The sequence below is a fragment of the Dipodomys spectabilis genome, unplaced genomic scaffold, assembly GCF_019054845.1.
Source record: "Dipodomys spectabilis isolate Male_0828 unplaced genomic scaffold, ASM1905484v1 ptg000046l, whole genome shotgun sequence".
NCBI classification, from domain to species: Eukaryota; Metazoa; Chordata; class Mammalia; order Rodentia; family Heteromyidae; genus Dipodomys; species Dipodomys spectabilis.
In genome coordinates this window covers 7,567,982-7,640,070 of record NW_024870723.1, presented here as the reverse complement: position 1 = coordinate 7,640,070, position 72,089 = coordinate 7,567,982, and the positions used below count along the sequence as shown (strand labels likewise).

Below are 72,089 nucleotides of genomic sequence, written 5' to 3'. Positions count from 1 at the left end.
CCTCTCTCATTCTCTCTGTACTTCACCCCATCTCTTTGTCTCTCTGCACACCTCTGTCTCTTTTTGGGAATGTCTCTGAACCACTGTCTGCCTCTTTGTCTGTCTGTCATCCTCCTAAGGTGTTGGCTACTCTCCACTATATGTGAAGGAGAACAAACTGGCAGAGAAGAGATAGAATTTTCTCATGGGAACTGAGATCGCTTTAGCTCTTTGTAGGCCTCCACCTGGACTTGATTCTGTCTGGCTAATCATTCTACAACCCTGACTTTGCCCCTGAAAATATCCTTTTGCAGTCACTGGCACAGATTGATCATATGACCTTTGGTGGTGTGGGATGGAATCTTGAGCCCTGAGGGAGCATGTTTCTTCAGTGGTCTGGGGAGAATTCAAGGGTTTACTGGATGCTAGGCAAGTCCTTTTCCATTGAGCCAGTTTGAGATTCTTTCTGAAGTCATGCATCCCATGGGAGTAAGGCAAAGTGTCTTCTAGTGAGGGTTGTGGCCACCAGCCCATAGCAGCAGCATCTTCTGCTCTCCAAAGTGATGGTGTCTCTGTACTGCCTCTTGTCTCCTCAGAGAGTTCTTGTAGGGCAGGGCTGGGCAGTGAAAGAGCAAGTATATCCAGAAGCTGATTGGTCAGGGATGGGTCCTGGATCATCCAGTGTGGACTTAGGTCTCAGTACCCAATCTGCCCACTTCTACTGCTGCCCTCCCACCTTGTGTGGTGAGCATGCGCACCCACCCTCTTCTGCCATTTCCCTGGCTGTCTGCTTCTGAATCACTTTGCTCCTCTGAGATGATCTGCATGTGTTTTCAGATTTCTGGCTTGTGCCCTTGTAACAAGTGTTTCATCATGGTCTTGATGTTTGGTGTCTTGTCCTGGTTAGGCACTTGGGTCAGAATGGTAGAAACTCCACTGGGCCTTGTTTACCAGTGTGCCCCCTTCCCACTGGTCAGTGGCCAAGGAACCTTTAGAGACTCTCACTGTTTAAAAGTGGAATCATCCATGATGTGATTGGGATGTTTCAACTCTTTCCTTTTGAACATGGTCTTAGGAGATAAAGATGGGTGTTGGATTCATTTTGCCTACCATCAACTTAGCTGACCGGTAACGATTCAAGTATTTTTTATTTCTTGCGATTTTTTCTAACGTATTTATAAGATGATTTCTTTGTTGCTTTGTATGTCCCTCCCCCATGGTATAACCCCTGTTTTCACTTTATTTGATGTTGGTATAATTTGTGGAGGGGAAGGGGAAAAACAAATTGTTTAAATAGGGATACAGGTGGACCCATTGCAACAATGAGATATACAAGACATTATGTCAAAAAATGAACTTTAAAACTTTGGCTAGAGCGCAGGGGTGTGAAAGTGGGGAGGGAGTGGGGTAGTGGGGTAGGGTGATAGAAAGGGATGGGAAGGGATGGGAAGGGGAAACAAAGGAGGAGGCAACAACGCTTGATAAGAAATGTACTCAATATCTTGCCCACGTAATTGTAACCTTTCTGTACGGTATTTTCACAATTTAAAAAAAAAGAGAGAAAAGGAAAAAATTAGTATTCAAGTCAAAGAAAAAAAAAGATGGGTCTTGGATGCACCAATTCCTACCCCACCCTTTTTAGCAGTGTGCCACCTCCTCCCAGGCAGGATCCTGTTCAGCTCCTTTGGCTATAGGTTAACAGATACAAATAGGCCATGGTCTCTCAGGAGATGATGACCAAGTCCAAGAGAGGGAGCAGCCCAAGAGCCAGGGCCCCATTGCCTCCTACCATTCAGGCCTCTACTGGGATGGAGGCTGCACTGGTGGCGGACACAACCTTGTCCCACTCCCCTGAGGCTCTGAGCAAAGCACAGGAAGACACATTCTCCCAATGACAGCCCCTCTCACTTGTGGCCAGGAGAGCACTGAGCGTGATGGAGAGGCTACAAATGACTCTTGCTCCCTTGAGGACTTGGAAGAGCAAAGAGGCTTCTCCTGAACTGGGCCAGTTCACCTGTGGGAAGATTCTGCTCTTTTCTGGTTGCATACCACCCAGAATCCTACCATCCTGACTAACTCCAAGTAGATAGGATATGTGAAGCACTAAGGGAGTCCCTGGAGGGCAGGTCAGTGTCTGCAGTGGCAGGCATCATTGTGATACTAGTAGGAAACTGAGGATACATGATCCTCAGTGTTTTCCTGGGTACATTGCAATTGTCGTTCTCCTAGTAGCGGAAGGTTTGATAGGAAGGATTATGAATATGATCAGGATGTGGATTCATGGCAAGGTGACTTGTGGCCTAGGCAACATTGCCACTGCCATGTGGACCTGAGAGGGGATTTGTAGATACATATCTGACAAAAGCTTATTGCCTGGACCACAGAGTCACTTTCATCCTGACATCAGGAGGGGATTGTGCAGAAGAGATCCTGAGTAGTTTCAGGATTAGAAGTTACTGGAGGGTAGATTGTGACCTGGGCCACTCTAGTCTGGATGTTCTTTAGCCCCTCACCACCCAGACCAAGGGGAGGCATATTAAGTGTTTTGTCTCTTTCTCTTCCTGGAAAGAAGGGTGAAGCCAGCTCCACACTTGATCTAGACGTCTTGGGGGTAGTTCCCCTTCTGGTGTTCAAACTTGTATTTTCCCACAGAGATCATACTAGAAAACACATTAATGTTATCAGGGATCCTCCGCTCTGGTGGAAGAGGGACAGAGAACTGAGTCAGCAGTACCGATGGGGACTAGGAGGAACCAAACTTGAGAAGCTGCTACAATTTGAGCCAGCATGCTGCTATGCTAACACGACCAGCAAGGGCCTGGGACTCCCTGCTTGGGAACTGAATCTGTGCAAATCTATTTTGTCTTGCTTAGAAAAGAACTTGGGACCACAACTCAGACCTGCCCTGCCTAGTTGTAACCCAAGAGATTCCCATCCTGTCCTCACTGCTGCCTTGATGATCAGGACCTCTGGGCACAACTTGCTTTCCAGCATGCACAGAAACTCCAGGAGCACTGTCCTACTGAGAACACAGAGGACTCACTCCATGCTGCACAACAGCGCAGGCCTGGACCCAGGCCCCCTGCACAGCATGTATTTCAGGGGCCTCAAACTTACAGAGCCCAACACTCAGGAAGATTTCCTTCCTGCCGGCTCTTCTTTCTCCCCAGGCTCCTCTGGCCATGAGTCTACTGTCAACGAAGTCTAGACTGCACTCAACTCCTGCTCATATTTGGGTTGCTCATTCCTATTCAGAAGCCTCCATAGCCTCTGACTTCCTTTCCTGGGAGAAGGGAACCCAGGCCACTTACAAATAAGAAGAGTGCAGGAAGCTAGCAAGGCTTGATGACAGGCAAGGGGCAATCAATGCTGATCCTTCAGGCAAAGCACCTGATTAGGTCTTCAGCTCAGCATATAGACAACAGAGCAGTGATACCATGCATACCTTGTGGTCCCAAATCACACGATTTCTCTCTCTGTATATGTCCCTCTGTCTCTGTCTCTCTATCCTTCTGTCCATATCTGTGAGTTTCTCTCTCTTTCTCTCTCTCTGTCTGTTTCTCTCTGTCTCTCTTTCTCTCTGTCTCTCTGTCTCTCTCTGTCTCTGTCTCTCTGTCTCTGTCTCTCTGTCTCTGTCTCTCTGTCTCTGTCTCTGTCTCTGTCTCTCTCTCTCTGTCTCTCTCTCTCTCTCTCTCTCTCTCTCTCTCTCTCTCTGTATGTCTCAGAATCCCTGTATGTCTCTGTCTAAGTCTGTCATCCCCCTAAGATGTTAGGTACTCTCCACTAATTGTGAGGAGGAGCACACTGGCAGCAAAGAGGTGGTCTCTGTGATCTTTCTAGCTCTATCTGACCCTGCACCTAGACTTGTTTATGTTCTGAATCTTCTTTCCACAACATTGTCTCTGCTCCCAGAAGTGCGTTTTTGCTGACAATGGCATGGATGAATCCTAAGACCACTGGTGGACTTGGAATGCATTCTTGAGCACTGAAGGGGCGTCTTCTTTCACTTGTCTGGAGAAAAATCAAGAGTTTCCAGTTAGTTATGCAATTCTTTTTCCATTGATCTATACCCCAGTGTGAGATTCTCACAGAACTCTTGCTTCTCATTGGAGTAAGACAAAGTGTCTTCTAGTGAGGGCTATTGCCACCCAGCAGCTGCATCCTCTGCTCTCCAAAGTGATGGTGTCTCTGCACTGCCTCTTGCCTCTTCAGACAGGCCATGTGGGTCAGGGCTAGGCAGTGCAAGGTCAGGCATGTCCAGCGGCTGATTGGGCAGTGATGGGACTGGAGTATGCAGTGCCCACTTGGGTCTCAGTACCCAGTGTCCACCCTTCTGCTGCTTTCTTCACACATGGGGTGGTGAGAATGCCCACCTACCCTCTTCTGCCATTTCCCTGGCTGTCTGCTTCTGACTCACTTTGATCCTTTGATATGATCTGCATGAGCTCCCAGTCCTCTAGCTTGTACCCGTGCAACCAGTGTTTGCTCATGGTCTTGAGGTTTCATGTCTTGTCCTTATTGGGCACCTGGGTCAGAAGAGGAGAGAAACCACTGGGCCTAGTGTCTAGTGTGTCCCCTTCCCACCAGCTAGTGACAAAGGATCCTCTGGAGCCTCTCAGTGCTCAGCAGAGAAATCATCCATGGTGCAAAGTGCGTATTTCAACTCTTTCTTCCTGAGCATGGTCTCAGTAGATAAAACTGGGCCTTGGAGTCCACAGTGTCTACTTCATCCTTGCTAGCAGTGTGCCACCTCCTCCCAGGCTGGATCCTGATCAGCTCCTGTACCTATAGATTAACAGAAGCAAGTAGGCATGAAACTAGTTCTCTCAGGAGATGCTCGCCCAAGCCCAAGAGAGGGACAGGCCCAGAGCCAGGGCCCTATTGCCTCCTACTAGTCAGGCCTCCACAGGGCTGGCGCTGCAATGGTGGAGGACACACCTGCATCCATTTCCCGCTCCCCTGAGGCTCTGAGCAGAGCACCCAAGAAGACATTCTCCCAGCGGGCTGCTAATGACAGCCACTCCCTCTTGTGGCCAGGAGAGGACTGAACATGATGGAATGTCATGGACTGTCCATTAGGAAGCATGAGGAGGCAGAGGCTACAAATGACTCCTGCTCCCTTGAGGACTTGGAAGGAGACACAGGCTTCTCCTAACTGGGCCAGTTCACTTGTTAGATTTTACTCTTTCTGGGTTGTACATCACTCAGAATCCCACCATCGGACTGACTACAAGCCCACTAGTTGGCTTTTGCCTGAGTTGGCCAACCACAATTTCTTTAGGATTGCAGCCTCCTAAGCAGCCCCTCCCTGTGTCTGAGACAGCCAATGCTCTCATTCTTGGGAAATCCTCTTGATTCTGAAGCCCCCTCGGCCAAACAACAGGCTCTGCACCTTCCTTCCTCTAAGAAAAGTCAGGAAGGTCAGTGTTGGACTCTTTACTATATAGTCAAGGACTTCATCTCCTTTATCCCTGTTTCCTCTTTCTTGACTCCTCAGGGGCCTTGGGGTTTTATGATTCACACCAGTGGCTGGTATCTCCATTGCCTCCCTCCTTCTGTCAGATCTGGCCATGAGCCCTGCCACTGCATTTCATCACTCCATACAAGAGCATCAATTTCAGGATGGAAGTGAATGGACATGGAGGGAACCACAAGCCTAGGTCCAGGCTTGTTGAAGAGAGCAGGGGAATGCCAGACTGCCCCACTCACTGTGATGCTTTTGTAGACATTTGCTGTGTGCTCAGGCAGGCTCACCCTGATGACACCGGAATCTCCCACCTGCTTCTTATACAGAGGCACAAGGGAGCTGTTCCTGCATACAACGTTATCCCAGCTCAGGCTGTGGCTTATGTTGGCCTCAGTGTGCTGGACTCTGAAGGGAAGGCTGTTCTGCTGGAATTCAGGGTCAACCTGGATGCCCCTGGAGTTGAGGAGGAGTCGCAGGACCTGACCTGGAGGGACAGCAACATGAGAGAGGCCTGGTCACAGATGGATGCCCCAGCCTGGGAGGATGGTCTAGGGCCTTCCAAAGACTATGTGTGCGTGCAGGAGCTGGGCTTCCTGAGCCCCTCTGCTGTACCTCCAGTGGAGGAGGTAGGGATGACATAGGGTGTCACTTTTTCCTTGTTTTGAGGGGATTCTCCCTTGAGGCTCCTGTGGAGATCCAGGTGGGAGCTGGCCTCCCCAGCTCACTGCAGGACACTGTATGAGGGCCCTTCCACGGTGTCCTGCTGCTGCTGTCAGGGCCACGCTGGAGCTGCTCCTGTGATGTGGGCTGGGAACTGCCACTGCCACTGAGGTCAGTGTTGTGAGTATGGCGGCTTCAATCAGGGGATGGCTTGCTGGAGGGAGCTTCCCAAGCACACCCCCAGTTCCTGCTCCCCAATACCTTGCTAGCATGCTGCTCTAGTCTAGAATCTTGGACAATCTCTGATCCTCCAAACTGGATCTCTATCTGATGGATGAATCCCAGATATAAGCAAAGGGAGGAAGGTGAAGCCCAGAGAGCTGAGGCCTCTAAACCCAGAATCAGGGATGCTGTCGGTATAGAGAAATCAGCATTAGCCTCAGACGTCCCTGGTCCCAGCTCAGCATCTTCCATGGCCCCTGCCAGCCAGTGCCCATCCACTTCCTTCTTTCCTGTCTTTACAATGCCTGAGAGGTTCTTGCTAGAAGGCTTGTGCTGTCAGTCTGCCTCTGGGACTCCACTGCACAGGACAGCTCACAGCTAGGACAAGAGGTGGCAGTGAGGTTACCAAGTGCCATGCCTGTTGATTGCCAAAGTACGCTGGGACTTCAGAGCCTGGGGCCATCCCTCATTAGTCCGTCCAGAGTCTCTGTTCCCATTCACCCAGGAACAAACCTCAGGCCCTGTGGACTGCATTCTAGAGGTTTCCCCGCTCATTCAGCTAGTGTCTGCCAACCAACCTGACATCTTCACTGAGCTGCTCCAGGCCTCCTAATTGGGCCAGAAAAATTTCTTCTGGTTTGATGTTGTAACAGCTGCAAGTGTGTTGTAGATGTTTCAAGTGTTCACTGATCTCATTTTCCTGGCCACAGAGAGCACAAGGGCAGTGACAGGGCAGGGCTGGCCCGGGCTGGGCTCTGCTGCCTGGGAAGGAACCCATCTCCTCTACCAGCTCTGCCCACCAACACTTCACTGAGTCCCCCAGACCTCTGTGGAGCCTCACAGCTGTGTCCTCACTCTCAATCCTGGGGGCTCTTCTAGATGTCCCCTCACACCTCACCCTGGCTGAGGGTGAGATCTCTTTTTCCTCCATTGTACCCATGTATACATCACAGGTGGTCAGGCCTGACTGGACCACCTGTTTGGACCTTGCGGGTCCCAACCCATCCTGTCTCGTCTGGACAGCTGACACTCACCTTAATCCATTTCATCATTTGTGTTTTTCCCTTGAAGACAGAGGGCAATGGAGTTCGATTGGGGCCCCTCTTCTCTCAGGATCTCCAACCAGGCCCTCCTCTAGCCTAGGCAATGCACAGGAATAGGGCCAGAGTTCAGAGGAGGTGTGGGCACCTGGCATCAGGTCAGGATCAGGGATGGTGTCGCGTAACACCTGTGATGCTAGGAGAGAGACTGCAACATCAGGTGACAAGGTCTTGCTGGGCCAGAAGTTGCTTGTTTTAGGAAAGCCTGGCTTCAGTTGGGCCACACTGCCCTCCCTTGAGGAACCTGAAATCCCAGCTGGCCTATGTGCACACAGCTCAGTGTTCAGGCAGCTGTGGCCAGCAGCTGGTCAGAGGGCCATAGGACTGAGCTGATAAGATGTCCTTGAGGCTGTCAGGAGTGCCAGAGCTCAGTACTCCCAGAGGACTTTGTTCTCCAGTTTCTAAGCCCTCAGCTAGGCCCTGGCTACTTATAATCTGGACATTCTGATAGGCAGATCTATCTTCATTTTGTCTGTTCCATGTCACCTGTGGAGTGTCTTCTAACAATCTCTGGAAGTGGCAGCTCAAACCAGGGTGCACCTGCATGACACATGTGTTCCAATCTCCTTCTCAGCCCTTCACTGAGGTCTGAGCCTCAACTCATTTGCAAACAACAGCCAAACAATTTTGCCATACATACCATCTACCATGTATACCAAATGCAGCTTGTGTGGACTGTGGTACCTAGAAGGACCAGGGGGCTAACACCTCTGAGCCATTGTGATGTCCTCTCTCTACAGTTCTTCACTTGAGCCCTTCTGACCACCCCCTCTCCAGAGTCCCCTGTTCATGCCTTGTACTGACATAGCTCTTGAGCACCATTGGCCAGGATGACTCCAATCCCCCAACACACAGTCCCCTAGGTAGACCTGGGGGCAGTGGCGACCACCTTCAAGGAGATCTATACATGTGGGTTCATATGCACACTTCTTCCCCACATCCAGATGTGACCCTGCAGCTGACATTGTGTCTCTGTCAAGCTCCCAATCCCCTCAACCCCATACCTTTAGACAACCCCATTATTAGACAGTTATAAGCAAAGACTTAAGGGAATAGACCTTCTCAAATCCATTTCAAGGGTACATATTTTAATTAAGACTTATCTTTAGCTTCCAAAATATGTGCCTAGAATCATATGTAATTCATCATAATTTTAGCTGCATTTCAACTTCATCATCTAACCACTCATATCTTGCCTGAGAACCCTCATCTGGACAAATGAATTAAATTAGCTCATACTTGTATCATTTTCCCCCATGTCCTTGATGACCGCCCTCTCTTTCTCTTCTTTTCACCCAGTGCTCATGAGTCTGATGTTTTATTGGCATTTTAGTGGAAACACTGGATTTTGAACCTATTCTCCATGACCAGCAAAGACCAACAGCATGCTGAGACAATAGAGTTCAATGTATCCCCTGAATGGTTCGTCTAAGGACGTATGGGTTAGAGAGTTTGGGTATCCTTTACTTCTGGGCACCCATAGTTTCTCATCCTATAGGGAAGATATTGCTAGGATGTCTCTTTTCCACCTGTTTTATAGGAAATTCCAGAAAATGGAAGCACTAATGTTGCTCCCCCAGTTTCCCTGGCAGATAGAATATGTACCTCCCATTGCGAATGTCCAGAGATAAAGAACACATGGACAGTTATTCCTGGAGGTGGTGGTGCCCATCTTTCAGGTCTGTGAGGGCTGTGTCCAGGGATTGAATGTTCTTGGCGCTCACTGTTGTGAGAGCTCAGTTTTCAGTTCATAGATTTTGGACAGTGCAAGTGTCTTCCTCATTCAGTGTCTGGGATGTGATGTTGACAGCGGCCCTGACTCAATGATTTTGTCCACTATTTTTTGGTCTGTTCTCAATACTATGTAATTGATGAACTCCCTATGGCCATTTGCAAAATTCATTTCCTCTATGACTCAGCCAACCTTGATTTCTGCTGCTGATCTCTATAAACGCTGTGAACCAAAACTGTTGTTGTTGAAGTGCAGGCCCACAGACCATGGTGCTCGATTATAGTTCAGTGTATGCTGGCCTTTCATTCTTAGTTCATGTGGGTCCTATTTTGTTTTATAGCTTTGGTGTAAGAGGTATCCTAGGAGAGTGTCTGATGAGGAAATCCATGAGATGTACTTAATTTGGATATTTCTGGGATGTTCTAAAGGTGGAAGATATATGAGATGAAAAAAAAAAACACAAATGAAGAATCACGATTTCTGTAGACCAAGTGAATACCCAGAATCATAATTTTGAAGTCTTATCCAAAGAAGGAAATATATATTCTTCTCATCCATTTTCTGAAGGCCCCCTTTATATCGCTATTCCTCAGGCTGTAGATGAAGGGATTCAGCATGGGTGTGACCACTGTGTACATGACTGTTACAATGCGACCCTTGGCCACTGAATAGCTGGAAAGGGGCCGGAAGTAGACCCAGGTAAGGGTTCCATAGAATATGGCCACTACGGTGAGGTGGGAGCCACAGGTAGAGAAGACTCTCCACTTGCCCCTGACTGAGGGGATAGAGAGGACTGCTGAAATGATACAAGCATAGGAGGCAATAATGAAGACCAGGGCTCCGTTGATGATGATCACACCTTCTGTATGAATCATCAAGGTGTTGAGGTGGGTGCTGGAGCAGGAGATCTTCATCAGAGGGTAGAGGTCACAGAAGAAGTGAGGGATCCTGTTGTCTGCACAGAAGGTCAGTCGGCCCATTAGAAGGGTGTGCAGCAAGGCATGAAGATGGGAGAGAACGTGGCACATGACAACCATCTGTGCACACAGCACTTTTGTCAGGATCATGGGGTAGCGCAGAGGATGGCAGATGGCCACATACCTGTCATAGGCCATCACTGCCAAGAGGAAGTTTTCCATGGCTGCTAAGCAAATGAAGAAATACGTCTGGGCTAGACAGCCCATGTAAGAAATGGTCTTTGTAGAAGAGAAAATATTCTGTAGCATCTTGGGGACGGTGGTAGAGGTGAAGCAGATGTCTGCCAGAGCCAGGTTACTAAGGAAGATGTACATGGGGGTGTGAAGGCGAGGAGAAGAGAGAATTAGCATGATGATGGCAAAATTTCCAGAAATGTTGATGGCATACATGAGTAGGAAGAGAAGAAAGAGTGGGATTTGTTCTTCTGGGTGGGTAGAAATGCCCAAGAGAACAAACTGGGAAATTGTGGTCCGGTTGGTATTGTCCATCTGTTAACCATGAGAACCAAGAGGATTATTTTCATAGAGTCGGAAATATACTGTTGCATTCTGTTATAAACTACACATAGTGCTGATAATTAAAGTGCTTCACCATTTACCTTACATGTTACAGATTTATTTTTCATTTTCACTGACATCATTACCTTCACCATAGCTAATTTACCTTGAACGGGAAACCGTAGGTGCATTGTCATATGTAAATCTATAATTATACCCCAGGAAGCAATTGTTGTTTTGTTACCTATTACAAATTAGAAAACTGAAGCATGGACAGTTTTAGCTGATAAAGGTCAAATTTCAATTTCAAGCAAGTTATTAAGATCTGAAAGTTATGCTGTTAATCACTTCATAACATTACCCTTTCAACTAAACCAAAACATCTTATGTATGGTAGTAGACCTGTTGGTGAATGACACAGCCAAGGAATCTACCTGCTGAAGGGAATGTTAGAGTTCCTTTGGTTCTGCAGTTTTCAGAGGCTGCATACTTTACTGGCACCCAAAAGTTCCTCAAACCATCTACATTGTTTTAGGAGAATAAATGTCCAGATTCTTCATTTCCATAGATCTCTTATCAAAGTTCCTCTTGTCTTTACCAGGTCTCCTTGTGCATTATCCTTCTTTACCTGTAACAAATGAAAGAGAACTAGTAATAGAATGGATCCTGTTTTCAGGCTTATTGTAGTAATTAATAGGATCAAGGAAAATGAATTGCCTTCTTTTTCATTTAGTCATCAGAATTTTTTCTATAAGAGAAGCTAAAGTATGATTAGCCTTTCATTTCTGTCCACAAGGATGAACTTGGTCCTCTATCCATTGCTGGGCACTTGAACTACTTAGGAAAACATTCCATTAGATGCCTTTAAATATGCTTTCTATTATATTTCTTGTATATCTGTGACTTCATTTGTGGATCTAACCAATTGAGGAATAAAAACACTTGAGAGCCAAGTATGAGCCACCACACCTAGTTACTCTGGAGGTAGAGACTAGGTGGATCATGGTTCAAGACCAGTCTGAGCTAAAAGTTTATGAGACTTTATTTCAACAGAGCAATATTGTAAATGATAATAGTGGCTATCATCTCAGCTATGGTGGGAAACACGAAAAGAAGGATCATGGCCCAGGCTAGCCCAGGCAAAAAGGGAGATATCGCCTTAAAAAAATCAGAGTAAGAAGGGCTGGAGCTATAGCTTAAGCAGTAGAGCACCTGCCTAGAACATGCAAAGCTTTGAGTTCAAAACTCCAATACAAAAAAAAAAACATGAAAAAAATCAGAAAGCTCAAAAGAAAAAATCTACCGCTTACTGTGTGCTGAGTGCTATACTGAATTCCACACAGATAAAATGAGGTGTGAGCAATATATAAATAATCTAGAAGTGATTTTAAAATATGCAGGAGGTGGTTTGTAAGTTACATGGAAATACTATGTCATTTTATATAAAGGATTTTAGGCTCTGAAGCTACTTATTTCTACAAGGGATCCTAGAATTAATTTCCTGTGGATACTGCGGAACAATTGTATCCAAGTTTAATTATTATGTCAAATGTTTACATTACTATATGAAATCATTTATGTAGCTAACAATAAATGATAATGTCTAATTTCATATAATAGAAGCAAATAATTATCTAATTTGGTCACTTGTTAATTTTACTATAATTATCTAATTTGGTCACTTGTTAATTTTACTAATAACTAATAACTACAATAGTAATTTAATTGAGAGACTTTTTTTAATTGGTTGTGGGGCTTAAACTCAAGGCCTGAGCACTCTGTCTGAGTTCTTTTTGCTCAAGGCTAGCACTCTACCACTTTGAGCTACAACTCCACTTCCAGCATTCTGGTGTTTTATTTGATATGAGTCTTACAGACTTGCCTGCCTGGGCTGGCTTTGAACTGCGATCATCAGACCTCAGCCTCCTGAATACAGTTCATGCCTGATTACAGGCATGAACTGCCAACACCCAGTGCAATTGAGGTGACTTTTACCTGATTATTTTTAATACAAATTTTATGGCCATGAGAAATTTAAAATATCTTCAATTATATATTACTATGAAGGAGTTTCAGCATATATTACAAGATAAAACATGTATAGGGCAGAATGAAAGTACATATTTATGAAAGGAGTGTTGTAAAACTTGTAGCTTTTGAGGATGACCTTTTGCTTGCATTTTAAAAATACAAAGAACTCTAACAGTTAGCTGCCACTAGATATATTTTAAGAAATAGTATAAAGTTTGTGTTTTAAAAGTCTTACATGCCATATATACATTACACTTCTGAAGAACAATTTTATTTGCCAGTTTGGAAAAGGGCATAGATTTTCATTGAGACGTATAATGAACAAGAACAATAAAGACCCCAGATTTGCACAAATCTCTCAATTAGTGCTTTGTTTCCTTGTGTAGGATCATGGAAAGTGAATTGCCTTCTTTTTCCTTTAGTCTTCAGAATTTTTCTTCTACAGGAGAAGCTAAAGTTGGCCTTTCATTTCTGTCCATGAGGATAAATTTAGTCCTCTAGGATTTCACAGAACAAGCCCATTTTTTCTCTAATATGTTGACATGGAAGCAGCACTTAAGATAGGACTGTGAAAATTCTGTCATCTTATATATATTGTGGGGTTGATGAGTGGATTTCTTGGAAGCAATCCTCTACAAAGACCAAAGGAAGACTATGTATGTACGTGTAAAAAATATATATATCCAACCGTTTGTGCATATTCATGTGTGCTTGTATATGATTTGCATAACATATACTCTATTGGCTATATTTACATAATTAAAATATGTCCTATGTTATTGGCTAAAAAGTGATATAAAAAAGATGGGACTGTGTACAGTAGTAAAAAGCCCAGCCTCAGTTTTCACAGTTGTGCTGTGGGGTTATGGATGATACATTGTGTTATGATGATTAAATGAGAGTGCCTGTTGCCTGGGAAATCTTCAGTAAATCCTGGTACTTTCTCTTGCCAAACTTCTAGTCTTTATTAAACAGAATCATCAGGTTTTTCTGCCATCCAGCTCTCTCTTCTATGAACCTTTGTCATTGTCTTTAAAATGAAGTTTCCTAACTGAGCAAGACTCTGAAGCCTGGCATCACAGGACAATCTGGTTTTGTCTAGCACTAAAGAGCAAAGTCACCTTATGGAGGACGGAATCAGAGACAGTCCACAGAGAAGCTGTGTCCATGACAGCTCAGTGAATTCTTAGACTGTGCAGTTTGGCAGATGGGAAAGCCAGTGCAAACAATTAAAAACTGATGTGGTGTTAGGCATTTTTACCTCCACAATGTCACATGGTCCTTGTAGTAAGCCCAGATTTCTAGCTATGTGTTTTGGAAGCAATCACCTGCCTAGACTGTATAGATGAGAAACAAAGGCTAAAAGACATGAAACATTTTGCTCATCCTAGCTTCTTGTTGTGTGGCATCTGAAGTTCACACTGATCTATGTATCTTAAGGGTTCACACTTGCCTGACTCCATATTTCATGCTCTTAGTTTCCTTTAGGTGGATTTACTTATCACTCCTGATCTGTTTCCAGGCCTCAAGATATAGAATACCATCTTATTGCAACTCAAGAAGGGGCGGGGAACCTTAGGTTTGTCAGTGACAAGAATGTGACAACTCATAATTTGATATTGAAATACCTTGAGCATCAGTTATGGTATGAACAGCAAAAGTAGCAGCGACATTTATTGCAATGCTGTGATGTAAACACTGTCATCTCATGTATCAATAAAGGCACTGAAGTTCAGAGGGGTTCTCTGATGTGCCCAAAGACAGAGTTAGGAAGAGGAAGAAGTGAAATGTGAATTCAGTTCATGGATCGTGCATTTTTAGCTACCATCTATGCCACCCCTGAATCTTTTCCCCACTATTTTGGTTTTTACTTTCCTATTTCTTCTCCATTGTGCTACCCTGTGCATTGGCCAATGATAAGTGCTCATCATATGTATCCAGGCAGTTTAATCCTAAGCATAAAATGAAAGAGTAGATATTATTGCTCTCATAGATGATGAAACTGGAGGCCAGAAGGATGTGTTGTTTCCTCAAAGTCACGGAAGGTAAGGTTGGAGTTAGGTTGGTGATTCCTCTAACTTAGAAGCAATCCTTTTTTATAACCTACTCACCCATTTGAGACCCTTTCTCTTCTTGTTTCTCCCCCTTGTAATCCTGTTATTGTATTAGACACATCCAATGAGAATTCACAACTCTGTTCTCCTAATGGGCATCAGCTGATTGTGGGTTCATAGTTTAGAAAATGCTAGCTATCTCACCTTGGGTGTTAGGGAAGGTATATGAAAAGAGGACACGTAGCTCAGAAGTTAGTCATATCTGTCACTAAGGGTATTTCTGTGGCAAAGCTTCCCATGAGGCAGGAGACAGCCTCAGAAGTGGTCAGAGGGTGAGCTTCCTGGAAACTTAGAGTCTTCCTTGTGGTTGGCATAGACAATCCTACCTGACTCACAGTTTAGCACCCCAACAAATCAGCCACTTATAGGTGGAAGCAAACAATGTAGTGTGGGTGAATAGGGAAGTAGAAAGTTTAAAATCTTGTTTTATAAAAGGCAGGACTTGGCCCAGGAAATCGAACATCTGAGCTTTGTCTCAGATTTTCCATAACATTTTTCTGGGAAATGAAAAGCAAATGTACCTGTTTCTTCATAAGGAACCTTTATTTCAAAAACAACAACAGATGTGGCTATCGACATAAAGATCCCTAAAATGTCCTCGGAAATAGTGAATCTGTTTTAAATTCCTCTAGGACTTGTGCTCTCAGTCACTGAATAGGGCCTGGTCATTACCAACAATATGATCCTCAAATGGCCTTTTGTAAAATATAGGAGCCATTTGTACAACACAACTAAGACTGTTCTCCAAGAATCCCTATTTCATCATTGGTCCTCTGAAGTAGAAAGAAAAGTGTCAACTGATTCTTTAAAATGTAGGCAAACACATTTGGGCATGATCTCTGGGTCACCTAACCCTTATTATTCATTAAATACTCATTGTTCTTTGTCTCACCATTTTGTGATTCTACTTCCCTTCCCCAAATTAGATCAATGTATATCCAAGACACTGGGTACCAAAAAAAAAAGTGACAACAGGGATAAACTAAAGGAAAAAAAAGGAAAAAGAAACAACTTCACATGGCATATTACACAGCAATAACAACAACAAAATACTTTCTCAACTGACTGAGGCATTCCAGAATTCCATTAGCTATTTCTCTAAGGGAGATTTTCTCTGAAAGGCATTAATTTTGACTACATAGGTCACTCATACTTCTTTTATGGATAGATATTATTTTATTTTTATTACTTTTTGTCTTTTCTTTATTGATAATGGGGACTGAAGCCAGAAGATGACAATGATGGAAGGAAGGGACACTATGAAGGGAAAGGAGATGACAGAGGTGTTGTAAGAAGTCAATAACAAACTTCCAGACAAAGCATTAGTTTTTGGAAAGAGAGTCCTCCCTATAGAACTCACAGAGAGCCTATGGAGGAGTTGCCCAATAAGTCCAGAACCTTTCTTGTGGCAGGGAGGGGAGGCAGCTCTCTAAGAGTAGATACACACCTTAGGGAAGAGTCTTACCTGGACTAGTATGGGCTGGGACGGGTGCCATCTCCCCTTGGGCACTGTGTGTTCTCAGGTCTTATCTTGACAGCAGAAGAGAATCACCCACTCAGGAAAGACAGAGGGAGTTGTCCAGCATAGAAGAAAGACATGAAATAAGAGCTGAAGGGTGAACATGCCAGACTTCTGTGGAGCTTTTGCTTGACAGGGGCTGGGCCATGACTGGGGAAAGCACTGTGCACGGAGGTTTTATCACATCACCTCTGCGGGGATTCCATGCTTCTCACTAGCCTGGAGTCTCCTGTGTGTCACTGTCCAAGCTTATTGTCTTCTCTGGGGGGAAGGACCCACGAGGCTTTGTGTCCAATGCCAGTGTTAGTGGGTGTGATGGGAAATATCAGGAAGCCCAGCGGCATGGCAATGCCAGGAACAGGTGTCTCCCTGCCCTGAACTCGTTGAGACACACTTCTTGCTTTGCTTTCTTTGAAAGTAATTTTTAGAAGAAATTAGCAGCAAAAAGGCCCCCCAAAATGAGTCTGTGTAACTGTAACCCCTCCGTACATCACATTTACAATAAATTTTTTTAATTTATTTATTTTATTGTGAGAATACCATACAAAGGAGTTACAATTACATGGGCAAGATAACGAGTACATTTCTTATCAAGCATTGTTGCCTCCTGGTTGTTTCCCCTTCCCATCGCTTCCCATACTCCTCCCCTCCCCTACCCGATCCTCCCCCCACCCCCCACCAAAGTTGTTAAGTTCGTTTTTTGACATAACGACTTGTACATCTCATTGTTGCAATGAGTCCACCTGTATCCCTAGTTAAACGATTTGTTTTTTTTCCCTTCCCCTCCACAAATTATACCAACATCATGAAAGTTTGGGTTATACTGTGGGGGAGGGACATACAAAGCAACAAAGAAATCATCTTATAAAGATGATAGAAACAATTTACAATAAATTTTTAAGTGTAAGTTTGTCTCTCATCCTTCCTATCCTCTCCAGTTATAATCACTGCTCATTTTTTTACATGAATCCATTCATACTGTTCTCTGGGCACTAATGCACACACACATATGCATATATATGTATATATGTATATCTATATATAATCTTCTTACAAGAAATTTGATCTTCTATTTTGGAGCTCTCATAAATATATCATGAATTTCCTACTTCAAAAATCAGTGCAATTTTTAATAGAATATCAACTGCACCACAACTTACAAACATTCCTCTTCTATACCACTTATTTTCATCTAGAATAAAAGACAATGTTATAATTAAAATTTGTTCATAGGGTTTTTTTGCCTGGATATATTTCTGCACAGAGAAAAATATCTGGTGAAAGTATACATACATTTTAAATTTTAATGACTAACACTAGATTGTCTTCTAAAACGTTTGTACCAAATACACAATGTCCAGGAGCCTAGCAAATAGCATACTTTCTTCCTAGTCTAACAGGACTTTTTACAAACTCTACTATTTTCCAGTATAAGAAAGGGAAATGAGGAATGATATTCATGATGGTCTTACTTTGTATTTTCCTGATTGGTGATTACTCTCTCTCTCTCTCTGTGTCTCTCTCCATATATATATATATATATATATATATATACACACATATATTATGGCAACAATAATAGTTCAATATTAATAATGTACTAATAGAATAATAGATACCAAAAACATTTTCTGAGTGTTTGCTAGGTGGCAGACATTCTGTTTAAAGTTCCAAATGTTTTTATGCTATTGAATTCTCACAATAGTCATAAGAATTAGACTCTAGCATTATCTCAGTTTTTCAGACAAGCAAATGGAAGCTCAGAAAAAACATCTTTCTCTATGTCAGCTAGTGGGAGAATATTCCTGTTTAAATCTGGGAATTAAACTTGTAACTACACTATTCTATGATGCCCAAAAAATGTTTGATAATTCAAACTTGGCTTCAAATACCATTCATTGGGTGCCTATTATGTATGGGTCATATAACTTAATCCTTGTGTTTTCATGAAACCCTAAATCACATCCAGAGAAACTGAGAGTCAGATTAAAAAATTTGCTAAGATTTGCTAAAATTGGTCATAATGGTTTGGGTAAATTAAAGTCAGATCTTCTTCCCATAAAGTTGGGGGAATTTTCTAGTGTATCATGTTGCCTTTCTGCAAATTCTGTGATGATGGTGAGCTCAGGTCTTTGGTGTGAGATCAGTATCTATAAAAAACAGCAATAATAATTTGAAACAAAAAATCCAACATTATCAGTGAACTCATTCACTTATTCTATAGTTATTTCTTCACTAGGTTATCTAAACCTGTAGATACAAGGGAGGCTATAATAAATACAACAAAATCCCCATTTTAATGGAACTTATATATCATTGAATGCACTGGATTAGAAGCTTCATGAAGACTGGGATAAGGTATCTTTTTGCTCTCCAAAGATGGCCCCAGCCCTAGCAGGGTGCTAGGTACTTAATGGCATCTGAGTGAATATTTGTAGAAGAAATGCAAGAGTAAATTGAATGGCTGCTAGGCAATGATTTATTGAAGGACACTGAGATGATTGCAAGAACTGCCTGGAGGAATGAGAAGAGGGAAGCAAGACAGCAGATGAGAGCTTCCAGGGCTAACTCCATGAATGAGAAAAGGCAGGAGAACAAAGGAAAGCCTAAACCCTGAAAAGCAAAAGAGAAGACGTATAGATAGTCATCAAAGTGGAGAGCAAAGAGCCAAAAAGCACGGATCAAGGTGAGTGAGAAGAGAGAGTCTGAGGTTCTAACCTCGGTTCCCTAGAAGGGAGAGGAAACTGAAGCCACAACAGAGAAGATGGCCCGGTGGCCCTGGTAATAGACTGGGAGATGAAGCTGCAGAATAAGCTCCCTACTTCCCACAACTCTTGAACCTACAGCAGGGTTTTGGTACGACTGTGACAGCTCCTGTGTCACAGGACCTGGCTAGTGCTTTAAGAAAGACAAGTTGATGTTAGTCCTTATCCCAAGATAAGGACTCAAATGGTTTTTCTTTCTTGCTATTGTTTCTAACATATTTATAAGATGATTTCTTTGTTGATTTGTATGTCCCTCTCCCACTGTATAACCTCTGTTTTCACTGTATTTGATGTTGGTATACTTTGTGGAGGGGAAGGGAAAAAACAAATTGTTTAAATAAGGATACAGGCGGACCCATTGCAACAATGAGATGCACAAGATGCTATGTCGAAAAACGAACTTTACAACTTTGGCGCTGGGCAGAGGGAGGGGAGGGAGATAGGAAGGAATGGGAAGGGGAAACAAAGGAGGAGGCAACAATGCTTGATAAGAAATGTGCTCATTACCTTGCTCAGTAATTGTAACCCCTCTGTATGGTATTTTCACAATAAAAAAGGGGGGAGAGAAAGACAAGTTATTTCTCATATCTCACAATAGTGAGTTTCCATCTTGAGGAGCCTACGGTTTGATGTGGAGCAGTGCCTCATAGCTTTCCTCTTATGTTTTCTTCTAAAATTTCCAGTTTGGGGCTTTAAACTTAGGTCTCTAATGCAGGTTGAGGGGTTTTTTTGTTGGTGTTGTTTATGGTATGAGATAAATTTAGTTCCATTCTTCTGCATGTACATTCATTAATGGGGAAAAAAAACTACCCTTTCTCATTGTGTATTTCAGTAACTACGCTTAAAAATATAACAAAATAATATACCATAATAAATAAAAGTCTTGATTAAAAATTGGGCCAGAAACCTAAGTATGGTCTTTCACTAAAAAGATATACAGACGTCAAGTAAGCATTCAGAGAGAAGATGGCCATCATATCTCACCAGGGAGATGCAAATTAAAACAACATTGAGATGCCACTCCTCAATTATCATGATGACTGAAATCTAGAACACTGACATGTCGTGGTGGGGAGGAGGTGGGGCAGCGGGAATTCTCGTTCTGTGCTAGTGGAAATGCAACCTGGTACTATCCACTTTGGAAGACAGCTTGGAAGGTCTTAGAACTGCAATCGTACCATACCGTACAACCCAACCATCAATCATAATCCTCAATATCTTTCTAAAGAAGTTAAAACTTTACAAAAAAAAAAAAAACTTGCACCAGATGTTGAGAACAGCATTTTTTCATAATTGCAAAATCTTGAAAGCAATTCAGATATCCTTTAGTATGTGAATGGATAACCTATGTCGCATCCAGCAATGGATTATTACATTGAACTCAACGAAGATGTAAGCTGACCAAAATGACTATATACATATATATAAGTGAAAGAAGATAATGGGAAAGGGTAACACATATATAATCCAACTATATGACCTTCTGAGAAGAACAATTTTTTTTGGGGGGGGGGGTCCAGTCATGGGGCCTAACTCTGGGCCTGGGCGCTGTCCCTCAGCTCTTCAGCTCAAGGCTAGCGCTCTACCACTTGAGCCACAGCGCCACTTCCAGCTTTTTTTTTCTGCTTATGTGGTGCTGAGGAATCGAACCCAGGGCCTCATGCTTGCAAGGCAAGTGCTTTACCACTGAGCCACCTTCCCATCCCTGAAAAGAACAATTATTATGTAGACAATAAAATGGTTAGTGGCTTTTTAAAGGCTAGTGGGAGGCAGCCATGAAGAGGCAGAACATGAGGTTTTTAGGAGAGTGAAAATACTTTGTGCTGTCCAGACCTGTAGAACACAGGTAGAATACAGAACACCAAGCATGAATCTTCATTTAAAATATGGAGTTTTGAATAACAATGGTGTATAAAGATAAGGTTTTTAAAACCAGTTTTAACCAATAGACCACTCTAGAAGAGAATACTAAAGGGTGCGGCTGTCTATGAGTAATGGTAATAGGATATTCTCTCCCCCCCTCCTCAATATCTCTCAATATCTCTCTCTCTCCCCCCAGACCTAAAACTGTTTTAAAAATAAAGACTTAAAATCTTTTATAATTACATTCTTATTATAGGCAAGACAACTCAAGAGGAGTTAAAAACTTACTTTAAAAATCACAAAGGGGAAACCAAGGAGGAGGCTACAATGCTTGATAAGAAATGTACTTATTATCTTGCCCATGTAATTGTAATCCCTCTGTTCAGTATTTTCACAATAAAAAAAATCACTAAATACAAGCCAGGCACCTTTGGCTTACACTTGTAATCCTAGCTACTCAGGAGGCTGAGATTTGAGGAGTTCAAAGCCAGCTAGGGCAAAAAAAAAAAAAAAAAAAAAAAAAGCCAGCTAGGGCAAGAAAGTCCATGAGACTCTTATCTCCAATAAACAGAAAACCTGAAGCAGCACTGTGGCTCAAGTGGTAGAGTGCTAGTCTTTAGCTGAAGAGCTGAGGGACAACACCCAAGCCCTGAGTTCAATCCCCATGACTGACCAAAAAAAGAAATCACCGAACATCTAACTGGTGATGCTCTGACTTGGGATTAATAGGAATGTTTGAAGGAGCTCAGTCAATACCCACTTTTCCACACATCACTTTACTATTGGGTTTCAGGATCCAACACACCGAGTATCTAAGTGCTTTTCTCAGACATAGGCAGTGATGGACTAAAAAGGGTTTCCTAGGAGGTACGTGTGTGTGTGTGTGTGTGTGTGTGTGTGTGTGTGTGTGTGTGTGCATGCATGTATGTGTGCATGCATGTGTGTGTCCGTGTGTGTGTGTGTGTGTGTGTGTGTGTGTGTGTGTGTGTGTGTGTTCCTGGCTCTTGGACTTACACACCAGAATATGTGCTCTTTTAAGACTGGTTATAAAGAAGAAGCAGAGAGGAATTGGCTGAACTTGCCTAAAGGAGTTGATTAGACAAGGCAGACTGAGTCCTGACAGGTGTCACTTCAACGAGCTTTCTCCTCTTGAAAGCACAAAGCAAACCTGGGAAAGAAGCATTCTTCCTAAAGCTAGCAAGCTCTTCCAACTACATTTCATTGACTTTTGGTAACTCTTGTGAAGCAACTATGAAGAATTAAATTAATCAATCATAATTCTCCTTGAAGGATTTTCCAAGACTGTATCCAGAAACTTCCAAGAAGCAAAACAGAGAAAGTAATCACTCACATGACTTTTGTTAATGAATCAAGAACCCCACTTGAATTGGGTTGAGAATACTATGAACCAAACTTCCATAGTGTGAGTTATTCGGAGTTGTCCTAATAGAAATCAGCTCTAAGATTTATTAGGTAGGCAGTATCTCTCAAAACATTTAGTGTTTATTGAATCCTCACTTTGATCTAGTGAGTTCACATTTTGCTTATCACTCTGAATAATTCTATAATGTTCATTTCGTTTTATGGGTAAAATAGCTGGAATTGTATCAAGTTAGATAATGTGAAAGTGGTAGATTAATTTCTAATTTATGAATTCAGTTTTGTGTTCTTGTCACAATAATATACTGTCAGAACTAGAATAAATAGTCCAATTACTTAAAGAAAACTAAACAAATGCAGAAGACAAAGCTTAGCATTGTTAAATGATTACACAGTGATTAATCATTTCATTCCTGGAAAAACCCTGGAACCTTGGATTTAAACCCCCTTTTTATTCATCTTTTGGTTACTTTGTGAATATGTGTAACATATAAGACTATTCCCCTTGTACTTCATTCTACCAGACATAAGGAATCCTATGTTCTTGGATAAGAATGTCCTCCCTAATTTCTTTAAAACTTGAGCTAGACAAAATTTAGAATTTAATTTTTTATTTAATAGGTATATAAAGTCCCTTACATATTGACTTTTTTTGGATGTCCAGAAAAAGAAATGGACAGAAACCTTTTTGAGCATGGACAGCTACTCAGATCACATGCACTTCACAAAAATGATCAGATGTTATTGTTATCCTGGGCTTGGACTCCATCCTCAGACATCAGAAAGTAAACAGGATGACAAAGAAGTTTCAGGTTCATGGAACACAAATGGTAGGGCTCTCCGAGACCGGTTTTTAACTCTCAGCTCTTAATTGGAGCCAGGACCCTGAATTGCTGAGAAAGAGTGTTAGACAGTGTTTTTTTTTCTTCTAGCTATATATTTTTTACCATCCTCCCTATCTTTGTCTCTCAGGCTCAAAAAAAGGAGGCTCAATATGGATATGACCAGCATCTACAATACTGAAAAGATTCTGCCCTTCCCAGCTGAGCAGAGTGTTCATGTCTGTGTTTATCAGCTCTATCTCAGTAGGGTGACAGTTGTATGGGGAAGTTCTAAAGTGTCTCCTGAGTGTTATTTTTATTTTCATTTTTGTTTATTGACATTTTAAAGAGGATGATCATTTAAATTTTCACACACACTTACAAAGAGCTTCAATCTTAGCTACTTTATGCCCCTTTTCCTTCTAAGAAGAAGTAAAGTAGGATGAGAGAGAGTGATAATCAGAGACAAGAGGTTACTTTGATCAGGGCACAATTATATCCATGCTTCTCCAATGAGTTACTGAAAAATCCCCTGGAGGTTGGCAGCATGTATTCTCAGCAGCCTTCCCTAGAGGAGATGCAATAATGAGATTAGAAATGTATATTTCTAAATAGATCTAAACATAAACTGTTAGCCTAATGATACAGAACATTTTATCAGAGAAACTTGGGAAAAGCCAAGAGAATAAAATGGTTGAACTCTAACCTTTGACCACATGGCTTGATTCATGAGTTATTCAGAATATCTGACTAGATTTAACCTCAAGCAGAGGGCATACTCCCCTGTGAAGATTACAGAATCTTTGTGAATTGTTACCAATTTTCTAGCTGCTTAATCACTTTTTCCTGAATCAAATCATGTTAACATTGAGACAAATTGTTTGAATGGTTTATGTATTCAGTGTGAGAGAGTAAAGAAAACTAATGATGGAGGGGCTGGGAAAGTGGCTCAGTGATAGAGCGCTTGCCTTGCATGCTCGAGGCCCTGGGTTTGATTCCTCAGCATCACATAAGCAAAAAGAAAAAAGCCGGAAGTGGCGCTGTGCCTCAAGTGGTAGAGCGCTAGCCTTGAGCTGAAGAGCTGAGGGACAGCGCCCAGGCCCACAGTTCAGGCCCCACTACCGGACCCAAAAAAAAAAAGAAAAGAAAAAAAGAAAACTAATGATGGAGATGGCTATATAGGTTCTATTCATTTATGAGGATCAGATATGTGGGTTGAAATTCTACCTCTGTCACTTGTTATCTGTATCACTTTGAGTAACTAATTTTATCTCTGGGAGTCTCTGGGTTTTTCTTCTTCTTCTGTATAATGACAAAGTGAAAATATTTACCTCAAGAGAATATGTTGAATCTTGCTATAGACATTGTGCATCTAGAAATGAGCACAAGAAAAGCAACAATCAAATATGCATACGCGCACATACATAAACACACATATAAGCAGAAACGCATGATGTTTAGTACGAACATAATTGTTACCCTGTTGTACGAAGTGAGGAAGTTGCAGTTCATTGATACTATCTGCTTGCCCTGTCAGAAAGCTAATCAGATCCAAGAATTTAATGTAGGCACAAAAATAACTCCACAAGTTGGCTTCCTCTGAATTCCCACAATGACATCTCATGAAGATCGCAGTGCCCTCCTGCTCAGGAGTCTTCCCAAGGCGCCCTTCATGTCTTTGTTTCTCAGGCTATAGATGAACGGGTTCAACATGGGGGTCACTACTGCATACATCACTGCTGCGATCTTGTCCTTGCTGACTGAATCAGAAGCAGAGGGAATAAAGTAAACCCCGATGGCAGACACATAGAACAAGCAAACAGCTGAGAGGTGGGAGCCACAGGTGGAGAAAGTCTTCCATTTCCCACCTGCAGATGGAACTTTCACGATGGCGGCCATGATGCGGACATAGGAAATGATGATCAGCAAAGGAATCAAGATGGTTAATGCGCCTCCCCAGTACATCAGCACACATTGGTTGGCATATGTACTGGAACAAGAGAGCTTCAGCAGGGAAAGAAGGTTACAGAAGAAGTGAGGGATGGTGTTGTCCATGCAGAAGGATAACTGAGCCAGGAGAATGGTGTGGGTGAGAGAATATGAAAATGCAAGGATGAGAGACACAACCACCAGCAGGATACAGCATCGGGCACTCATGACCAGGGTATAATGAAGGGGATAACAAATGGCCACCAGTCGGTCATAAGCCATCACTGCCAGGAGGAAAACATCTAGGCCAATGAACCACAGGAAGAAATGGATCTGAGACAGGCACCCAGCATAGGGGATGGTATTACTATGGGCCTGGATGCTTGTCAGCATCCGGGGAACTGTGGTAGATGATAAACACAAGTCAGTGAAGGAGAAGTTGGCCAGGAAGAAGTACATGGGAGTGTGGAGGTGTGGATCGGAGCCGATAGCCAGGATGATGAGGCTGTTCCCTGCCACGGTGACCAAGTAGATGGTCAGAAAGATTCCAAAGAGAAAATTCTGCTGTTCCTCAGAAAACCCCAAGAGGAAGAACTCTAAAACTCTTGTGTGGTTTCCTATCTTCATGTTGCAGTATGCCTAAAAGAATAAAATGGAGAATGACATTTCAAAACCTTTGTCTGTTCTAACGAATATTGTTCTGATGGAAACAAACTCATAAAAATGGCATCCATATTGATGATGACCATCAATATGGTTGTCTGTTATTTCAAGAGCCATAGGAATTCATTAAGGCTGACTGACTCTAAGTAATTTCTTACAGCCACCCTGGTGCCTGTTACAGGGTAGAGGGAGTTCTCCAGCCAGTGCTAAAAGGCCTAGAGGTGAGAGAGGCCATTCATTAAATGCAGATGCATAGCTCAAGGTGATCTAGGAGGGCTCACCTTCAGAGAAATGCAGATGTCATAGACTTATGAAAGCTTTGCACAGAGAATGCTCTGATTCTGTCTTGCTTACTTCCCTAAATGGCTTGAATCACACACCTCTGAGTAGCCTCTAAGATTTCCCCTGGACGGACAGTTGAGGTGTATTTTCCCTAGATGGAAAAGTTCTATTGGTACCTGAACTTGTACCTATGTCCAAATATGATCTGCTTTTGCCAAGGCTTGGTCTCTACCCCCAAGAATGTGGTTGGTGTCTTTAAAAGCTTGGTTCAAGCTCTGTTCGGGGCTGCTGGTCTTTGACACCAGCAGTCCATCATGCAGTTACCGGCCTGACTCCAGATTTGAGCTCTCAAAATGTGGCTTCTCTGTATTCTTACCGTACAACAGTGTCACCAGAACAAATACCTGAAATAATCCACTGAAGAGAACAGGCTTATTTTGACTCACAGTTTTTGTGATTAGCCTGTGAAGAGCTGGTCCATCATGGCAGGAGGTAAAGCAAAACTGCTCCTCTTTGGGCTGGTACATGAAATGGAGAACTAGGAAGAGACCAGGGTCCTGAAATACTCTCAAAGATTTGTTCCTACCACAAAAACCTTCTCACTAAGCCTCAGCTCTGAAAGTTTACACCACTTCCCCAAAACATAAAGCTGGGGACCAAGCATTTAACACGCAAGTACTTAAGCACTAAAAGTGCTTCACTTATCTCCTTGGAGTTCCATTTTTATAAGTTAGAAATTTCTATTTTTTTCAAATAAGAAGATGGAGACAAAGATAGGTAATTTGTCCAAGGTGATATGAGTAACTAGGAAAGCCTACACTTGATAGAGTCCATCTGATTCAGCACTTACCCAACAGATCTCAAGCGGTCTCAGGGGCACTGTGCAGCTACAGAGTTCTTTCCTTCTGAACAATTCTGGACAATTCACAGTATAGCTCCTTCTGGAGACTCAGCCTCTCTCCCTGTGCAGTAGAAATGAATTCCAAGTGGTGGGTTGCTGTGGGCAGGTTTCTAGAATCATCTATCCCCACATAAGTGGAGCTAGGAACCCCAAAGGTGGTATATATGGGAATATTTACGAGGTTTGGATACCTCAGGGTGCTAATTTATTAATGAGAACAAAGATTATAATTATCTCTGAATCCCTGAAGCAAAGAAAATGTACTGCTACTTCAAGTGGGATTTCTGTTCCAGTGGTAGACTCTGAAAGAGTATTGCTCCTGTCCATGTCCTTGGAGGTAGTGTTCTGAGCTTGCTGATGCCACCTGCAAGTCTAGTGCAGATGGAAACTCAGAGTGAATAATCCACAAGGAGACAGGAGAGATGGAGCAGCCACTCCACATCTCATTTTAACACTGTTTTAGTTCAACTGTCTTGGCCAGTATTCTCATTTTCCTCAGTGTTATTGATATTGTTTATTCATTATTATTCCTTTTAGAAATTCACTTCATATATATGGCACATTAAAACCCATTGTAATATAGATGGACATTTTGCATATTTTTTCAGTGTCAACCTATGAAGAGTACAGTTGCTGTGAATATTCTTGTAAACATGTATATAGTTCTCTGGAGCAAAATTACATATACATTTCAAGGAATGGAAATATTGGTTGGGGGAAATACATTAGTAAGTATTAACTGATGGTATCTCAAAGAGGTTTTTCTAGTACCCAGTCCCATTTGTAGCAATGATGATTTGTGCTGCTCCACATGATTCAAATAGCAAGATTTGTGTTTCTAGTCTTTCAGATTTACACACATTTACTTTGTGATGCTGAACACACTGCCCTGAGCTTCAATCCAACTCCTTACCTTAAAGTTGAGCTATGCTCTTGTGTGTGTGTGTGTGTGTGTGTGTGTGTGTGTGTGTGTGTGTGTGTGTGTGTATCTTATGATGATTTGATTTACATTTCTTTGATATAAATGGAATCTGGACATCTTTTCATATGTCAGTTGGTCATATGGATATCTTCTTTGTGTGAAGTGGCTACACAAAGATTTAGCTTGTTTCTTTCACTGTCTCTTCTTCCATTTTTCCATTGATTTTATATGTGCGTGTACATTCAGAACTTTTATATATAGAGCATATAGAGAGTATATCATATATATTACAGTATATATAAACATTTTAAATAATCTTCTGTCACTGAATCTCTTTTGCACTATCTATCTAAATTATATAATTTGATGAGCAATAATTTTTAAATTTAATCTAGTATATTATGCTTTCTTGCTGGAAAGTTTTTCTTGGGGGGGGGTTGTTTTTAACTGGTCATATTTAGCAAGATATTCTCCTGTGCTGTTTTTTTAAAGCCTTGTTTTAACTTTTGTATTTATATCTATGATACTTCTGGAACTATTATGGGTTTATGATGAGTCCAGTTTTCCTCTATACTGATATTCAGTTGTACTGACACATTATTGAAAAGAGCATCTTTTTCCTTGATGCATTATAGTTTCATATATGCCTCCTATCAAATAATTCTCTATGTGGAATCTCAGTGAGTTTTCTATCCTTCTAATGGTATATAGCATGTGGACACAATTACAATATACTTAATATTAATTTTTCATTGATACATAAAATTATACTTAAGGTAGGCTACTTTCAGTTTTTTAGGATTTTCATAAAGGTTATACCAGTAACATTTCCAACCACCAGCGTATGAGAGTTCCTTTTCCCCTGCAACTTCATTATCATTTTTTGTGCCAGTACTGGGGCTTGAACTCAGAGCCTCGTGCTCTTGCTTGGCTTTTTGCTTCCTAGTCTGGAACTCTGCCACCTGAGCCATGCCTCTAGTTATAGTTTTTGCTTTCCTATGCTGGTTCGAACTACCATCCTCAGATCTCAACTTCCTAATAGGATTATAGGCATGCTACACTGGTGCCTGAAGAAGGGGACTTTTGCACATCCCAGCTTGCTTACTGATGATTGATATGGAAGCATCACAGGAGAAGCCTTGTAGTCAGTTTCCTCCAGAGAGAGCAGAAGGTCCTTCATTTTTATGTCTCCAAATCCCAGAGGTGTGCCCCCCCTCCCCCCCCCGCTGATTAAGTGAATGACCATCTTGAGAATCCCTGGGGTCTGAGGAAGCTGGTTATGACTTGGACTCAAACTCATAGATTCACTGACATAGATCTACTTGGGAAGGAAGGGTTTGTCATGCCATAGAGGGAAACTAAGGGCAATTGCATTAGGGAAGCTGCAGCCAAAACTCTGGTAGAGATAAGAAAGAGGAGCTGCGTGAGTATGAGTGGAGGTATAAGGACAGAGAGCTTGTGCGTGATCACGTGGTACCTTCTGCCTTGTCTCAATAGCACAAACTGCTTTAGTTTGATTGCTTTATATAGTCTCAGAGGAACAGAGAGATTTGGTGAGAGAGTAGCCACTGCTTGAAGATTTCCCATGTAGAACAATGAAGAGGAGATATTAATTTTAACAAAGGATACTTGAATAACTGGATACCTACATATAAACATGCTTTAAATCCCTCTCAGATACTAACTTAAATGGATCACAGTCATAACTGTAAATTTAAAGCTCACATAAGAGAAAGTCAAGATGACCTAAGATTTAGCGACAGCTTTTTTAGACAGAATATCAAATACATGAACATAAAGAGAAAGGTTTGACAAGTTTCTCTTTATTAAAATTAAAAATTGATGTTCATGGAAGACGTTATGAAGAGAATAAAAATAAAGAACACATTGACTGCGAAGAAATATTAACATAATATATGTCTGATGAGGGCCTATTATCCAAAACATACTAAGAACTCTTAAAATTCAACAATAAGTCAACAAACAAAAACTGGGCCAGCTGGGTGTTGGTGGCTCATGCTTGTAATCCTAGCTACTCAGGAGCCTGAGCTCTGAGGGTCATGGTTCAAAGCCAGCCCAGGTAGCAAAGTCTATGAGGCTCTTATCTCCAATAAACCACCAGAAAACTGGAAGTGGGACACTAGCCTTGAGCAAAAGAGCTCACAGACAGAGCCCAGGGCCTGAGTTCAAGCTGATGACGGCCAAAAAAGGGGGAGAGGGTGGCAAATGCCCTGATAGACACCAAAGAAGATCTATAGGTGGAAATACAAACATGAAAACTTCGTATGCAATCAGGGTAATGCAAATAAGAACAGATATGCTACTGCACAACAATTTTAAGATCTTTTTGAAATTCCAAAACATAGCCAGGTTCCAGTGGCTCACACCTTTACAGTAATCGTACCTACTCAGGAGGCTGAGATCTGAGGATTACTGTTTGAAGCCAGCCCAGACAGAGAAGTCCATGAGACTCTTATCTCTAATAAACTACTTGGAAAAATCCAAAAGTGGTGCTGTAGAGTGGTAGAGTACTAGCCTTGAGGATGAAGAGGCTCAAGGGCAGTGACCAGGTCCTGAGTTCATACCCCAGGACTGGCAAAAACAAAAACAGCCATCCAAAACAAAAATATTCACCCACATAAATATGTAGCCACTCTTGATAATATTAGGGAAACTGAACCAAGCCCTTGAGAATTTTCAGTCAAGCTAAGGAGTTCTGAAATTAGCCTCAGCAGCTAAACAGGAAATCTCTGGTGTCCTTTGTCCCCTGTGGTCAGCTGTTCTAACTGTGGTTCTCATTCTGCCCTCTTTGCTTAGAGCAATGCTAGGAAAAAAACTCCCCTGAGACATTTCACCACAAATAACTCATCCTAACAAGGCTCCAGAGACCCAGGAGAACAGAACTCAATGCAACGAGAAGCTAACTAGGTCCACAAACAAGAGTGTTCTGACTTCTTAGGGTCTTCTTAAAGGGGAGCTGTGAACGCAGCATCATACTGGGGGCCGGAGGCTAGGAATGAAGTGGAGGGTTGAAGACAGAGAAGGGAGATAAGTTACCTTTTTTAAGTTTATTGTCATTTAAAGATGAGGTACAGAAGAGTTACCGGTATATGAGTTCTTCTTTTGAGAAGTTTATCAGTTTTTGCCTCCTTTAATGAAAGGAGGCAGCTAACCAGCTAACCAGTCTAGAAATTTAGTGGAGAAACCTGAGATTCTCAGAAACTCATTTTCAGACATTGTACAGAATCTCAGCTTCTGGAAAATGTTGAAAGCAAAGAGAAATCTGTAGATATGGAGATGAGCTTCAGTAAACTGGTCGTCCAACCCAGTCTGGTACTAACTCTTTAATCTCCCTTTCCTAGTTAAAAAACATTTCACGGATTAAGAAGTCATGGGACCCGATAAAACCTTGCACTCGGTTTTTAGTCTTACGTCTATCCAGTCTGGCTTCTATGCCAGCGACAATATACGTTTTGGTGGAAGAAAAACCCATTAGGACATTTTTTTTACTCCAGCCTCATACACACACAATATGTTTTGGAAATTATTCTTCCTGACTCACAGTTCTAAACTTTTTTTCTTTTCTATTTTTCTAGTTATCAGTGATCTTCATACCTGGAACATCCAACCTCCCTTAGCACTAACTAAATGTCAATAATTTGCTGCAAACCAGATTATCCAGGAAACTTTCATGAATGAGACCTCTCTTACAGTTATAAGAATGATTCTGAACACAAGATGAGCAAGTTGGTAAGTTTTAGGGTTGGTGGGGAAAGGGAGTAATTCACTGATAAAATTATCAAAATGAAGAGAACATTGCTCCTATCCATGCATATATGTGTGTGTGTTTATGATATCTGTTTGTATGTAGTACATATGACTGTGTATACATATATCCATACCATGAGAAGGTGTGGCATAAAGCTAAGAGACTGGCACCATTGTGAGTCAGCATGGAGTTCAAACCATGGTTACTGTTCACTTTTTAATTGACCTTGGACAAACAACTTCATTGCTCTAAATTTCATTTCCCCGATGTATGTATAGGAACAGTACATGAATTCCAATCACATATAATGGAATTTAATGAACTCCTTAGCATGTGCCTTGCATTAATAATTTTTCAATAAATATTGGCTATGATTATTAACCTTCACCACCACCATTTCACCTAAATCATTCCATGAATAAACAAGTATTCCTCCTAGAAAATCTGACAACAGCCATGAAATAATTAGTCAGTGAAGGATGTGATCTTCTAAACATCTGAATTAATGATGTTTTAGAATATCCAGGAGTAGCAGATAAGGGATTTGAATACTCACATTATTCTTGTTCCCTTTTACAATCCTTTAAATGCACTATCTCTTGCTCATGACAATGTAGATATTTGCCTTCAGTTCTACAAATGAATAAATCTGGACTTAAATATGTTCAGTAGCTTATTAGGGAAACATAGCATTTAATTTTTAAATACACATATAAGATATATATTGTGTATGTATACATATATATAGTATTAGTAAAATGTTCTCATTCAAAGGAATTTAATACCCAAAGGATTAACTGGTGAAGAGAGAAGAATTTATTTTGGCTCCTGGATATTCTGGGCCGCGATTGCTTAGTCCCAATTAGGCCTCTGATAATGCAACACATCATGTGGGAGCAGATGGCAGGGAGAAGAGCACTTATCACGTGATCTAGGAAGCAAAGAGGGAGCGTGCAAGGTCCCACAGTCCTTAGCGTGTACCCCCAGTGACCTCAGCATGTCTACCAGGTGTCACCTCTCAATCATGACACTCCGGGACTAAGCCTATATCATGTGGACCTTTGGGGACACCCCATAGTCAATAGTAGCAATAAAATGGTTGCTACTTTAAATGTGTGGAAATTCCAGTGTTCATTGATAGCATATGAAAGGATATGACAACTCTAAAGCAAGTATTTTAAGCATTTTGGAGACACACAGGTATTTTTGTTGAAGATATTTTTATGGCAGCCAAGAATATATAAATAATCATTATCTTAGAATGTTTGAAGTATAATGTGTCTATGCACAAGGTATAGAGTCTAAAAAGGAATTTAGTTCTTTCTTAGTCTCATTTCTGAGTTTTTGTGTGGTAGGTGTGCCAAAATAAGTTACTTTGATTTCCAACCCTAGGTAATTACTTGGAAAACGTATACACTAAAATAATATGGATATATATGGATATTATATGTATGGATACGTATTTGAGGATGAATAGGAAAAATCAAAATTGAATACTCAGTGATGAGTACCTATCTTTTACAAACATGACTCAAGGCAAGGGATTTTTATTTTTTAAAAATAGAACCCTGAAGACTGTTAATGATGGCATGACATGGGTTAAGGAGTGTGACCCAATCATTTTATGCCCAGTGTCCGAGTAATTAGGAAAAGAACATTGCTGAACTAGGTACAACAGTCCTCAGCTTTTTGTCTGTTTCTTGCTTTGATAAATATTATATTTCCAAGGCAATGAAGAGATAAACTTTCATATGATACAACTGTGTTTGATTTTGTAAGGAATAAGCATCCTGGGATCTCATGCTTTAAAACATTCCAATTCTGTTTCCATTCTCATGCATTGATATATTTTATGATATATTTTATCTTATATTGTATCTATCATATATCATATATTAAGATGTATTTTATCTCTGTCTGATAATATACTATATTGCTTGTTGATGATCTACTGTCCCAATTAGATGCAATCTCCACAAATGCAGTGATTTACCTCTTTTTTGTTTCCTTCTTACTAGAGGAGCATTGATTTTCACAGAATAAATGCTAGTGGAATGGAAATCATTTTTCTTTATGGCCAAATAATGTACCATAATGAATATATATGTTTTATATATATGTTATATATAAATTATATACAAATATATATAAATTATATATATCATACTTGTATGTAAAATACATCCATACATATATTTTCTTTATCCATTTAGCGGTCAATGAACATCTAGCTCAAGTCCATATTGTAGATAATTGTGAATAGTGCCACAATAGACATGAGAATGCAGTTATCTTTTCAGTATGCCAATTCAATTTTCTTTAGAGATACGAACAGCTGGATACAAATAGCTGGATCAGACAAGCTACACTTTTTAGTTTTTTTAAGTTTTAGTTTTTAGTTTTATTTCATAATGTTTTGGTTTTTTTGATCCTGGGGTTTGAAGTCAGGGCCCTGCACTTGTCAGATGGGTGCTCTATTACTTGAGCCATACCACCAGCCCTTTTTACTTTAGCTATTTTTTTCAGATAGGGTTTTTTTATTTTTACTAACCCAGCCTCTATCCCGCCCCCCACCCCCTTCTGAATAACTGGATGACAAGAGTGTGCTATTCCATTCCCAGGTAGGAACGTTCATAGCACTCTTAGCCTGAATGTATCATGGTGATTACTAGAACTGCATGTGGGAGGGGAGGATAAAGGAAAGCTAGATTTGATCAGTGCATGTGGTAGGCCTGTGTTAAATTATTCGACATTCTACAAGGATGTACAATTTTAATACACGGTAATTTAAAAAAATTAAAGGTGAACAAGTCTGACTTGAAGATGTAGAAGTATCTAAAGGAAAAGTCTACTTCTGTCCTTCCAGCTTTCAATATAAAGTTGTGGTTGATGCCCACAGAGGTGGGTGGGAAAAGCAGAGAAAGCCTATGAGAGTGATGAACTATGCCTACCCAGTAGCTAAGTGTGACCTGACAGATGAAACAAAGGATTCCTGGGTTCGTGGGATCTGGGTTATAAAACTGGATTAGGTTAGTAACAAATGGTCTTTATAATGGAGACCAAGTCAACAGAAAGAGTCAATCAAACCAGCAGTGTCTCCGAGTTCATCCTCCTGGGACTCTCCTCTCAGCCTGAGCAACAAAGACCACTCTTCGTCCTCTTCCTCGTCATTTACCTGGTCACCGTCGCAGGGAACCTGCTCATCATTCTGGCCATCCGCACAGATCCCCATCTCCAGACCCCCATGTATTTTTTCCTGAGTTTCCTGTCTTTCACCGACATTTGCTTCACTACCACTGTCGTCCCCAAGATGCTGGCAAACTTCCTGTCAGAAAGAAAGACTATCTCCTATTCTGGATGCCTGACGCAAATGTATTTCCTCTATGCCTTGGGAAACAGTGACAGCTGTCTTCTGGCAGTCATGGCCTTTGACCGCTACGTGGCCATCTGCGACCCCTTCCACTACGTCACCACCATGAACCCCCGCCTCTGTGTCCTGTTGGTGAGCTTCTCTTGTTCATTTCCTCATTTCCACTCACTCCTCCATGTGCTTTTGCTGAATCGTCTCACCTTCTGTGCCTCCAATGTCATCCACCATTTTCTCTGTGACCTCAGCCCTTTGATGAAATTATCCTGCTCTTCCACACTTGTCAACGAAGTTGTGTTACTAATGGAAGGGGCTGTGGTGTTGGTGACCCCCTTTGTGTGCATAGCTTTCTCTTACTTACGAATCCTCATCGCAGTTCTGAAGATTCCCTCCGCTGCCGGGAAACGCAAGGCCTTCTCCACCTGTGGTTCTCACCTCACCGTCGTGTCACTCTTTTATGGAAGCATCTTCTACGTCTACTTACAGCCAGTGTCCACGTATACGACCCAGGACCACATGGCGACAATAGTCTACACAGTTTTCTCCTCCATGCTAAATCCTTTCATCTACAGTCTGAGGAACAAAGACTTGAAGCAAGGCCTGAGGAAACTAATGAACAGGAAGATCGCTTAGGGAGCACACTCTTAACAAACTCACAAGTGGGATCTGCTCCCTTTATACCTGGCCTCTTCTAGTTTCTTGGTGTATAAGCAAGCTGTCAGTAGTGAGCCGTTTTTAATCCATGAGAGACAAACTCCTGAGGGCACTTACATCCTGCTTAAATCACCATGTTCTGACTCATTCTCACTCCTCTTTTTAGGGAGACCATATCCTTCACTTTCCCATCTCCCAAATACCTTTTAAAATGATCATTTTTTCTCACAAGTATTTACTGAGCAGCTTGATCCTCTACAATTCTTCACAGTTCAATGTACCACTGGAAAAGGTCCTTTCATGAAAAGTTGACAAACACTTGAAGAAAAATGAAGAAATAGAGGGATAGGATGATAGGAGAAAGCTCAAATATTAATTTTCTCATCCTGAAGGCATTGTTTGTAATTACTTGCTTTTCTCTTACTGACATGTTGTTTCTCTTAAATTTGGTCCTTACTTTTCGTTCTTCGCTTTTAATTGTATGCTTTCTCTATTATACTGTTGTGGTTCTGTTTCCTTCAAACTTCTTATGCTTTACCATTCAATAAAAGAACAAGAACCAGACATTATAATATGGAATTTATCAAAAATCTTTCTTTCCTAAACTTGTTTTGCTCCTAAACTGTAGGTTTAAAATATTTAATACTTTATTCCACTTATACCTTAGAACACTAGCCAATAGAAAGATTATCATAATTGTGTATTAACATTATTATAAATGTGTAGTAAAACAAAGACATGTATGTATACATGCAAAGATACTCTCTATATGTTTGTGATAAATAAAATAATAGCCATCGAAAATAGTATATATTCAAGATTGTGGAAAAGTTTCTGTGACATATTGCACAGAGTGCAACCATATATAGCAGGAATAAAGAATCAAATGTCAATATCTGTCTCCAAAAGTGATTAAGAGTATCAAGATGTTGAACAAAGAGGCTGGACACGGTTGCTCATGCCTGTATTCCAGTATACTTAAGAGGCTGAGATTGGGGCTGGGAAGGTGGCTCAGTGGTAGAGTGCTTGCCTTGCATGCCTGAGGCCCTGGGTTCAATTCCTCAGCACCACATAAGCAAAAAGAAAAAAGCCGGAAGTGGCGCTGTGGCTCAAGTGGTAGAACGCTAGCCTTGAGCTGAAGAGCTGAGGGACAGCTCCCAGGCCCAGAGTTCAGGCCCCACGACTGGACCAAAAAAAAAAAAAAAAAAAGAGGATGAGATCAAGAGGATTGTAGTTCAAGGTCAGCCTAGGCAAAAAAATTTATGAGCTGTTCTCTTGATAGCTTATTCCCTTTATTAAAATGACCTTCTTGACCTCTTTTGACTAATTTTGAAGTCTATTTTATCATATATGAGTAAAACTCTTTCTGTATGCTTTGGAATCCATTTCCTTCAAAGATCTTTTTCAAAATTTCATCCTTTCTTATGTTTTTGAATTGTTAGTAAAATGCATTTCTTGGAGACAACAGATGGCTATGTTTTGCCTTTTTTTAACCTCATCATTCTATGTCTTTTGTTTGGGATAACTGAGTATTAAAATTGAAAGATATGTAGTATCTCTTTCCATAAAAAATTCTAGTGCTGATTCTTTGTTTCTGCTTTGTGTATCTGCTAAATCTGTTGGGATGTGCTTTCTCCATTATTTGCATACTTCTGTTGATCTGCCTCCTTTGTGTGTAGGATAGTTTTAAATGTACTCTACTACTGGCTTAGTGGTCATAATTGCTTTAGTTTTTATTTATCATGGAAGGTTTTCTTTGCCCATAAATTGTGAATGGGGACTTTCCTGGGTAGAGTACTGTATGTTGGCAGTCTTTGACTTTCAGTGCTTGAAATACATCGTTCTAAGCTCTCCTTGCTTTTAAAAGTTTCTCTTCAGAAACCTAATATTTTGATGCACTTTCCACTGACATGACTTTTTGATATTCTTTCCTTTTCCTTTATATTTTTTATTTTAGCTATAATATAATGTGGGGAGGTTCTCTTCTCATCTGGTCTATTAAGCAATTCTAAAAGCTTCCTACATCTTGATGGATTTGTGTTTTGGAAAGATTTTTTTTTTTTACTGAATTTGTTTCTTATGCATTTAGCCATCAATTCTTTACATTTCTCAGTGCTCATCATTCCTAAGTTTAGTTTTTAGTAGCATCTTGGAGTTGTTGAAAATTCCTTTCTTTTTTTTATTTAATTTAATTGTTGAGGAGATGTACAGTTACATATGTAAGATACTGAGTACATTTCTTGTCGAACATTGTGTTATCCACTTCCTCATTTTTCTCCCACTTTCCCTCCCCTCAGTCCCTCCCCAAAAGATGTAAAGTTCATTTCCAACATGTTATCTTGTGAGTATCACTGTCACATTGGTTCATTGGTTCGCTCTTTTTTGGGGGGAGGGGGATTTTTTATTGTTAATAAGTTTTTTATTGTGAAAATATCATACAGAGCGGTTACAATTACATGAGCAAGGTAATGAGTACATTTCTTGTCAAGCATTATTGCCTCCTCCTTTGTTTCCCCTTACCATCCCTGCCCTCCCATCTCCCCCCTACACATACACACCGCCAAAGTTGTAAAGTTCATTTTCAATATAATGTCTTGTACATCTCATTGTTGCAATGGGTCCACCTATAACCTTATTTAAACAATTTATTTTTCCCTTCCCCTCCACAAATTACACCAACATCAAATGCAGTGAAAACAGGGGTTATACCATGGGGGAGGGACATACAAAGCAACAAAGAAATCATCTTATAAATATGTTAGAAACAATAGCAAGAAAGAAAAACCATTTGAGTCCTTATCTTGGGGTTCATTTCGCCTAACATCAACTTATCTGACCGTTTCTGCTTGTCTCAGACGTATACTAGTTATTGCAAATAAGGGAAACGATGGGACCTATATTTCTTTGGACCTGGCTTTTGTCTCACCATTTTGTTGTTCCCTTCCCTTCCCTAATTCAGATAAACGTATATACAATACACCGCACCGGGTACCAAAATCAAATACAGTGACAACAACAGGGGGGGGGGGAAGGGAAGGGGGGGAGGGACACAAGAAAGAAGTAATAACTTCACATAGTACATTAAAAACCAAAAAAAATCCTCTTGTTTCCATATCTTAGAGTTCATTTCACTTAGCATCATCTTATATGCCCAATACAGATGCCCCTCAATAGATGAATGGATCAAGAAAACGTGGTATATATACACAATGGAATTCTATGTTTCCATCTGAAAGAATGGCATTGCCCCATTTGTAAGGAAATTGAGAGAGTTGGAAAAATATTAAGTGAAGTAAGCCAGACCCAAAGAAATATACGCTCCATGGTTTCCCTCATTTGTGATAATTAGTATATGTCTAGGACTATCCTAGACGAGGATCACAATAGCTCCAATAGCTATATACATATGACCATATAAGATGAAAATTCCTTTCTTTAACCTTTGTTTTCCTCAACCTTTTCTTCTATGTCTATTTGATCTTGTAAACTTCTGTTTTCTATTTGCTCTACTCTGGAGATGCCTTTTCCATTGTATTTTTCATAATCAGGGCTTTGCTTTTATTATTTTTTTGGTATTCCTATCTCTTTATTGAGATCCCTTTTTAATGTTTTACAATAACTTTTTCATTTAGCAGTTTATATTGTTAACTTCAATTTTTTTAGTTGTGTATTTGTATTTTTAGCTCACTTAGCTCTTGATTTGCATTTACTTATCATTCATTTAGATTTACATTTAAATTATCTTTGAGATCAGTTAATTGTTTTGAATAGACTGATTAACTTATAAATGTCTTCTTTAATTTCATTGATTTTTTTCCGGTAGTGGGACTTGAACTTTGGGGCTTGGGTGCTGTCCCTGAGCTCTTCAGCTCAAGGCTAGCACTCTACCCCTTGAGCCATAGCACCACTTCCAGTTTTCTGAGAGGTTTATTGGAGATAAGAGTCTCAGACTTTCGTGCATGGGGTGGCTTTGAACTGCGATCCTCAGATCTCAGCCTCCTGAATAGCTAGGATTACAGACGTGAGCCACTAGCACCCAGCAATTTCATTGATTTTTTTTTATTATCATTCCTTTGAGCTCAGTATTTAGGCTTTCTTTAATTTTTGCTGTTATTCTGATTCTTTGATGTATAAGTTTTGACTTGATGAAGGGTTATATTCCTCATATTACTTTCTTTTTTTTGGGGGGGGGGTCCGGTCATGGGGCCTGAACTCTGGGCCTGGGTTCTGTCCCTCAGCTCTTCAGCTCAAGGCTAGTGCTCTACCATTTTTCTTTTTGCTTATGTGGTGCTGAGGAATCGAACCCAGGGCTTCATGCATGCAAGGCAAGTGTTCTATCACTGAGGCACCTTCTCAGCCTCCCCTCATATTACTTTCTACATCAAAATTTACTCATTTGAGGGCTGGGAATGTGGCTTAGTGGTAGAGTGCTTGCCTCACATGCCTGAAGCCTGGGTTCGATTCCCCAGTAACACATAAACAGAAAAAGCCAGAAGTGTCGCTGTGGCTCAAGTGGTAGAGTGCTAGTCTTGAGCAAAATGAAGCCCAGGGACAGTGCCCAGGCCTGAGTTCAAGCCCCAGGACTGGCAAAAAAACAAAAACAAAAAACAAAAAAAACAAGAAACAAACTCATTTGAAAACAATTTGTGGTTACTTGAATGAACCCATACAGTCACACACACACACACACACACACACACACACTCACTCACCTCACAACACAAATGCCTACCACATACGCACACACACTGTGTCGAGCTGATTGACATTCCTGCAGAGGGCATAGATTATAGAATAGTTGTGGCAACATTTGTCTCCTGCACTGTAATTTTTGTGTTGGGAATGAAGGGAGTCAAAGCTATTGCTCAGTTTTACTTAATCACTAGGACCTGGGTGTGTGGATCTTTTCCCTACCCACTCACCTGAGTTCCTCCATGGATCAATGCATTTAGACTTACCCTCCATGTTGGGCTGGGTAGCATGGCCCTCAAAAGTGCTCCCTTGCTGTATCTCTCTTGCCCTGGGAAGAGGACAAAGATGCTGTTCCTGATTGTGCCTCTCCCTGAGTAGGCTTACTGATTTCTGTGTAGTTGATTTGTTTAGCAGGTGTCTTGGGTGGTTCTTTCCAGAGAGGAGAGAGATGAAAGGAGAAGAAGGAAAAAGGGAATTATGAGCACCAGAATCAAGGGAGGAAACAAGGTCTCTGCCTGACTGAGCATGGCTTTTCCTTCTTCCTTTTAGAGATTTATGATTCAGTCATTTTTTTCTTTCCACCAGCCGCATTTCCTGCCTACAGATTTAGCCTGTGTCCTTGCCTAATTTGGTTCTTTGCCTGCCTGTCTCTCTGCGAAGCTGAGTGCTTGCAGTTGGTCTGTCGAGGCTCAGGAAAGATAGCTGTCAGCAATTTGCCATTTTTCCTCTCTGAGAAAATCTTTAGAGAATTGTGTTGACTAGAAAAATGCCAATGACCTTACATTTGCACATTGCATGATTCTATTTATATAATTATAAAATTATGGAAGTGGAGAACAGAGTAGTAATTTCTAGGGCTTATGAACAGATGGGAGAAATGAATGTAGCTGTAAATGAACAGTGTTAGATAGCCTTGTGCTATGGAGATATTCTTGATCTTGATTGTATAAACCCCCAAATACTGGCTGTGATACTATGCTATACTTTTGTAAATAGGTATATTTTAGGAAACGTGAATAAAAGGGTAATTGAGACCTCTCTGTTTTACTTTAAAAGGCATGGAAATCTACATGTTTGTAATGAATAAAAGGTTTAAAGGCAATACCAATTCCACAATCAAAAGATTAAAATGGTTACAAAAGGGAAAGTAGAAAGCAGAATTTACAAAGCATCACAGGAAGAATGACAGGAGTGTAAAAGGAAAAATTACTACAGGAAGAAATGCTATATTTAAAAAAATGTCAATATCAAAATTGTTCCATAAACATGGAACAATTCTCAATAGAATAGTTTGGTGAAAAAATAGAGCTTTACAATATGTAAAACATCCATTGAAAGTAGAGAAAGTTTGCTTTTGTGACAAACTAGATTATTTGGATTAATATTCCCAATGAGGATAAGTTAAAAAAAAAAATCTTGTATAGTGTGAAGTCAAATGGGTAAGTTCTAAAATTTGGACTTTATTCATGAAAGCACTTTTCAAACTTTGATTTTTTTTAAAAAGTGTGGAATTTGTAAAAACCTTGAACCCATTCACAAGGAATAGAAATAAAACACCAGTTGATTTTATGCTTCTATTTAGAAAAACTGAAAATCAATACTTAATCTTCCACCTTAGAAAATAAGAGAAAGAAAAGAAAATTAAACCCAAAGTAAGTAGTAACATAGAGCAAAATCTATGCAATTGAAAAATAAGAAATCTATAAGACAGAAAAAAAGAAATTGACAGAGAAAATAAATGGGACCCAGAACTAGTTCTCTTAAAAGATCGATTTAAAAAAAAAGACTATTGCAACAGAGTCTTCACAGATAGGCAGCCCAGACTGGTCTTGAACTCACAATCCCTTGGGTACTGAGATTGCAGGCATATGCCACCACACACAGCAAGTCCAGTAAACTTGATAAGGCTTTAGCCAAGGCTAAGAAAAACATACAAATTATTAGTATCAGAAATGATTGAGGAGACATTTTTACAAATCTCATAGATACAAAAAGAATAACAAAGATATCATTTCCAATTCTAGCCCCTAACTTCCATGATCTGAGTGAAATGGACCAATTCCTTGAAAGCAACAGTCTGCTTAAATTTCCACAAAAAGAAACAGGTAAAACAAATAGGTTTGAATCTATTCAATTAATTGATTCAATAATTCCTTTCCAATAATAAGCCTCCTAATCAGAAAATTACAGGCTCCAGTGGGTTCTCTGGTGAGGTATACCAAACACATAAAGAAAATTTATATTAGTTCTCTACCAATTGTTTTAGGAGATAGAAACAGAGGGAATACCATTTATTCTGTTGGATCATCATTATCTTAATACAGAAGTCAGAGACATAGGAAAAGAAAAATCAAAGACTCATTTCTCTTATGATATTTGAATAAAAAAGTATTCCATGCAATACTGACAAATTAAATCTGATACAGTACATAAAAATTATACTCCAGGACCAAGTGTTACATATTTGAGGTATGCAAGCATATTTAAACATTTGAAAATCAATTCTTGCAAACTGTCACTCAATGGGCAAAAGAAGAAAGACTGCACAATAGACATAGCAAATACATTTGAAAACATCAGATTACCATTCACATTTTTTTACAAAACTACAGTAAACTAGGAATGGGGTAGAACTTCAACTTGATAAAAGATACCTACAAAAGCCTTACAAATAACATTATACTGCATGCTAAGAAAATACCAGCTTCTCCATTAATATTGTGAGTAAGGCACAAATGTCTCCTTTTATTACTCTTATTCAGCCTTGTTCTGGAAGTCTTAGCTAATTCAAGAAGACAATAAATAGAAATAAAGCATATCACCTTTACAATAAAAACTAAATTTAAAAAGATAAAAAGTATGCAGACTTGGGAGGAAGAAATGAAACTATTTGCAGCTAATATGTTCTATATGGAAAATGTAAAAAAAAAAACTGTAATTACTTAGAAATTCTAGCAAGGCTCACAAATATAAAGTATTATATATGTTAATTTTTTCTGATAGACCAATAATGAATAAGTAGAATTTGAAATGAAAAGTATTTCCACATATACAAGCACCCACTGAAGTGAATAGGTATAAACAAAACAAAATATTACAAGATGTAAAGAAAAACTCCAAAATCAGACAATAGGGACCAAATAATTACATAATGAATATAAATTCCATTTTCTTGGATGGGAAGATTCAACATTATCCATGTCAATTCTTCCCAACTTGATTTACAGGTTCAACTAAACTGGGGTTAAGGCAGCAAGTCATTTTTTGGAGACTGACCATGTTTCTAAAGTTTACATACAATAACAAAAGATCAAAAATAACTAATATAGTATAGAAGAAGAATAAAGACTGAAAATTACTATCAGGCATCAAGATTCACTATGAAGCTGCAGTAATCAGGACAGAATGGTATTTGTGAAAGAATATACAGACCAATTAATAGAATGAGCTAGAGAACCCAAAAGTTCATCCTCATAAATAGCAACTAACTTGACAAAGAAACAAAAGCAATACAATGGTGAAAAGATATTCTTCAAAAAATGGTATTGAACACTTGGATATGTACATGAAGAAATGAAAGTGATACTGATTTAACACCTGACAACGAATATTCCATATAGCAACACATTACTTTACTCAGCTATAAAAAAACTATGTATATATGACCATATAACCTGACGCTAAGCGAAATAAACCCCAAGGGAGGGACACAAGAGATTTTATCTTTCTTGTTATTTAAATGCACTTATAATGTATTATGTGATTGGGGGGGTTGTATGTTCTTCCCCCATGGTATAACCCCTTTTGTCACTGTATTTTATTCCAGTGTCCTGCATCTTGTATATACATTTTTCTAATTTGGGGAGGGGAAGAGAAATAACAAAATTCTGAAATAAGGATACAGGGTGGCTCATTGTAACAATGAGATGCACAAGATGTATTGTGTTGAAAACGAACTTTACAACTTTGGGGGTGGGGCAGTGGGGGAGGGAGGAGTTGGGAAGGTGAGGAGGAAGGGATGGTAGGAGAAAAACAAAGGAGGGGTTAACAATGCTCAATAGGAAATGGACTCATTACCTTGCTCATGTAACTGTAACCCCTCTGTACAGTATCTTTACAATAAAAAATATATTTAAAATAAAAAAGACATAAGGCAAAAAATCTTAAATGCATATTATTCAATGAAAGAAGCTAATCTGTTAAGGACACACATTGCATGATATTAACTATGTGCCGTGCTGTAAAAGACAAAACCATGGAAACAATAAAAAGATCAGGGAGCCAGGTGCTGATGGCTCATGCCTGTAATCCTAGCTACTCAGGTGACTAAAATCTGAGGATCACAGTCCAAAGCCAGCCTGGGAAGGAAAGTCCGTGAAACTCTTATCTCCAATTAACCACCAGAAAACCAGAAGTGGTGCTGTGGCTCAAGTGGTACAGCCTGGCCTTGAGCTAAAGAGCTGAGGGACAGCTCCCAGGCCCAGAGTTCAAGCCCCAAAACTGACAAAAAAAAAAAAAAAAAAGATCAGGGATTGTCATGGAGTAGATAGGAGAGAAGGAGGAATGAGTTCAGCACAGAGATTTTCAGGAATTGCAACTCTTCTTTTAGGTTATGTGAAAGAGAATATATACCATTATAGATTTGTCAAACCTATAGAATGTCTAACACCAGAAAGCAAACTTTAATGCATGTTATGGATTTTGAGAGATAGCGATGTGTCCCATTGAGATCAATTGCCTGAAACACATGTTGACAATGGATGAGGTTGGGAATCGTTCATGACTATAAATGTATGGGAAATTTCTGTTCAATTTTGCTGAAAACCCAAACTTGTTCTTAAAGATGAAGTTTGCTGGAAAAAAAAGATGTTGGGAAATAGCAATGTTCAACAACAATTGTACTCATTTCCTTATCTAACTGTAATCCCTCTGAATATCACCTTTACAATAAAACTTTTTTAAAAAGATTGTTAATTTAATTCTGGCTTAAACTCCAGCCTGCTGATTGCCCTGTGAATTTCAGACTCTCCACAATTATCTTGAGATAAACATCTTTATAAATACGCATATTATAAGAGGAATCGTGCACTTGGGAGACTGGAAGGGAGATGTAGGACTGTTAATAAAAAAAGAGAAAGATACTATTTACACACACACACACACAAACTTTGCCTTTTCTGACTTTTGCTTTGTTACTAGAAATTGTGCAGGAATAGTGTGTTGTGGTTAGGGTCAAATAATTTAAGACCAGAATTTTTTTTATAATTTAAGACCAGGATCTTTTCATTATCTCATTATTCCTATCCTTTATTTATCCAAGAGAAAGAGACAGAGGAGGAAGGTAGAATGCCCAAGGGTGATGCATGCTTAGATGTTTGAGTTCCTTCCTTTAAAAGCAAAATCTGTTTCACAACACCCAAAAGTCATACTCTCTTTGAAAAACAATGAAAATGACAAAAATTTAGCAAGGCATAAACTTTGTCTTATGTATCAGAAACATTCTTATATGTTTCTCTCTGTTGTGTGGTGCCAAGAATATTTTTATACCAACCTCCAAATTTACTTTCCTTATTTGAAAAAGTATGTAGCTATCAAAGCAATTATCTTTCCAAAAGATAGCTATCACTAGTCACTTTTGTTTGTGTGCCAGTCCTGGGGCTTCAACTCAAGGTCTGGGACTGTGCCTGAGCTTTTGTGCTCAAGGCTTGTGGTCTACCACTAAGCCACAACCTCACTTCTGGCTTTTTGTTAGTGAATTCAAGATAAAAGTCTCACAAACTTTCTGCTTGGGCCAGCTTCAAACTGTGATCCTCAGGTCTCAGCCTCCTGAGAAGCTAGGATTACAGGCATGAGCCACTGGTGCTGGTGCTAGTCACTTTTTGCAACGTTAATTTCTACCAGACAGATTTTGATAAAAAAAAAATTATTGCTCTAAAAATTAGCAACGCACTTGACTCATTATTTTTTAAAAATAGGATATATTTTAGGAAAAGAACCCAGAGAACAATAAAATTGGCACATAGCAGACACTGAACAAATATTGGATTGTTTTGACCTCTACATTCCACTAACAAAGGAGTGCCTTTTATGTAACAGACATAAAACGATAAGGAAATACCACACCATAGAATGCATATTAATTTAATTCATATGCCTTGGTTTCATTACTCAACATTATCCTTAAATCCACTTTCCTTGTCATGATCACCACAATGTGATCAATAGAGAGAGAACACGTGTTGGAATTAAGTTCCCTTGGTGTTAGCAGGTTATTGATATCCTAAGATTCATTTCTCACAGTTCTTCCTCAAAGAACTAGTGTGTCAAATACCAAGGAAATATTGTAGATGGTCAATAAATATTTTTTCCTTTTGTCCTTTGACTTCATTGTGGGGTAAAATTCCTTCACTCCAGATACCAACATTATAAGATAAGCCTTGCAAGGTTTGCTGTGGCCAATAGATGTTGTTTTAGCAGTGAAGAGTGTAGAATAGCATTCTGCTGTTAGTAATGGTCTCGCTGAAATCAGGAAAGGAATGAAGTGTGTGTGTGTGTGTGTGTGTGTGTGTGTGTGTGTAATGAGGAATCGCTGAAGTGATGGAGGGAAGGACTGAGTGTTACAGTCATGGTAAGAAGAATGCTCTCCCACCAAAAAGTCTCCCCAAAGCCTCCTTCATGTCTCTGTTCCTCAAGCTGTAGATGAATGGGTTCACCATAGGAATGACTACCATGTAGAGAACGGCAGCCCTGCTTTCCCTCTCTGCAGAGTGGGTGGATGGGGGAAGTAAATACACACCCATGAGGGAGCCATAGAAGAGCAGAACCACAGTGAGATGAGAACCACAGGTAGAGAAAGCCTTCCATCGCCCTCCCGAGGATGAGATGCTCAACACAGCCTGGGAAATGCGGGCATAGGAAAACACAATCAGCATGAGAGGAACAGCCAGGAACAGCATGCCCATGGCGATGATCATCAGCTCATTGATGTGGGTATCAGAGCAGGCAAGCTTCAGCAGAGCACTGGGATCACAGTAGAAGTGGGAGATTGCCTTCTGGCCACAGAAAACCACCCGTGTCAGCAACAGGGTGTGCATCAGGGCAGGACAGTTGGTCAACACCCAGCACAGGCCCAGCATTAGTGCACAGAGGTGAGGACTCATGGCTGTGCTGTAATGGAGCGGGTGGCAGATGGCCACATAGCGGTCATATGCCATCACGGCCAGGAGGCAGTTATCCAGGCCACCGAACATAAGAAGAAAATACAGCTGTGTGAGACACCCGGAATAGGAGATGGTCTGGCTCTGCCTGTGAATGTTGGCAAGCATCTTGGGAACGGAGGCCGAAGTAAAACAGGCATCCGTTAAGGATAGATTGGCCAGGAAGAAGTACATGGGCGTAAGGAGATGTGGATCAGAGCTGATGGCCAGGATGATGAGCAAGTTCCCCAACATGGTGACCAGGTACATGCCCAGAAAGACACCAAAGAGAAGAGGCTGCTCCTCTGGCCACTGGGAAAGACCTAGGAGGAGGAAGCCTGAAACAATGGTTTGATTCACTCGATTTGGTTTTCCCATCCTTTGTAGTTCTTGTTATCTGCACAGAGAAAACCTTGCGATTTCTCAATATTTAATTATTACATCAGTTTACAAATAGTTATCTCTATGTCCAGAACTATACTGGGAGGAGAGAACCAGAATATAATATATATATATATATATATATATATTATATTCTCAATGACAAATTGCATATAGATATTTATATATCATAAATATATGTTCTATATATTTATATGTAAATATATATTATATATATAAAACTTGTCAAGGAGAATATCTAAGTCTCATCAGAGATGTAAAAAATACTTATAAAAGGCTGGGGTTTTTGCTCAGCACTAGATCATTTGTGTAGTACAAGGACCTTTGTCCAAACACTAGTTCAGAAATAAACAAAAAATAGATAAAGCAAAGCAACCCACAAGGTATTTAGAGAAGAGTTAAGATACTAATTCTGATTTTTTTTCTTTTTTTTTATTTTTCTTTTTTATCAGTCATGGGGCCTGAACTCTGGGCCTGGGCGCTGTCCCTCAGCTCTTGAGCTCAAGGCTAGCACTCTACCACTTGAGCCACAGCGCCAATTCTGGCTTTTTCTGTTTCTGTGGTACTGAGGAATCGAACCCAGGGAGTAATGTATGTGAGGCAAACACTGTACCACTGAGCCACCTTCCCGGCCCCAATTTTTTTTAATGTGCTTTCAAATGCACTAACTGGGTTCAGAGATAAGAGACCAGTTTGATCTGAGTAGTTAGTACAAGCAGCTTGCAGGAAGTAAGAGCTGATCATGGCACTGCTGGCAAGGTTAGAAAAGTAATTTATGATGTGCCTTAGAAAGGAGATGCATCATCTCCCTTATTATCCCTCCCCTTTCTCAGTCACACACGAATGCATGTGTGCGTGAGTGGGTGTGGGTATGCATGCACATGCACACACACACGCCACATGCATGCTCACGGGCAGCCTCTTGTGTAGGGGTTGAAAATGATCTTTCGTTTTCAGAGGATCAATTCTAAGTATCTTCAAATTTTCCAATTCTCACCTCTAACATGGACAATTCTCAGTGAGGAAATTTCAGAGCTTTCTGCCTTGAGTTGGTCAAGTTGGGGGTTTACGGAGTATAGCGTTGGTGAGGAACATCTGGAGTGTGATACCATTTCATCCTCCCCAGGCCAAAGGAGGACAGCATATGTCTTAGGGTTATAAACACTCTTGGCACAGCATCTCTCACAGTGCTCACTAGAACCAGCCTCAGTGTCACTGTGCAGCCTGCTCTTTAGCCGGTTCTGGCTGGGTCCCACAGGAGCTGGGGACATCTCTCCCCCCGGGGCGACTGGGTGCTCAGCTGCTGGTCTCCAGAGTATACTTTGGATTGTCTTGTTAGAGTACAATGCACTTCAGCCTGACTAGCAAATTCCCTGGGAACTCCCCCCTCGTTAATGCTGGACAATTTAACTCCTATACTGTGCTTTAGTTAAAGCTAGATAGAAGGAGAAATGAATGGCATGTTTTGATAGGGACCTTTCTGCTTTCTCCAGAGGAATGCTAATACAGAGCAACCCCTCACAAGTTCAGATGTCTCAAATTTGGCAGTTTCTATGAAGTACAGCAGCTGCTAAAACGTTACTCATATCTTCCATTTTTATAGCTCTTCTTGAACACTTTCATATGATCGCAAGTACTACAACAAGCTTAGGAGGCTGGAACTATTATTATCCCATTTTACAGATGGCAAACACAATCAGTGAGGACAAAAACATGACCAAGGCCGGGGCAAAAGAATTCCTGTCTGTATGACTCTAGAGATTACTTTCTTAAACACTACACTTCATCTCAGTATCATTTTGGGATGACTAGAGCTATGCTCAAATGATTAACAATTTTACAGATGCAAAGTCACGCTATGTTTTTTAAAAAGCTTACGGTTTTTCTTATTAATAAGATGAAATATTCATTTCATTTGATTTGTTTTGCAATGCTGGTTATTGAACTCGGAGTCATTCACATGCTATGGAATTGTTCTGTCACTGAGTAACATGCCCAGTTAAGTTTTGTCTTTTTAAAAAAAATTTTTTTGCTGTTACTGTAATTTGAACTCAGGGCTTTGTGTTCTCACTTGGCTTTGTCACTCATGATTGGCACACTACCACTTGAGCTACACTGATTCTGGCATTTTGCTGGTTAACTGGAGATAGGGTCTCATATAGATTTCTACTCAGCTGGCTTTGATGTAGATCTTCAGCCTCCTGACTAGCTAGGATAATAAGTGTGATCCCCTGGTACCCAATTTTATCTGATTTTAAAGTATAATTATTTATCTAATTGTCTTTTTTCTGCTGAATGTTTGTCTTTTACTATGGATATTAAAGAAAATAAAGAAAATAAGACATTTTATTCTAGCTATTTTTTCTATTCTAGCCATTCCATTATATAGAGAGAATTTTAAAAAATTCTTGACCAAGCTGATAGGTATTTTGTGATTCCCATAAATACATTGTCTTCATAATTAAAAGCCTATTTCTACGAATAGATCATGATAAGTTCACTTAGCTTTTTCTCCTAAATTTTAAACATCATATTCAAATCTTTAAACCCATTTTGCCTAGGTTACTTCATACAGTAATATTTGATTTCTAACTCTATCACTTATAGAAAAAGTATTATCCCAAAAAAAATCAAAAAGAAAACATAAAGATTACAAGACAAAGCAAATGGGGTTACATTGATCAAGGACACATAAACTGACACATTGAATTTAAAAATTATTAAGACACTTTTGCAAAACTAAAGATAATAAGTTTAAAAATCTATCGTTTATGTTATGAAATAGTGAGAGTAAAGCATCTGCCTGTATTCGTAATTTTTTACAAACAACTTGCTGTGCCAATACCATTTTGTGGTTTTTTACATTGCATCAGTATACAATAATTGTATAAATATATTTCATTTTAATATTTCCATATATACATGAAATGCACATCAATCAAATTTGCTTTGTCTATTACTTCTGGACTAACCCATGGAACTTTCTCCAAAGTTATGGAAGCACATTTATAACACCTTATATAAGTTTGAAATTATAGGTAAAGTGATGTAAGAGACAGCTTAAATTATTTTAGTAATAGAAAAATCAGTGGTTTGTTGATTTATTTAGATTAATTCTGGCTGCAATAAATTCCTTTTTTATGAGCATAATAATAGGGATAAAATTTGAATAGCAGTTGAGATATAGCATGTATTCCTGAACTATCAGACTTTCTTTCCTTCTCTACATAGAAAAATGACATATAAGATACCACATACATTTCATATTTTGTGCTACTATGCTAAACTTTGTGTTGTGTAAAAATGATGCCAAGGTTTTGAACAAAATGTATCACATGTTTACTATTGGCTTATTATTTCCATTAATCTTTGAGAAATTTTGATGTGGCTTATAATTTTGATAATATTACTCAATATTTGAGAGAGAGAGAGAGAGAGTCTCTGATATCTAGAGATATACTTTCTGTCTAACTTTTAGGGTAGCCTACCTTTGAACCCAAATCCTCCTGATCCTACCTCCAAAGTAGCTGGATCCTTTTTATTTCTTTCTCTTGGCTTATTGCTTTGGCCAGTATTCTGGTGATATACTGAATAAGAGTAAAGAGAGTTTCTTGATCCTGATTTTAGAGAAAATGGACTCCATTTTCCACCATTTAATATAATGTTGACTGTACATTTGTCTTATATAGATTGTGTTATGTTGAGATACAATTCCTTTACTCCTAGCTTATCCACAGTTTTTATTGTAAAAGATATTGAATTCTGTTACAGGCTTTTTCTATGTCAACTGAGGCAATCATGTGATACTTGTTCCTTATTCTGTCTATGTACTCTATTGTGTTTATTGAATTACAAACGTTGAACCAACTACACAAACATCTAGTGATGCCAAATTGAGCATGGCACATGTTATTTTTTATTAGTTGATGAATTTGGTTAGCAAGTGAGGTTTTCTTCACATCTATGCTAATCAAATAAATTGATCTATTTTTTTTTTTACTTTCATCCTTGTTCTCTTTTGAAGCTTTCTGTATTCTTTCCTTGTTCTCCGTATTTACTATTTCAACTTTCTGGTTCTTTTCTGGCCAGGTCTGTTAAGTTTTCTAAAAGCCCCCTGTACTTCAATAGATTTCTCTTTTCCTTTGGAAGTTGTCTGCTGTTATTCATTGAATACATATCCTATTCCTAGAGACATCGTCTCTTCTTCATCAGTGCCTATAAAATGGAAATTTGTTCTTCTTAGTGGAATCTTACTAAAGTTTCTGAAAATTTTTTTCTGTTTTCTTCTTTTTTATTATATTGGTTCTGCCTTCAAGCCCTGAAATTCTGACTTCCTTATCTATTCTGCTAGCAAGTCTTTCCACTTTATTATTTTTAATATTAAGGTGTTGCCCAAAGGGGTTACTGTTTTATAAGTCAAATGATTAGCACACTTCTTTTTGGACAATGTCACCCTGCCTTTGCTTTCTCCCAGTTTCCCTCTCCCATCCCTGCCCACAAGTTGCATAGTTCATTTTCTATATAGTGTCTACTGAGTATCATGACTGCATTTGTTCACCCTTCCTCCCTCCATTTCTGCACTGCCCACTCTACCTCAAAAGACAGATAAAAGAACAAACAATACAAAGCAAAAAGGCAAACAAACAAACAAGCAAAAACAATATCAGCTTCGTCACCACCAACAACAAAACCCATATTTCCATTTCCTGGAATTCATTTAAATAAATAGTATTTTAAATGTTAAGAGTCATTGCGCCTTTGAGTTCCTATCCTAAAAAATATTTTCTGTTAGTCTTACTGTTTCCACTTTATTTTTATTTCTCAGCCTTCAGCTTGTTTTCCAGGCGGTATCTTTATTGAGAACCTCTATAATATCCTAAATTTACTTCTTTTTAATTTATCTGTGTTTGGGCTGGGAAGGTGGCTCAGTGGTAGAGTGCTTGCCTTGCATGCCTGAGGCCCTGGGTTCGATTCCTCAGCACCACATACGCAAAAAGACAAAAAGCCGGAAGTGGTGCTGTGGCTCAAGTGGGAGCGCTAGCCTTGAGCTGAAGAGCTGAGGGACAGCGCCCAGGCCCAGAGTTCAGGCCCCATGACCAGACCCCAAAAAAATAAATAAATAAAAAATAGTTTATCTGTGTTTCCTTTGATATCTTTTAACTGTTAACTGTTAACTCTTTTCTTTCAGCTCATTCAGCTGTATATTTTCTATACTTGAAATTTATTTAGCTCTTAATCTGTGTTCTCATTGGATTTCTTTTCTTTGCTTGCATTCTCTTTTTGTTTATGTAGCTGCTTATAGATACCCATTTTCATTTTATTGGATATTCTTACTACCAGTCCCTTGAGCTCAGTATGTAAGGTTTCTTTCACTTTGCTGACATTTTGGCTTATTTGTATAATTGTTGATTTCTAAAGGTGTTGTATTTCTCTTCTTTGTCATTTTTTTATATTTTTATACTGATTTTTTGCTCATTTGAAAACTCATTGAAGTTTTGGCTTTTAGTTGTCTGAATTCTTCTGGGGATCTTCTCTATATTCTCACTCAACTGGGTATTAGCTGGGAGAATGAACTGCTTCTCATTACTGGTTTAGGGATGCATCTCTTTTCCAATTCAAAATAATAAAACATTTACATATAGGTAGATACTATTGATGGCTCTATCTGCACAATCACTCATGCTGTGCTGGGAGTTGGATTTATGTGTGTGTGTGTGTTATGCAACAGGGATTAGAACTAAAGCTATTAAGAGTAGAAAAGGTGAGAGAAGAACTATCTAGGAAGGGAGATATGATTTGAAGGGAAATTTGCAGGGAACTCTGAAGCTAAGCTGTGAGACCTGGAAAAGGTTTGAGAGGTTGCAACGCCACCTTGACAATATTTGGAATTCTGAGAATTGGAGATGGAAGGGTTAAAACAGACAGCTCTAGAGTGGGTTAAGAGGCTGGAATGCTACCCCTTTCCTTAGTGCTGGACTTTGAAAGCTAGATAAAGTGAAGCACATGTTTGGATTTTGCTTGTATTGCAGTCTTCGCTCTCAAAATTATAAGGGAGCTAGTAGTTTGTTAAGTAGCCAAACCCTGTTCCAAGGTGATCATCATAACAATACAGTTTGATAGATTTGTTTTCTGTACATATCTATGGTAACTTTCCCTGCAGGAACTCAAATAAATACACTTACTGGTGGGAGCTTGGGGGTTCAAGAGCAGGTGAGCCTCGGGCTCCCTGGTCCCCAGTTCTTCTCTCTTTTTATGCCTTTTTCTCGTTTCTTCAGCTCCAGAGTCCCATCACCCTGCCTCACATTGTGGTTAGCAACAGAATTGGGATGTGATGGGTGCAGGTATCCAATATACTCCTGTGTAGGTATATATTTCAGTTGCGGTAGAGGGAAGTGGTGATGTTAGAAATTGCAAATGTGTAAAAAAGATAGAAATTACAGGGTGAAGGAAGGGGGAGTGGAAAAATTTACCAGTGAAACAAAATAAGGGAGAAAGGAAAGAAAAAGAGAAACAAGGCAAATGAGTAAAGAAAGAGTACTTAAATAACTATAAAATAAATAAATCCCTAGATAGTTTTCTGTCCTAGGTGAGAAGAAGTTTGTTGTCAGCTGAGCTCTGTCATCAGAATAGATCCATACTTCAGTCTCGGATCCCACTAGATTGAACAGAAGTAGTTCCTCTAGTCAGGTGGGGGGAGGGGCAGGTGAAGGAAAGGGGAGGGGGGTGGGAGGGCGGGAGAGCACACTCTGCCTCTTTTGAAAATCAAGTCCTTGCCTTGCTCAGGTTGTGTTTCCTGGCAGTGTCCCAAACAAATTGTTTAAACAGGGATACAGGTGGACCCATTGCAACAATGAGATGTACAAGATGTTACGTGGAAAAAACGAACTTTACAACTTTGGCGAGGGGGTGGGATGGGGGAGCAGGGATGGGAAGGGGAAACAAAGGAGGAGGCAACAATGCTTGATAAGAAATGTACTCATTACCTTGCACATGTAATTGTTACCCCTCTGTACAGTATTTTCACAATAAAAACTTATTAATAATAAAAAAGATAAAATGCAGGAAGTCTCTAAGCTTCTCTTTGAAGGAAGAAGTAACTGTTTCAACAGTCCAACTTCCCTCCCCCCAATGTGGGCTGACTAATGAGGTAATGCCTCTCAGTGGTACTACCTGTCACAATGGAAATCCTCGGATCTAAGACCTTCTGGGTCAACACAGATAGGTGTCCTGGGGAGAGGAGTCAAATATAGAAGAGTTCATCAGCACTTACTTTTCTCTGGGAGTGTGAGAAATTGCTATACCACTGTACAAAACACTCACCCACCACAGAGTGAGGAGTTTGTTACCTGTCACGGAGCCACATGTTCTGCTGTTCTTCCTTTTATTTTGAGCTACAGTGATGCCCTCAGCTGCCTGCAGCCTCCAGCACCACTATACCCAGCTATCAGTTGAGAATGGGTCCTAATAAACTTTTATGCCTGGGCTAGTCTCAAACTTTGATCCTCCAGATACCAGCCTCTCAGGTACCTAGGATTATTATAGGTGTGATTTATCAGTGCCCATCTCTGCTCTCTTTCTTGCTGGGATTTAAAAAAAATGTGTTTTAAGCCTTTGAAAAAATATATCCCTTGTCTCTAACACACATAAAAGTCTAAGAGAATCTCTGTCTCTGCCTCTCTCTCCTCTCTCTCTCTCTCTCTCTCTCTCTCTCTCTCTCTCTCTCTCTCTCTCTCTCTCTCTCTCTCTCTCTCCCTCTCTTTCTCTTTCTCTCTCTCTGAGTCCAATCTCAAGCTTGCTAGGCTAGCACTCTACCAGATGAACTATGTCCCTAGGCATTTTTCCTCCTATCCTTTGCTTTGTTTTGTTTTCCAGATCGAGTCGTGGGCTAACTTTGCCCATGCTGGCTTCAGATTTTGATCCTGCTACCTTCATTTTCCAAGTGAGTGGTTCTGTAGGAATACGTCACCATGCTATACTTATTTTTCAGATAAAGTCTTGCTAACTTTTTCTCCATCATGGCTTTAAAATACAGTACTCTTGTTTCTGCTTACACAATTGTAAAATAGGAAATGTATTCAATACCTTGCTCATGTAACTGTAACCCCTCTGTACAGCATTTTTACAATAAAATATGTACAAAAAATAAAGTAAATATAAGGAAAAGTGAAAATAGGTGCCTATAGATGGGGGAAGATCCTGTTTGTAATTATTAGTTAACACAAGGCCAACATTAGACTGTCTTGGTTATTGCTTCCTGAATCATCTAGCTTTCAACTTCTGAACTTTGTCATTACTATTTGCTCTCATTGCTTCTCTGTCTTGTAGGCTTTAATGTTTTTATTAAAGATTATTTACTTTTGGTAGAATTTGGTAGAAAGAGTAAAATTTTAGATGCCTGAGATTACTACAACATCTTGAAGTTGAAGTGTGAGTATTCTTTAAGAAAGATATGCCCAATACTATTAAATGGTCGGTAGAAGTGGCCATTAGAAACTTTGAAATTTCTTTAGAGGAAGAACTTAAGATGCAGGAAGGTGGCTCAGTGGTAGAGGGCTTGCCTTGCATTCATGAGGCCCTGGGTTTGATTCCTCAGCACCACATAAGCAGAAAAATCTGGAAGTGGTGCTGTGGCTCAAGTGGTAGGGTGCTAGCCTTGAGTTGAAGAGCTGAGGGACAGCACCCAGGCCCAGAGTTCAGGCTACATGACCGGCAAAAAAAAAAAAAAGAGCATATAGAAAAAAGAGCATATAAAGACAGAAATGTATTTCAAGGAGACAGAAGATGTATTTGCATATAAAGTATATATTTTTAATGACAAAATGTAGTTACAGATCAATACCAATATCAGATCATTTTAATGCTATTACCTAACATAGAGGAAGAGATAAAACATCTGAATCTTGGGCTGTGATGTTGGCTCAGTGGTAGAGTTCTTGCCTCACATGCATGAGGCCCTGGGTTCGATTCCTCAGTACCACATAAACAGAGAAAAAGCTGGAAGTGGTGCTGCGGCTCAAGTGGTAGCGCGCTAGCCTTGAGCTGAAGAACTGAGGGACAGCGCACAGGCCCAGAGTTCAGGCCCACGATGGTCAAAAAAAAAAAAATCTGAATCTTAAAATGAATCAGTGGTTTGCTAATCTGATCTGTTATAATAGAGACATAGGTAAAAACTGGTCAATTAAGTGTGTTGGCACTAACAAGGTTCCAGGGAACTCTTTCCCCTGACTCTGTCTGTAGATAATCCAAAGTGGTTTTGGTCTGATGATCCGTTCCTTGTTTTTTAGTCTATCAGTTCAGGCTTCAAAATATTCATCTAAAGTACCTAAACATTTCCAAAGACCTGGATTAGGTGAGATCAGAAACCTAATTTCTCTGAGTCATCTCAGATAGTAAGTACAAATACCCCTCTGTGTGGTCCTTCCTGTTCTGACTGATGAATGCAACTCTGACTGCTCCGGGCTCTTGTTCTGATGTCACCTCGCCTTGTCTTTGTCAGTTCTGTGTTTGTTTATTAGGGCGTCTCATTTGGAATCCTAATCTTCTCTCCCTTCTTTCATTTTCCTTGCACTGTATTTCTTAATTTCATAGCAATCTGATTTTGTTTCTGACTGTTTGCCATTTGTCTTTACTCTTCTGGATTCTGAGCCCTAATTCCAGTGAAGCTCATCAGGAAAATTGTCAGGAAGAATCACCTCTTTCCCACCCTAACTAAAGACATTTGTGTTGCCTTATCTATTAAAAAAAAAAGAGTATAAAGAGAAAAACAGATCCACACAGTTGCCAGTAGGTAGGTCCTAACTCGGAGATGTCGCTACATTATGTTGAAGCCAGGTCTTATTAGTTGACTGACACAATAGATGATCAGGTAGGGAGGTAAGTGAAGGGTCTTTAGCATCTTGCATGGGAGAGGGGGAGAATGTCCTAAAGTCCAAAAGCAAGTTGTTACAAAGATCGACAGAGTTTCCTGAGGCCACAGACAGCATGAAGGATGAGAAACCCCATGGAGGAATGGAAAGGCCAATTTACAGGCAAGATATACTGGCACAGAATACAGGAGTAGGATACATAAAGGACAGAGGTAAATGTGTGCTTATGACAGAGAGCTTTGAACTTTCTTTTGAAGGGAGAGATTTGGAGAATTTTCTAACTTTAACTCTTTGGTACCAAAGACCTCAATAGCAATAGCCTAATGAAGGCAATATATGCTGACATTCTTAATGAGAAATACTACTCTTCCCTAAAATAGCTTACAGCCCCTTTGAGAGTCTTAACAGAAAGCAAAGGACTTCATTGCTGAAAACAGAGTTCGCAAGTCCGAAAAGCATCCAATTCGCTGCTAATCTGTACCCTCTTATTTTGATGACCTGCAAAATCCTACTTTTAAGAAAGCTTGTGATGGGCATTCTTACTGTAATGTTATAAATCACAGGACTCCAATCTTTGTGAAGCATCACAGGACCCATCATGAACTGGAGTAGGAAAGATAATAACTTACTTTGTGGCTCCTTGAAAACTCTCCAAAAAGTGATATGTTTCTGAGATGTGTGTTATTTTATTTACTTTGTAATTTAAAGGTAAGCCAGTATATAATAGTTCTTCATGTTCCTCTTTTTGGAGTTTGAAGCATCAATTTCACAATATGGAGCAATACTTCAGTTTGTCTATTGACCTGGAAGTGTTTTTCTCTTTAGGCACAAATTCTGATTAGTGAAAAATAGAACGCAAGTTGATTTAATGGGCAGGGCACTGGTCCTTGACACCCTAATTTTCAGACCATATCTTCGTCTCAGGCAGAGCAAAAACTTATTCACCATTTCATTTATTTGAACCTTGGCTAATGTATCCGTGAATCAAAGAGAAGTGCTAGTATAAATAAATCTAAACCAATGCTTCTTAATCCCAATTGTGAGTCAAATTACCAAAGGAGGATGTATTTTTTGTTTTCACTAAAAGGTTTCAAGACTGTTTGCTAGAAAATTTAAATTTCTTTGATGTGACTTGAGGGAGGAGATTCTATATTTTCTATAAAGACAATTAATTTTGATAAACTAATTGTCTATAAAATAACACCCGGGAATGTTGGCCAGGTGATCTTGTAGGTTCTATCTAATTATTGAATTTCATTATTATTCTACAAAACATAAGGACAGAAGGGAGGAATAACAGGTGGCACTAAAGATGCTAAGCTAGGAATCACAAGGAATTGAATAGGAGGTGATCGTTAAAAAGTTACTTTAGTGTATTGATGAGAAGTGTAGCATCTGCAGGCCAGTGCTAAGCGTTTGAACAATGTATCAAATGTTTGCAAGCTATGAGTCTCTGTAAAAATTACCCAGCTTGAGCTCAGAGTTATTATAGGCAATAAGAATAATCTCCACAAGGTCATGTGTTGCAGGACTAAAGGAGAGACTGTGCACGAATGCTTTGTGGTATAGCTAGTGGCTAATGAATGTTAGCTCAAGGGTAAGTAACTCAAGTGCCCTTCAGTTAAAAAATGAGGTTTATCTAATTAAAATGAGGTTTATTATGAAGGGTTTTTTTCGTTGAAAGAAATAGTGTGTGTATATGCTTTGGAACTATCTCCTCCCAAATGAATGAGTTAGTTCACCTCAGACTACTCATGAATATACTATATTATAACAATGGAATTGATACAGAGCTGGGAGTCCTATGGCCTCATGATACCACGGATGAACATTCCTGGAACCTCAATGGAAGAGTGTTCACTGTACAAAAGATTGATTAGATTGAGGGGGATAGAGGGAAAACAGAAGGTTCCTGAAAAGAAGGAGGAAGCAGGGTTAAACTGCAAGGAAAAACAGGATTAGGACCCTTGCATCTTTAAGGGATATCCGGGAGTTGGAAATTCAGGAGCCAGCGCATGTGGCTGGACAATCAATCCAGTCTCCTGTCTTCTACCTCTCCAGATGCCCCAGAGTCGTGGAAAATGGGTCCAGTGCTCTGAATTTGCTCTCCGAAGAATCTCAGTTGCCAGAGCAATAGCAACTATTCTTTGGGGTTTTTCTGAGTGTGTATCTTGTCACCTTGAGCGGGAATGTGCTCACCGTCCTGGCCATCGGCTCTGACCCTTACCTCCAAACACCCATGTACTTCTTTGTGGCCAACCTGTCCTTAGTGGACCTGGGTTGGATTTCGTCCACAGTTACCAAGATGCTGGTGAAATGTACAGTCTCAGCATGACAGCATCTCCTATACCAGCTGCTTTACATGAATGTATTCCTCCCTGATGTTCGGGGGATCTGGACACCTTCCTCCTGGCTGTCATGGCATATGATGGCTAGGTGGCCATTTGCCACCCTCTCCACTCCTCTACAGCCAGGAGCCCCCCAGGTGTGTGTCCCGCTGCTTGCATTGTGTTGGGCTGACTCACACGCTCCTCGTGGCTCAGCTCTCCCTCTGCACGGTGGGGGAAGGTGCTCGCTTTTTCTGTGACATAGCTCCTGTCCTGCAGCTGTCGTGTTCTGACACTCACATCAACGAGATGGTGGGGTTTTTTGCCATGGGAGGCACAGTGCTCATGGTCCCCTTCGCATGCATTGTCCGCTCCTACATCCTCATTGTGTCTGCTGTCCTGAGGGCCCCCAACCCTGGTGGGGTACCTAAGGCCTTCTCCACCCGCCGCTCCCACCTCTGTGCTTGTCCATGTTTTATGGCACGCTCTTTAGTGCCTACCTGTGCTGTCTATCTGTCGCCTCTGCTGAAAAGGACATTATTACAGCAGTAATATATGCAGCGCTGAACCTGTTTATCTATAGCCTAAGGAACAAGGACATGAAAGGGGCCCTAATGAGGCTCTTCAGTCACAGCAGAGATTTTTCCTCTTAGATATAGAAACAGCAATAGTGAATGAAAAGGCACTGTCCTGGAATCTGTCAAATGGACTTCGGTTTAGGGTTCTGGTACTCAACAGTTATAAGCCTGTCTTTAGTCACTTAACCTATCTGAACTTTTGTTTTCTTGTCTAAAAAGCAGAGATAATATTTTCCTTTGTATCATTCCTTCTGTCTTTCCTTGAGATCACTTCTCCCCCTCTCCCTCTCTCCTTCTCCCCACCCCACCTCTCTCTCAGGCTGGTCCTGGAGCTTGAACTCACGGCCCAGGCACTGTCCCTAAGTTTCTTTTTGCTCAAGGCCAGCACTGTACCACTTGAGCCACAGTTCCACTTCCTTTCAGCTTTGGATGCTCTATTGGAGATAAGAGTCTCACAGAGTTTCCTGCCCCAGGTAGCTTCAAACCATGTTCCTCCTCAGCTCTCAACCTCCTGAGTAGGTAGAGTTACAGGCATGAGCTACTGGTGCCTGGCTTTTTTTTTTCTCTTGATCTCTGTCGCTGTCTGTACTTCTTTCTTACTTTTTTATTTGGAGACAAGGTCCCACTACTTAGCCCAGGTTGTCCAAGAACTTGTGATCCTCCCACTTCAGCATCTTGAGAGATGTGATTATAGATATATGCCACCACACCCAGTTCAATAGTTCAATAGTGTACAAGTTTTGTTCCGTTATATTAATATTTTTCCTCTATTGACTATGAGCCCCTAAAGTCCCTGAGTTACTGGCCTTTAATTTGATTAATTGCTTTTTTTTATTTTGTTTTGTTTTGGGGGGGAGCAGGGCCTTGCTTTGTCAACCCAGGCCGGCCATGAGCTCATTTTTCTCCAGCTTCTGGATTCCAAGTGTTGGGATTTTCCACCTGTTCAGATGACCTATAATTTTCATCTGCCTTTTGTACGGAGAGAAAAACTCCCTCTGTTTCTCATGATCATCTTTTTCAGGAAATGGTTCATGTTTCAGAGTTCGAAGTCCTCTGAGGACACAGTTAGCGGGCCTGAGAGAGGCTGAGATGTGTGATGACCACATACAGCCTCACTCTGTTCCCACAGCCTGTATCTCCTCTGGCATCACAGACAGCCGCTCAGGATGCCTCAGTCAGCCCCACCTGCAGTGGGGAAAAAAAATGGTGTTTTTTCCTAGGAGTCCTACTGGCTTCTGGCTCCATTGCTATTCTCAGAGACTCTCCATCTACACATTGTGCAGTACATGTCAGAATGCTTTTTAAATGGATTTGTCATGTCTCACTCTCTGTAGTAGATGTTGCTGAGTACCCATTTTGGCTTTCCCTATGTAACTCGGAGGCAGTTAGGAGTTGAGTCAGCTTCTAAGGCTTACCAGGGGTCACTGTTGCCTATCACTATTCAACATTCTAACACCCAGCCAAAGTAGTTAGATCATAGTCAAAGTTCCATTTGTAGTCCTCCCTCCATGCATTCCATTATGTTTATCTCTGATCCCCAATAAGGTCACATAACACAAAAGAAGGACAGTGGGATGTTTTATTTATTTATTTACTCATTCATTCACATACTGCTTTTTGCACTCAGGGACTGGAACTTGCTAGACAAACACCCTACCACTCCAGACATGCCTCCTGCCCTTTGCTTTAATTATTTTTCAGATAGAGTCTTGCAATTTCTGCCCATGCTGGCCTCAGATCGTAACCCTCCTGTACTTACGCCTCTGGTATAAACAGAATTACAGGCAGAAGCCACCACACATTTAAATAATATATATTAGCATTCAGATTGCTTATAAATCTTTGTACCTTGATGGTTTAGTGTGACTTTATTTGGGATCAGAGGTAGGTAATGAACGTCTTCTTGGCCCCTTGCCTCTTCAGGATATTCTAGCTCCTCTTCCTTAGAGTCCTTTTTGAAAAAGCAGGTGACCTTCAACTTGCTTCTTCTCTTTCCTAAAATTGTTAAATTTACAGCTGTCCGGCCATCCATCCTGTTCTTAAGTATCTGCCTTCAGGGCCAGAAATAAAAACATACCTTCTTCCTGCTTCCCACCAATCATCAAGATCAGTCTAGTGGACCTTCAATGCCATGATGATCACTCAGACACACATCAGCTGTTACCTGGATTTACAACACACTTCCAACTGAATTCCCTGACTTGAGTCTCTCAACTGAGAGACTATCTCCCAACTATCTCTTGCATTGAGAATCATTACCCGAGAAATCAGTTCTCAAACACAAGTCCAATCTTTCCCATTTTCTCCTAAAGAATGACACCAAGTCACTTGTAGGGAAAATTCTAAACTGCTAACATATTATTCCTATACAATGTAATCCTTGACTCTTTACCTAGATTAATTTTGTTCATGTTTTCTTGATTCATATATACTTGTACTTGGAAAACACCTAATTCTTTTTACTTGCTAGAAATATTTTTATTTTGAGGTAGGTGCCAGTTGCTTATGTCTATAATTCCAGCTATTGGAGAGGTAGAGATTGGGAGGGTCATAGTTTGAGGCCAGACTAGATAAAGGTTAGTAAGACCTTATTTTAACCAATAGACAAGTGTAGGCATGTGCCTAATACCCTAGTTATAAGGGAAGCATAAATAGGAGGAAGGAGGTTCAGGCATAAACATGAGACTTTGTCCCTAAAATAACCAAAGCAAAAAGGGTTGGGGCATAACTCAGTAGTAAAGTGCTTACCTACAAAGCATGGGGCACTGAATTCAATCTCCAGTACCACCAAAGACAGACAGACGGGGCGGGGAGGGGAGAATATAAGCAGGGCCTCACTAAAATATTTCCAAGATGTTTATCTCAATTCTATTTGGTGAGATTAATGGTGTTTTTCCCCTGTCCTGGGGCTTGAACTAAGGGACTGAGTGTTGTCCCTGAGCTTCTTTTGCTCAAGTCTAGTGCTTTTCCACTTGAGCCATAACACCATTTCTGGCTTTTTCTGAGTAGTTTATTGGAGATAAGTCTCACAGAAGTCCTACCCAAGCTAGCTTTGAACCTCAATCCTCAGATCTCATCCTGCTGAGCAGCTGGGACTACAGGTGTGAGCCACTGATGCCCAGCTGCAGTGGGCCAACACCTAATTTTTACAATTTTTCCTGAATATAATATGCTATTTTAATGCTCTCTGTCCCTCCTGTCTAGACTGTCATGTGTCCTTTTGTGTATCAATCCTGATCATTGTTCCAAATGTAAAGAATCACTGTATAAAGCGATTTCTAGTTTTCCAGAAAGCTATATCTTCATTTGGAACAGTAGCTATGTCTAACTTTGGGCTACTATCAAATAAATATGTCATTTCTGCTATGTCTCAACCTAAAATAGGACTCTAAAATAGGAGGTAATAACAGTGCCTGCATGAGAGATAATACAATTAGGGCTTTTGACACACTGCTTGACACACAGTAACCATGCATAACAAGCACAATTATTTGTGGTGTTGTTATATTAAGGCACTTTTTTGTATGCTTACATGTCTTCAGTCCGTCTCTCTCAACATTCCTACATGAACACTTCTTTACTAGGAGATTGTGTCTTTTTTATTCCATGTATGATCAGGAGAGACTGCCTGGCATGAAGCAGGTACTGTGTTAGATAGCTACTGTGGGTTGGAGGTGAGGACAAGAAGTGCTATATCTTATAAATTTTGATTTCTACGAGCTTCCTATTTCAAGAGTAGTCTGTACCCAACATCTTTGCACAATTAATAAGAACAAATGTATTTCCGGGAAATTAAACCTCTATTAAGTATGCGATTACAAAATCTAATAGACTCATTAATCAAGATATATTACATCCATAAACTCCTCTGTACAACTACATAAAATGATGATGAACTAAAACAGTCTAATAGGCAAGAAAAATAACCAATGATGTGAACACACAATCACAATGTACCCAAAAGTTGTGCTGAAAATGGAGAATAAGCAAAACAAAACTGCAATTCACGGCATAACATACCAGCAGAGTGGTAGCCTTTAAATGAGAGTCCATGTGTTCATTATAAAAAGAAGAGAAGGTCATTGAGATGTGATTTTCACCCTGTTCATAAGCTTTTCCAGGGCCCTTTTCATGTCTCTGTTCCTCAGGCTATAAATGAAGGGGTTGAGCAATGGGGTGACTATCGTGTACATCACAGAAGCAACTATGTCTTTGACATGGGCGGCACCAGATGAGGGGATAAAATAAACTCCTATAATCGTGCCATAATATAAAGACACCACGGAGAGATGGGAGCCGCAGGTGGACAAGGCTTTCCAGATTCCTTTGGTGGATGGGATTTTCAGGATGGTGGCCCCAATGCATCCATAAGAGATCAAAGTACATAAGAGTGGGATAGTAATGACAGCCAATCCAACTGTGAAAATGACCAGCTCATTGAGGGAGGTGTCTGAACACGAGAGCTCAAGCAAGGCGGCAAGGTCACAGAAGAAATGGGGAATCATGTTGTCAGCACAAAAGGAGAGCCTGGCCAAGAGGAGGGTGTGAGACAAGGCACTGGCACAAGACAGGACCCAGGACACAGCTACCAGTAATGTGCACAGCTCCTCTTTCATGATAGTGGTGTAGTGCAGGGGGTGACAGATGGCCACATACCGGTCATACGCCATTGAAGTGAGGAGAAAATTGTCCATGTCGGTGAAAAGTATGAAAAAATACATCTGCGTTATGCATCCTGAGTAGGAGATGGATCGATCCTGAGTTTGCATGCTCCTCAGCATATTTGGAATAGTGACAGATGAAAAGGAGACGTCAGTGAAAGCCAAGTGGCTGAGGAAGAAGTACATGGGGGTGTGGAGGCGGGAGTCCAGCCTGATGAGCAGGATGATGAGCAGGTTCCCCAGCACGGTGGTCAGGTACATGACCAGGAATAGAGCAAAGAACATGCCTTGCTGTGCTGGCTGGATGGGGAGCCCCAGGAGGAGAAACTCCAATCCAGTGCTCTGGTTCTCCCCTGGCATTATCCTCTTCTTCCTGTTAAGCATTGAAAGACGTTGAAGAAGTCAGAAATAAACCAATGTGGATTTACAGTAGCCATATAAAATTAAAGCTCTTTCTGTTGGTGATTGTTGATTGTGTCTGTCTGCATTACCATATTCCTACAAGAAAAATCTTTTGAAGTGCATTGTATATAAAATCATTTACCAATAGAGATGAGATTTGGATGTGCAAGAGAATATAGCGCTCTCGTGTTTTTCACCATGTAGAGGAAGGACAATTGAGACAAAGTTATAATGTGCAGCCATCTGTAGTCAGTAGGGAAAAAGGGTTCGTGGTCTTAGCTTGTCTTAGCAGAGGTAAGGTGGGAAGCATATTAAAAGCATCCAGTTTCTATTCTCCTTCTGTGCTTTAAACAATAACATTATCTGTCTTTCCTCTGCCTGGCTTGTGTTTCCAGTGCGCCTCTGCTCATTTAAGCATATTGATGCTTCTCAGGTCGACCCTAAGGATAGAACCCTGTATCTGATGGCAGTGTGGTTTATTGAGAATCACATTGCAGTTAGGAACAGATTTGAATTCTGGAAACATCAGTTTATATTTGTGAGTTCTGGATCAACTACCTGGTCTGGGCCCCTGTTTCCTAAACTTGAGAAAAGACTATGACTCTGAGTTGTAAGAATATTCTGAATACTAATATAATAAAATTTAGGAAGCACAAATAACAAAAATTGGAAACAATATGTTGGTTTTAAACCCTCCAGTTCATGAGAACCATTTCTTCCTCATGACTGCAGAGGGCAGTCATGAGGAAGAAATAGCTCAAATGCACAGGCCACAAAGCTATTTCCTTATCAGATTAGAACTGGAATGAGCTCATTATCAGAGTCTGATCATATCCCACAAATTAGAGAATGATAACTCTGATGCTCCAGTGTTTTGAACTCCTCTCTCTCTTTTTCCATCTTCAGCTTTGCTTCAGAATCTAATGAGGAGTTGCAATATGAATGCTGCAGTAAGAAATGGACCGAACTATCTAGCTTGAAGTATCCTTCAAATGAACCTACAGGTAAAAGCATCAAAGCCTACTAAAAAGAAGGGGGTTGGAACTTCTAGGGAGAAATGTGAGAGAGGGCTGGTTAACACTACATATAGTAAACAAGCACACCTTCTGATGAATTAGGACTATCTGCTTGGATTAGGAATGTGTCCATTACTTCTATGTAGGCATTCGGTTCCATTCATCTTCCTAAGTCTTTGGGTTAAAGGCATGACAGTTATTGGTGAATGGTGATTGCTCTTTTTCTGCCTTTATGAATTGATAAGAAAGACGTCAGCAAGAGCCCAGCTATGTTGGACATCCAGACACACAGACACCCCCTACACACACACAGAATTGCTAGTAAAGAATATTCTGCTCAGAAGTGTATAGCCAGATTATACAGCTCCCAGGAATATATCTGAATAGCTCAAGTTGACTCTACAAGAATCAAATTTAGTACGCAACTCCTGTTTGTCTTTGATCTTTTGTTCACAGCAAAGAGAAAGGTCATGAACTTACTTGAAGCCTGCTCTTCTCCAGCCACCACACTTCAGAAGTGGAAATGTGACGACTCCACTCCATACGTTTGGGTGAGGTCCCAATGGAGCAGGACATTCATTAAATGTGCATTTTTCCCTGTACTCCCTCTAGGACACATGCCCTTGGGCAGTGGTCCCTAAACTTGGATGTTCAGCAGAATTACCTGGGGATCTTGTTAAAAATGCGGATCCCAGCTCCACCTCCAGAGATGTTCATTCATGAAATTTGAGGCCAAGTGACATCTAGGCAATTATTCCGAAGGGAAGACTTGGAGAGGTCTCTGTCATTAGGAAGATTAATAGGACCCACACCTGTGGATATGAGCCCAAAAGGAGATGAAGAAAGATCTCCCCCCACTATATTCAGGTTTATTTTGGTTAGGGTCATCGTTTGGAATGTGCACAGGGATTCTTCTCAAAAATGAAATGGACTTTAGGTGTGCTGTTTACAATATAAATTCTCTTCATGAATGAAAACCAAATAAGAGAGACATGGAAACAACAAAAAAGGTCAAAATAATCCCCCTGTGCATTTCTTGCCCTTTTAATGCTGCCCAAAAGTTCTTTTCTATTAATAATCATAGGGGAAAAAACAAGAGGAGACAACAATCCTTGATAAGAAATGTACTCATGGGCTGGGAAGATGACTGAGTGGTAGAGCGCTTTCCTTGCATGCATGAAGCCCTGGGTGTGATTCCTCAGCACCACATAAGCAAAAAGAAAAAAGCCGGAAGTGGCGCTGTGGCTCAAGGGGTAGAGCGCTAGCTTTGAGTTGAAGAGCTGAGGGACAGCGCCCAGGCCCAGAGTTCAGGCCCCACGACCGGACCCAAAAAAAAAAAAAAGAAATGTACTCATTACCTTGCTCGTGTAACTGTAATCCTTCTGTACAGTATTTTCACAATAAAATGTATTAAAAATAATAAAAATAATAATCATATTGTCTACATAGACAGGATTTTTATAATATTTTACAGCTCCATTTTATTCATTGTGACCACCTTTCCATTTCAATATGTACAAATATCACTATATTTAAAGCATAATTAAAATATTTGAGTCATTTTCTTCTTCAGCTAATATAGTTTCCTGGTGAAACGTTATCAAAAAGACTCTATGAAAGAAACATAGGTCCCATGGTTTCCCTTATTTGCAATATCTAGTATATGTATGAGTCAAGCGGAAAAGGTCAGATAAGGTGATGTTAGGAAAATGAACCCTTAGATATGTATTTAAATGTTTTTTCTTTCATGCATTTGTTTCTAACTCATTTATAAGATTATTTCTTTGTAGCTTTGTATGTCCCTTCCCCACAGTATAACCCCTGCTTTCACTATATTTGATGTCAGTATAATTTGTGGAGGAGATGGGGAAAATCAAGTCGTTTAAGGATACAGGTGGACCCGTTGCAACAATGAGAAGTACAAGTTGTCATGTCAAAAACGAACTTTACTTTACAACTTTGGTGCAGGGGGGGGGAGGGTGGGGGAGGAGGCTGGGAAGGGATGTGAAGGGTAAACAAAGGAGGAGGCTGCAATGCTTGATAAGAAATGTACTCATTATCTTGCCCATGTAACTGTAACCCCTCTGTACAGTATGTTCACAAAAATAAAAATTTAAAAAAAGACTCTATGAGGTCTTAAAAGTCACTCATTATGTCTAATCAAGGCTACTTTAAAATGGAGTTCTCTTTTTTGATAATTCAGAACCTGTGGTTTGCTTTTTTGAAAGGACAAAAATTGATATGAAATACATGAACAATAGAAGTCCAAGTTGAAGAGTATAGGAGGAGTAATGGGAATTATCCCAATTGTTTTCACTATATTTGTCTGTCATGGGGCTTGAATTCAGGGCCTGGGTGCTGTTCTTGAGCTTTTTCGCTCAAGGCTAGCACTCTAACACTTTGAGCCACAGCACCACTTCCAGTTTTCTGGTGATTAATTGGAGATAAGAGTCTTACAGGGATTTTTCTGCCTGAGCTGGCTTCAAACCACGATCCTCAGATCTCAGCCTCCTGAGTAGCTAGGATTACAGGTGTGAGCCACCAATGCCCAGCTAAATATATATATATATATATATATATATATATATATATATATATATATATATATATATATATATATATAATTTTCTTGATCCATTTATCTGTTACAGGACATGTCCATTTTTATTGTTGTTATATTTACCATAATCAGTATATAGAAACAGCTCTGATGCCCTCAAGATCTTATTTGGACTTAGTCACCAGGCAACCTAAAAGAAGAGGCTTTGAGTTTCATCCTAGTGGTCGAAGTTCCTCCTAGTTACCAAAGTGAAGAACACACAGATATATCAAGCATTTTTGAGGCTTTAGTGCTTTGTTGACAGATTTAGCAATGGGTGTCTATGTCAAATAAAAATAGTTTTCAAATAAGAAAGAGAACAAAAGAAGAAAAAAAGAAATAAAAATGAAAGGAAATGGTAGAGGAGGGAGAGAAGAAAAGAAAACAAAGCAAACAAAAATATAAAGAAACCAAATTTGCAAATAGAAAAGAAAGTTGATATAAAATCTGCCGATGGTTTACAACAATATGTTGTAAAAACTGTTGGTTGAAGCTGGGTGTCAATTTGCAATAATTAGTATATGTCTGAGACAAGCAGAAATGGTCAGACAAGTTGATGAGGTGAAATGAACCCCAAGATAAGAACTCAAATGGTTTTTCTTTCTTGCGATTGTTTCTAACATATTTATAAGATTATTTCTTTGTTGCTTTGTATGTCCCTCCCCCATGGTATAACCCCTAAAGCAGTATTTGATGTTGGTATAATTTGTGGAGGGGAAGGGAAAAAACAAATTGTTTAAATAGGGTGGACCCATTGCAACCATGAGATGTTCAAGACGTTATGTTGAAAAAGGAACTTTACAACTTTGGCAGGGGTGGGGGGGAGAGGGTGTGGGGAGAGGGGAGGAGATGGGAGGGCAGGGATGGTAAGGGGAAACAAAGGAGGAGGCAACAATGCTTAATAAGAAATGTACTCATTACCTTGCTCATGTAATTGTAACCCCTCTGTATGGTATTTTCACAATAAAAAAATTAATTAAAAAATGAAAAAAAGAAAAAAAACTGTTGGTTGATAATCTGCTGACTATCCTGTTCCTGTAAACTTTGAAAATAAAAACTTTAATTCCTTCTCCCCTTGGGGCCTCAGTTTTGCTAGGTAAGTACTCTAACTTTTGAGCAATGTCCAAATCCAAAAATATCTTCATTACCTGATTCATGTAACTGTTACCCCTCTGTAAATCAACTTTACAATATCAATCAAAATTAAATTAAATTTTTAAAGTATTAGGGAAAATATCTTAATTTCTTTTTTTTTGTCGGTCATGGAGGCTGAACTCTGGGCCTGGGTGCTGTCCCTCAGCTCTTCAGTTCAAGGCTAGCACCTACCACTTGATCCACAGCACCACTTCTGGCTTTTTTCTGCTTCTGTGGTGCTGAGGAATCGACCCAGAGCTTCATGCATGCAAGGCAAACACTCTACCACTGAGCCACCTTCCCAGCCCGATATCTTAATTTCTTAATTGGTTAGTATATCTACTTGAAGAGTAGAGTGGGAACTGGCCCACTGGTAGGTCCTGTTTTGTTACAGATTATGGACCTGCGTCATAGTTTCCTTCTCTCTTATCAATTAATCCTCAGCATTTGCACAACTAAGTCATTCAAAAAAGTGGCAGTTTTAACCTTTCATCTCATCCTCAATGACTTCCATTAGATTTTAGGCATCTCTTCTCATGGTGACAAGAGAAAATAATAACTTTTTATTGCCATCAATTGTTGAACAAGAATATTTCATTCTGACACGTCCAAATTTATGTACAATGTACCTCAGTCTGTCTGACTCATCTCCCTTTGTCCCTCTCCCTCATCCCCTTCCCTACTCATTCTCAATAAGCTTCGTTGCCCCATTTTCACATATGTATACAAAATATGGAACATTAAACACTCAATTGCTCATCTTCCCATTCTATTGTGCCAATGGCACAGGATAATCTGTAAATGATTCTGTGTAGTGCCCATTATACAGCGTATTTCGTTTTATGAATCCATCTAGTCTCGCCTTAACCGCATTACCTCTTCAGAAGCTATAGTTTATTCTTTATTCTACTTGGCCAAAGTCTTTTCCACAGTGGCCTTGTATCTCATTCACATAGCTACGCTTCATTGTTGGGTTAATCCAGTTAGTTATTTTTGATACTTCCCCAATATGACCTCCTCGGTATTATGATTAATGTCTCTGTGGCTTTCCATTTTGGCAGGGGGGGTGAGGGGGCGCGGGTAATCGTGAAGACTTGAACGTAACTCCCTACAATCTACATGTTTCATTCTTATTAACATCTCTTGACTCATCCTAAATTTCTTCCCTTATTGAAGCATGCATTTGGGCTCTTCTAACTGTTCTAATAATATTTTTCAGACTTGATATCTTTTTTCTTCTTTGGCACTTTCATTCTTCTCTGCTCTTCTCCCCTCTAAATGTTCCACCTGGTGTCCTGTCACGTTGTCTTCTATTTATTTCCATTGTGGTGAGTGTCTGCTTGACAGTAACTTCTGTCCAGGCCTCCTCCGTCAAACTCAGTCTTCAAGTGCATCCTTTTTGCTCAAAGCAAACTCAGATATTTCTTTCCATGCTGCATTTGCTACTCACTGTCTTGTCTATTAAGCCCACTCAGGGAAGTGTTCTTTGAAAGGAACTGTGTTTCAAGTCATTTCTCACTTTGTCTCTTAAAATTCTTGTCATATTTTATGAATAATGGGTGGAAGAAATCATGAGCACAGTGTTGTCTCTTCTCTTGATT

The 72,089-nt window shown here is 40.2% G+C and overlaps 5 protein-coding genes across 5 annotated transcripts; 1 reads left to right on the top strand and 4 right to left on the bottom strand.

Moving 5' to 3' along the window:
• Nucleotides 1-9,681: 9,681 nt before the first annotated feature.
• Nucleotides 9,682-10,626, bottom strand: LOC122107074 (olfactory receptor 1Q1-like). The gene has a single exon (XM_042678658.1). The coding sequence runs from the start codon at nt 10,624-10,626 to the stop codon at nt 9,682-9,684; it is 945 nt and encodes a 314-aa protein (XP_042534592.1).
• Nucleotides 10,627-24,748: 14,122 nt separating this feature from the next.
• LOC122107073 (olfactory receptor 1468-like) lies at nt 24,749-25,684 on the bottom strand. Its single transcript, XM_042678657.1, has one exon. It carries the CDS (start codon nt 25,682-25,684, stop codon nt 24,749-24,751), a length of 936 nt encoding a protein of 311 aa, XP_042534591.1.
• Nucleotides 25,685-34,646: 8,962 nt separating this feature from the next.
• LOC122107136 (olfactory receptor 1L8-like) lies at nt 34,647-35,594 on the top strand. Its single transcript, XM_042678749.1, has one exon. It carries the CDS (start codon nt 34,647-34,649, stop codon nt 35,592-35,594), a length of 948 nt encoding a protein of 315 aa, XP_042534683.1.
• Nucleotides 35,595-46,930: 11,336 nt separating this feature from the next.
• On the bottom strand, nt 46,931-47,887 carry LOC122107071 (olfactory receptor 1N2). The gene has a single exon (XM_042678656.1). It carries the CDS (start codon nt 47,879-47,881, stop codon nt 46,931-46,933), a length of 951 nt encoding a protein of 316 aa, XP_042534590.1. The 5' UTR covers nt 47,882-47,887.
• Nucleotides 47,888-64,755: 16,868 nt separating this feature from the next.
• LOC122107137 (olfactory receptor 1J4-like) lies at nt 64,756-65,697 on the bottom strand. Its single transcript, XM_042678750.1, has one exon. The coding sequence runs from the start codon at nt 65,695-65,697 to the stop codon at nt 64,756-64,758; it is 942 nt and encodes a 313-aa protein (XP_042534684.1).
• Between the last annotated feature and the right edge of the window lie 6,392 nt (nt 65,698-72,089).

What these genes read in the sequence shown, in the direction of transcription:
- LOC122107136 (XM_042678749.1), top strand. Translation starts at nt 34,647, where the DNA reads ATGGAGACCAAGTCAACAGAAAGAGTCAATCAAACCAGCAGTGTCTCC.
- LOC122107071 (XM_042678656.1), bottom strand. Translation starts at nt 47,881, where the DNA reads ATGGGAAAACCAAATCGAGTGAATCAAACCATTGTTTCAGGCTTCCTC.
- LOC122107074 (XM_042678658.1), bottom strand. Translation starts at nt 10,626, where the DNA reads ATGGACAATACCAACCGGACCACAATTTCCCAGTTTGTTCTCTTGGGC.
- LOC122107137 (XM_042678750.1), bottom strand. Translation starts at nt 65,697, where the DNA reads ATGCCAGGGGAGAACCAGAGCACTGGATTGGAGTTTCTCCTCCTGGGG.
- LOC122107073 (XM_042678657.1), bottom strand. Translation starts at nt 25,684, where the DNA reads ATGAAGATAGGAAACCACACAAGAGTTTTAGAGTTCTTCCTCTTGGGG.